General features: G+C 41.5%; 1 protein-coding gene across 1 annotated transcript; it reads left to right on the forward strand.

Moving 5' to 3' along the window:
- Positions 1-16,819: 16,819 nt before the first annotated feature.
- LOC122548671 (hormonally up-regulated neu tumor-associated kinase homolog A) lies at positions 16,820-60,700 on the forward strand. Its single transcript, XM_043687501.2, has 9 exons — positions 16,820-17,110; positions 24,671-24,963; positions 28,183-28,238; positions 29,915-30,047; positions 44,367-44,494; positions 48,693-48,828; positions 50,103-50,280; positions 56,245-56,479; positions 57,422-60,700. Exons 1-9 carry the CDS (start codon positions 16,883-16,885, stop codon positions 58,153-58,155), a joined length of 2,121 nt encoding a protein of 706 aa, XP_043543436.2. The 5' UTR covers positions 16,820-16,882; the 3' UTR covers positions 58,156-60,700.
- The last annotated feature ends 248 nt before the right edge of the window (positions 60,701-60,948 follow it).

The raw sequence follows: 60,948 nt of genomic DNA on the forward strand, positions 1-60,948 counted from the left end.
ATGCCCTCTTGAATACCTCAATTAAAGCTGCCTCCACTACAGTTGCAGACAGTGTATTCCATAGCCTAACTTCTCACTATGTGAAAAAGCTGTGTCTTACATCACAGCTGCAAACATTCACACCACTTGCTATGAGGAAAAAGCCACAAGATTCCACAGTTTGGAAAAAACAAAAGTAAACTTTAGCTAAACAATAACAGAACAGAAATAGAAACTACCTTACATGTAAAACATATATTCTAACTTCCAGAATTAGCATATGATTAAACACAGCTGAGAGTGTGGTGCTGGAAAAGCACAGCAGGACAGGCAGCATTCAAAGAGCAGGAGAATCAATGTTTCGGGCAAGATAAAATTTCCTTCTCCTCAGATGTTGCCCGACCTGCTGTGCTTTTCCAGCACCATACTCTCAACTCTGATCTCCAGCATCTGCAGTCCTCACTTTCTGCTATATGATTAAACACACCATAGTGCAGATCAATTAGCAAATGTGATCACAACAAGTTCCACAGACAGCCCAACAACATGCCCCAGACTTCAATGGCACAGTGAGTCGTGAAAAATCGTTCAATTTAAAAGAGATTACAATTCTTCATTGTTGCTGATTTGGCCTTGAAACTCCCTCTCAAGATCCATTCTATCATACTCTGTCAGGACAACCAGAATAGATTTGTAAAGACAAGTCATGATTAATAAATTGTATAGGGCTCTTTGAGGACACAACAAACAAAAGAACTAGGAGCAGGTGTAGGTAATTCAGCCCCTTGACCTTTCTCCAACATTTTATATGATCATGACTGACCTCATCTTAGTTTCATTTCCAATTTCCTGCCCACTCTCCATAACCCTTCAACCTGTTACTAAGTAACAATCTGTCTATCCCCTCCTTAAATTTACTCAATGTCCCAGCATCCATTGCATTCTGGGGAAGTGAATTCCAGATTCACGACCCTGTGAGAGAATTCATTTCTGTTTTTTAAATCTGCTACTCCTTATCCTAAAACTATGACCTCTCCTTCTAGATTGCCCGACATGAGGAAATATCCTTTCTACATCTCCGTTGTCAACTCCCTTCAGCGTCATTTGTACCTCAAGTAGATCCCTTGTCACTCTTCTAAACTCCAGAGAGTATAGGTGTAAAGAATTGTTTTGCTAAAAGATATCATTACTTTGCATTTGTGCATTTTCAAAACAGTTTTAGTAATGTTGCATTTGTGACAGTTATCAGTAAAATAGATATTAAAGGGAAATATTTTAACTTATTGAAAACCTATCCACTTAAACAGTTAAAATTGGTGTCAAGAAAAATATGGCCATGCATGTTGCAACTGTAGCATGTGACACCATTAAGGTTGGTGGTGACTACATCTGCATTAGGTTTCTGCATCTTGGGAATTTTTGGATCTGAGTTGATTGGCTGGAGTCCAGGCTCCTGTGGTATATTAGGGTTGGTGCGAACTATTTGATCATTTTGTTCCAGGAGACAGTCACATCCCTTAGGCCAAGTCATTCTGACTTTTTTTAGATTAGATTAGATTACTTACAGTGTGGAAACAGGCCCTTCGGCCCAACAAGTCCACACCGCCCCGCCGAAGCGCAACCCACACCATACCCCTACATTTACCCCTTACCTAACACTACGGACAATTTAGCATGGCCAATTCACCTGACCGCACATCTTTGGACTGTGGGAGGAAACCGGAGCACACGGAGGAAACCCACGCAGACACGGGGAGAACGTGCAAACTCCACACAGTCAGTCGCCTGAGGCGGGAACTGAACCGGGTCTCTGGCGCTGTGAGGCAGCAGTGCTAACCACTGTGTCACCATGCCGCCCACTTGTCCCCTGCCCCTTGCAATTGTCCAACAGTTTTTATGTTCTTGTAGTTTGTGTGGACAAGTGCAGGGACTACAGGGTTGATAGACAAAATTCAACTGCGCAGAGCAGGGAGCTATTCAGGTCGAGTAGTAAAAAAAAAGCAGTAATAGAAGAAACTATCATTTGGATGGTAGATACTGTTCCCTGCCACCAAGAGTAGTGAAGGCTGTGTTGTCTGCCCCTCCATTACCTTCAGATTCTGCTGTGTAATTTGTATATTTCGTTTTTAAGAGAAACATAAAGTATTTGTTCAATATCCCTGCCACTTCCTTAAACACAATGAGGAAACCATATGGAGTGTTGGTCTGAATTGCAAATGGTCCTGGATACAAGAATACAGCAGTCTTACAACAATTACACAGGGCTTTGGTGAGACCACATCTGGAATACCGTGTGTAATTTTGGTCTCCATCGCTAGGGATGATGTATTTGTACTGGGGCCTGTGGATCAAAGGATGGATGCTAGGAAGATATGGTTGCCCCATGAGAAAATACAGTAAGTAGTGTACTAATTATATGGAGTTTAAATGAATGTGGGAGTGATCCCACTGAAACATTCAAGAAGAGTGTTTCAGGTTAGGTGTGGAGAGGTTTCTCACTTCTGATTGGGGAATCAAGAATAAGGAGGCACAGTGTCAGGTTAAGGGTCAATCATTTGGGACTGAGATAAGAAGAGATTTCTTCACGTTAATAACCTTTGGAATCGTCAACTCCAGAGGATTGTGAAGATGTTACCATTGAATCTCTTTGAGGCTGAGATAGACAGTTTTGTTTTTGGTCTCCAAGTTTATCAAGAGATATGTGGAGTGGAAGCCTAAGGTCAGCATGATCATATTGAAGAGCAGAACTAGCTCGATGCGTTGTTTGGTGTTCCCTGCACAATTCCTTATGGATGGATGGAAGAAGATCAAGGAAAAGATAGCAGACTGAAATAACTGCACAGAGGCTGGTGTCCCATCACCAAGTGATCCTTTATTTACTAGTGCGCAGTACACTGGCTGTGGTCAGTCAGCTCGGACTCAGTTCTCAACTGAGGAGATTCGAATCCCCTGGTTATCTTGGTCAGCTGGGGCTTTCCTGAGTGGCCCAGGTTAACAATCCCAATCAACAACCTCCTCGTCAAGGAGGTCCACCTGGTCCCAATCACTACCTCCCAGCCAACTCTGCATACAAGTCCTCTAGTATAATGCTTGTTTTCTTAATATTGATTTTCATACCTATACCTAGTTGCTCATTTCATTAAATAGGTGCACTATTCCCCTTCCTGGAATTGGCAAGGAAAGTAATGCAAGGGACCCAGAAGAGAAACTCACTCTCCTCTCATTACCTCAGCAATTAAAAGTTGGGAAAGAAGGAGTAGTGAGGACCTTCTCAAGGCACCTGAATGTCTGCAAAAAAATGCTGACATTGCAAGGGATAATGTGTTGTATGGATAGAAGATTGGCTGGCAAACAGGAAGCAGATGGTAGGCAGCAACAGTTCTTTTTTCAGATTGCCAACATGTAACAAGTGGTCTAACACATGGGTCAATGCTGGGACTTCAACTGATTACTGTTTATTTATCTGACTTCTATGAAGGGATGGAAGGTATGGTTTACAAATTTTCTGATGACACAAAAATAAGCAGGAACATAATTTTAAGGTGGGGGCTATTGTCTAGTGGCGTTTTTGATAGGCAACGAATCAAGGAAATTAGTTAATATTCTGGGGTCCCAGGTTCTAATCCCACCATGGCAGATGGTGGAATTTAATTTCAATAAAGAGCCTAGAACTGAGAATCTAATGATGATCAAGGAAACTATTGTCAGTTGTCAGAAAAACCCATCTGGATCATTAATGGTCTGTAGGGAAAGAAATCTCTCATCATTCCAATGTCTGGACTCCATGTTATTCCAGACCCATGGCAATGTGGTTGCCTCTTAACTGCTTTCTGGGCAATTAGGGATGGACAATAAATGCTGATGTAGCCAGAGACACCCACATCCTATGAGTGAATAAATTAAAGGTGTGAAGAGTTAGGTTCAATGAGAGGCAACGATCTAACAAGTGGAGTATTATGTGAAAAAATGGGAAATTGTCCATTTTGGTAGGAAGAATAAAAAAGAAACATGGTGCTAAGTGGAAAGAGACAGCAGATCTCTGAAATGTAGAGAGATCTGGATGTGCATGAATTGCAGACTACTAGCATGCAGGCACAACAAGTACTCATGAAAGCTATTAAACAGTTATCGATTATTACAAAGGGAATTGAATACAAAGATATGGAGGCTATACTTCAATTACACCGGGTGCTGATCAGACCACATCTGGAGTACAGTGTTCAAAATCAGTTTTCCTATTTAAGGAATGGTGCAAACACACTGGAAGCAGTTCAGAGAAAATATAATATCTGGAATGGGCAGGAAGGTTGGTCAAAGCTGAAACTTTATTGCTGGAACAGCACAGCAGGTCAGGCAGCATCTAGGGAACAGAAGATTCGACGTTTCGGGCACATGCCCTTCTTCAGGAAGGGCATGTGCCCGAAACGTCGAATCTTCTGTTCCCTAGATGCTGCCTGACCTGCTGTGCTGTTCCAGCAATAAAGTTTCAGCTTTGATCTCCAGCGTCTGCAGACCTCACTTTCTCCAGGAAGGTTGGTCATGCTAGGTTTGTATCCAATGGAGTTTAGAAGAGATAGGGGCAATTTCATTGAAACATATAGGAGTCTGGGGTATCTTGATAGGTTCGATGTGGACAGGAGTATTTCGAATTAGGCATCATTGTTTAAAAATAAGGTTGATGATTTAAAACAGATATGAGGCAAAAAGAAAATTCCCATGAAGGGTCATTAGTCATTGGAACATTCTTCCTAAGCTGGTAGTGGAAGCAGAGTCTTTGATTGTTTTTGAGGCAGAGGTAGATAGATTCTTGATAAACAGTGAGGTGAAAGATTATCAGACATAGACAAGCATGTGGACTTGAGGTAGTAATTAGGTTCCTTGTGATTTTATTAAATGTTAGAGGAACAGGTTTGAAAGGCCAAAATATCCTGCTCCTTGTGCATTTGTTCATCTTTTGAGATAGTGCAGAAAATTAGCATCGAGGTAAATGGCATCAGACATGATCTTGTTGAAGGGCCAAATGGCCTACTCTGACTCCTATTTCTTATATTCCATTTCTGGAACATTAACTGGAAATGACAAGATCATTACAAATTGTGAAATTACAGCTACACGACAAATTTGAGAATCTTTAAAGAATTAACAAATATCATTTCCCCTTTGAATTATAATTTTCTGTTGCAAGTCAGTAATCCGAAGCACTATTTGAACATTTGGGCTAAACACATGGATATTGGCAATAAGTGCTGGGAGTTTTAATTCTTTAATTCATAGATGTGATAGTGAGTAAAATTGCTGATTTCTGTCCATCAGTAAATGAAACCCCAAGTCTCCATGGAATTAGAAGTGATTGGAGTACACAAAACAGCCTGACATCCAACAGAAGCAATATTTCCAAAACCCTTCAGCAATTTAAACAGTCAGAGGGGCATAACTGGGACGAATATTTACGCTGTTTGCTTATACATACTGGCAGCTTGTTAGGCATATTGTTATAGGCACTTTCCTCCACAATCTTTACTTTCCCATGTCATATGAAATGGAGCAGTGCAATAATTTATCTGCAAATTTGAGAAATTTGGTATTGTATTTTATCTTTATGTCAGTAGTGTCTTTATGTCTACTTTTTGTCTTTATGTCTACTTTTAAGAAATGGGCTCATAGTATCATCACTGTTTTGTAGTATGTGAGCTGAGGATATCTTATTCTGGGATCACTTGAGGCATAACATGACATAATGCTGTGAAATCTTAAAGTAATAATGGTTAGCGGTAATGAATCTGTTGGATTCTTCAATGCTACACTATCTACATTCAGGTTCTTATGGGAAGATAACATAAACATTTGGCAAAGTTATCATGTTGGAAGATAAACCATATCATGATTAGCAGTGGATATTCAGATACTTTGAAAATTAATTGAAGACCTGTCAGACATCAGAGTACTCAAATAATCAGTAGTGTCAGGCAGTCATACAGACCTATCAATAGGACAGTGAACAGTAAAACCAGAGCTAATTTACTTTTGACTAGAATATAAGTTCTTGCAAGATATAGGGGATTTCTACTCTGAGGGAGCTGGATCAGTGTCAAGGATTCTCTAGGTATGAATAGAAGGTGACTTAGAGATAGGATACAGGCCTCTGTGCTGTTATTTCAATTTGCTTTTGATTTATCTTTCCAAAAGTAAAAAAGGCAGCAATTACAACAACATTAAAAATAGGAATTTCTAGATGTGCTTTACTGAAAGACAACAAATACAATCAAAGCTGTAAGGCTATAGGCCTGTACTGAAGTGCAGTGAGCTCTCTGGTTCCCTCATTTTTTAAGAAATAGCTGAAAGACTGCTGACCTGATTTTAAAAAGAGCCCTGCAAGCTCAGTTTCAAAGCTTCCTTCCAAGTGTGGTCTAACCAGGGTTCTATAGAACTGCAACATAACCTCATGGCTCTTAAACTCAATCCCCTGCTAATGAAAGCCAACGCACCATACGTCTTCTTAACAACCCTATCAACTTGGGTGGAAACTTTGAGGGATTTATGGACAGGGATCCCAAGATCCATTTGTTCATCCACACTGCAAAGAATCCTGCCTTTAACCTTGCATTTTTATTCAAATTCGAACTTCCAAAATAAATCACTTCACACTTTTCCATGTTGAACTCCATTTGCCACTTCTCAGTCCTGCTCTGAATCCTGTCAATGATCCATTGCAACCTGCAACAGCCCTCCGCTAACCTTTCTGTCATCGGCAAACTTACTAATCCACCCTTGCACTTTCATTCCAAGTCATTTATAAAAATCAAAAAGAGCAGAGGTCCTAGAATTGATCCCTGTGGAAAATCACGAGTCACTGAGCTTCAGGCTGAATACTTTCTATCTACTACCACCCTCTGTCTTCTATGGGCCAGTCAATTCTGTATCTAGATAGCCAGATTTCCCTCTATCCGATAGCTTCTTACTTTCTAAATGAGCCTATCATGGGGAACCTTATCAAATGTCTTTCTAAAATCCATGTATAGAGCAACCTCAATTATCCAAATGACACAGGTGGGAGTATTTTGTTCAGATAATCAAATGTTTGGATAATACAATTTACCCAAGCATTGGGACCTTGAGATCTTGGTCAGGTAATCTGAAATTTGGATAATCTGAAATTTGGATAATCCAGATTGCCCTGTACGCCACATCCACTGTTCTACCTTCATCAATGTGTTTTGTCACATGCTCAAAGAATTTAATAAGGGTTGTAAGGCATGACCTGCCCCTCACAAAGCCATGCTGACTATCTCTAATCAAACTATGGTTTTCCAAGTCATCATAAATCCTGTCTCTCAGAGTCCTCTCCCACTATAAATGTAAGACTGACTGGTCTGTAATTCCCAGGATTATCCCTATCCCCTTTCTTGAACAAGGGAATAACATTTGCCACCCTCCAATCATCTAGTACTACTCCAGTGGACTGTGAGGATGCAAAGATCATCACCAAAGATGCAGCAATCTCTTCCCTCACTTCATGTAGTAACCTTGGGTATATCCCAGCTGGCCCAGGGGACTTATCTGTCCTTATGTTTTTCAAAATTTTCAGCACATCCTCCTTCTTAACATCAACCTGTTCAAGCATATCGGTGTGTTTCATGCTGTTCTCACAAATGTCAAGGTCCCTATCAGTAGTGAACACTGAGCAAATTATTCATTAAGGATGTCCCCTACTTCCTCCTACTCCAGGCACAAGTTTTCTCCACTATCCCTACTCTTACTCTGGCGATCCCTTTGTTACTCATGTAAGTGTAGAATGCCTTGGGGCTTTCCTTAATCCTACCCACCAAGGCTTTTTCATGGCCCCTTCTCGCTCTCCTAAGTCCATTCTTCAGTTCCTTCCTGGCTATCTTGTAACTGTCTAGAGCCCTACCTCACCCTTGCTTTCTCAACCTTAAGTAAGCTTCCCTCATTCTCTTGACCAGGTATTCCATATCTCTTGTCATCCAAGGTTCCTTCAACCTATCATCCTTTCCTTGCCTCAGTGGGCCAAATCTGTCCAGCACTATCAGCAAGTGCTCCCTAAACAACCTTCACATTTCTTTCGTGCATGTCCCTGAGAGCATCTGTTCCCAATTTATGCTCCACAGTTCCTGCCTAATAGCATTGTTATCGCCCCTCCCCCAATTAAATACTTTCCTATACCATTTTCTCCTATCCCTCTCCATGTTTATAATAATGGTCAGGGAGTAGTGCTCACCAAAATGCTCTCCCGCCGAGAGATCAGACACCTGACCTGGTTTGTTGCCAAACACCAAATCCAATATGGCCTCCCCTCTCGTCAGCCTATCTAAATACTGAGTCAGGAATCCTTCCTGGACACCCTTGACAAGGTCTGCTCCATCCAAACTATTTGCACTAAGGAGGTTCCAATCATTATTAGGGAAGTTGAAGTCACCCATGACAACAATCCTGTTACTTGTGCACCTTTCCAAAATCTGCCTCCCAATCTGCTCCTCTATCTCTTTTGCTATTGGGGGTCTATAGAAAACTCCCAAGGAAGTGACTGTTCCTTTCCTGTTTCAGATTCCACCCATAATGACTCAGCAGACAAACCCCCCTCGATGATCTCCCTTTCTGCAGCTGTGATACTATCCCTGATTAGCAATGCCACTCCTCCACCACTTTTACCTTCCTCGCTATTCCTTTTAAAGCATCTAAACCCCAGAACATCCAAAAACCTTTCCTGCACGTGATACCCAAGTCTCCATAATGGCCACAACATCATAGATCCAAGTACAGATCCATGCTCTAAGGTCATCACTCTTATTTCTGACACTTCTTGCCTTAAAATAGACACACTTCAACCCATCACACTGACTACAAATTTGCCTTATCAACTATCTAACCTTCCTCACAGACTCTCTGCATGCTGTATTTGCCTGTTCACCAGCTACCCCAACCTCAGATCCATGGCTCCACTACCCTCACTCTGGCCATCCTCTTGTTCCTAAGTGTAGAATGCCTTGGGGCTTTCCTTCATCCTACCCACCCGGGCTTTTTCATGCCACCTTCTAGCTCTTCAAAGTCCATTTTTCAGTTCCTTTTTGGCCACCTTGTAACTTTCAAGAGCCCTATCTGATCCTTGCTTCCTCAACAACAATTATGGCCTAGTTGTGACCGTGACACCAGACCCTGTCAGTGAGGTCTGAGTTTGCCATCCAGCTCAGTGCAGTCTCAGTCTGAAGGAATGCACAGTAACACAGGAAGAAGTTGAATCACCTACTCCATTCTACCAGCATAAGTGCCACCATCTTTTCTCTAAGTTTTTTTTCATTTTCTTTTTTTCCTTCTCTTTTCTTTTTCTCTTTTCTTTTTTTCTTTTTCTTTATTCCGCCCCCCCACCCCCCACCTCCCCCACACTACCACTTAACAGTGGTAGTGCTTATTCTAAGTTTTTAAAAAATTCATTCATGGCACATGGACGTAACTGGTGAGACCAGTATTTATTGCCCATCTCCAATTTTTCCCAGAGGATAGTTAAGAGTCAACCACATTGCTATGAGGAGCACAATGCACAAATAAAGTGAAGAAGAACACTCCAACTGTAATGACTGTGCGATGATGTATGAATAAATGAAAGAATGAATAATTTTACTGTCACCTGTATTTTCCAGTGAAAAATAAAGTAAAATGCAGAGAAAATGTCCGACTGCCACCATGATTCTGTCGCTGTTTTGAATAGTTTAAGAATAATTTAAAAATTTTAAAAAAGCTCAAAGACATTCCACAGCCCTACCACTACAACTTTGTAGTCACCAGCGCCGGACTAAACTAATATCGAAGTTGCCAATTCTCAGGCGCCATCTTTCACTGCTGGGCCTACTTTGCCAATGCCACCTATGCCAATGTCGCAGTTGATACCAGGTCCCGTGCTTACCCTCTGCCAGCCGCCTCTTTGACGCTGCTGCCAAATTCCCGCTCCCAGCTCACCAGCCGGCTCCCACCCTCTGCCAGAGTCCCGCTCCAGGCTCACTAACCGGCTCCCACCATCTGCCAGAGTCCCGCTCCAGGCTCACCAGCCGGTTCCCACCGTCTGCCAGAGTCCCGCTCCAGGCTCACCAGCCGGCTCCCACCATCTGCCAGAGTCCCGCTCCAGGCTCACCAGCCGGCTCCCACCATCTGCCAGAGTCCCGCTCCAGGCTCACCAGCCGGCTCCCACCCTCTGCCAGAGTCCCACTCCAGGTTCACCAGCTGGCTCAATACCATCTGCCAGAGTCCCGCTCCAGGCTCACCAGCCGGCTCCCACCCTCTGCCAGAGTCCCACTCCAGGTTCACCAGCTGGCTCAATACCATCTGCCAGAGTCCCACTCCAGGCTCACCAGCTGGCTCCCACCCTCTGCCAGAGTCCTGCTCGAGCATCGCCAGCCGGCTCCCATCCTCTGCCAGAGTCCTGTTCCAGACTGACCAGCCGGCTCAGTACTGTCTGCCAGAGTCCCTAAATGTTTCATTTATTCCAGACTCACCAGTCGGCCCAATACCATCGCCGAAGTCTTGTCCTGGGCTCACCAGCTGCCTAAGTGTAGACTCTGGACCTCAATGAAGCTGCCTTCCTACGACGTGACACCTTTCTCAGGCAATGCATCATCACTAATGCTGCCACGACCAAGCTCTCTTAGAATGTAAGGAGAAGCAAAAACTAAAGAAGACATAAAATAAAAAGCCGATGGAAAAAGCACAGGTGCCCGGACACTGCCTATTCCATGGCTGCCATTTTGAAAACGCTACGTGACGAAACAAAACACCAAGGCAGCCAAGTTGTCAACCAAGTGCAGCAGAGAACAACGTGTACCTCTGCAGATGGACATATAATCACAAGATCAGGAAAAGTTTTCAAATGTCCAAAACATTAGCATTAACTTTGAAATGGTATTGTAAATTCTCTTTTCCCAGTTTGTATAATTATCAAATTAACAATGTGTACTTATAGATAACCATTTATTTGCTTGGAATAATATTTTGTCTTTGGGAAATAGAGAACATTATGTTAGTACATCAGTATGCCAATATCACTGTATGCGACTATAAAGGTTCCGCATTCAATCTTACACTGGGTTCACTCGAAGCATGATACTGCTCTGTTGTAATCTAATGTTTGTATGTAATATTTAACTGTAATTTTTGTCTATTGGATTCTTCAGTACCACAATATCTGCACCTAATCTTTTATGTTACAAGAGGCATTCTAAGCATTGCTGCATCTACTAAAATACACTGCTGGAGGAAGTCACAATAACCAGTTGATAGTGCAGGAATACATTAACTGGCATTCATAGAAAATCAAAACAGGGAATATCACAACTACTATTCATAATTTAAAAGAATTAATATAACATGTATATTTTCCAAAGTCTTACAGTTATTTCTAAAATTCACACATCACCATGTGGCAGGTACTCATGCGACTCAGCCAACATTGTCTACCTCATACGCTGCAGGCAAGGATGCCCTGAGGCATGGTACCTTGGTGAGACCAAGCAGAGGCTACAAAAACAGATGAATAGATACCAGATAACAATCAACAGACAAGAGTGTTCCATCCCAGTCGGAGAACACTTCAGCTCGGACCTTCGGGTGACCATCCTCCAAGGCAAACTTTGGGACAGGCAACAACGAAAAGTGGCCGAGCAGAGGCTGATTGCCAGGTTCGGTACCCATAGGGTTGGCCTCAACCGGGACCTTGGGTTCATGTCACACTATAGGTGACCCCACTGCACTACACACACACACACTCACACACACACACGGAGACCCTTTCTCATACACTCACACATACACTCCCACACACACACACACACACACAGACTTATACCTCTTTACATTCACACTCACACACATACACACACTCTCTCAGACACTCATAACCCCCGCCCCCCCAAACGCACACACAGACACACACGTACACACGCACACACACACACACTCATGCAGACCCTCTCTCATACACTCACACATGCACTGCTACACACACACTCACGCAAATTTATACTCCTTCACACTCACACTCACACATACACACAGTCTCTCACAGACACTCATAACCCCCAGCCCCACACACACAGACATACACATATACACACAACCAACATGGTCATTCTAAAAGATCTCCAAATCATTCTAAAAGATGAGAGACTTAACAAACAATCCAGGTCTTTTTCAATATATAATTTAGTTACATTGCACTGTAAACTTTTGCTATAAATTCTGTGTCTTACAATCTTATTCTCTACAACCACCTGATGAAGGAGCAGCGCTCTGAAATCTAGTGCTTTCAAATAAACCTGTTGGACTATAACCTGGTGTTGTGTGATTTTTAACTTTGTACACCCCAGCCCAACACCAGCAACTCCATACTATGTTATTGCAATAGGTACTAAACAATACCTCAGAATAAAACTGTCTAATTTATTTATAAACTGTCCAAATAATTTTCTCTTGATGAAATGCTGACTATCATTCAACAAATGTGTATGTTCAAGCCATAATAATTAATCACTTGGCTGAGAAGCCATTATGAATTATTATGAACGAGAGAGGGCACTGATCACTGGTGTCTATGATAATTAGTGTAATGACAAGCAGGCTAGTAGGCTTCTCCAGGTCATAATGTGCCATTGTAAATGTTTGAATTAAGTAGTTAAAAAGTAGGAAGGTCCGTTATTTATTAAATTAAGTTCCTAAATCAGTTCCACAAACGTAGGGCCCATGAATCCTGGGGCCCGAGAGAATTTTGCAATTTTTTTCTGGCATGCTGTCGACTCTAATCTTTCAACAGGAATCAGTTAGCTTGGGTGGCTGTTTGGTTATCAACAGTGAGGTCATCATGTAGGTCCTCCCTTCTTGACCTTGCCTGTGGTGTGGTGACCCTCAGGTTAAACTCACTACCACTTGTCTCTCTCCAATGAGAGAGCAGCCCTATGGTCAACTGGGACTTTGGTGACTACTACAATCTTCCAAAATCCTTCAGAAAATATATCTCTTAGATTTTGTTTTACATCTCCTTCATTATGCTTTGTCTATCACTGCTCAGTTCTTATTAATAATTTTGAAAACAACTTTTCAGATTTATGAAGGACATGGGGACATTTTAATTACTTCAAATTTGCTGCTGGTATTCTTTTTGTGAACAATGGAAATATAACATGAAGAGATAGTATTTTTGAAGAGCAATATTAGTTAATACTGACTTAGCGAGCAGCAATTATATTAAGAGTGAACGTTTGTTAGTTCAAAATTCTCCACTGGTTTAAGAGTGTTGCTAATATTTTAGTGAGTGGTATTTACTCGATTACAAAAGCAACTCCATCCCCAAATGCCTCTTCAACAACACTGAACCCAATTTATGTCTCTCAAATTGTTTGATCTTTCCACAGTGCAAAAACAGGAAAGAAATTAAAGCAACAGCTGAGAATCAAAAGAGCACATCAACATATCTTGAAACATGCAAACTGAAATAATATTGGCAGTCCTTTTTACATATTATTTAAGACATCTAATGTAAAGACACAAATTTAATGGCAAAATCAATCCACAGTTCGTGAGCATGCTGCACCAACAGTCAGACTGACAGCTTTGCATCATAAAAGCTTTAACAGTCTCCTCTATTTTAATGCCCAGTTAATGTTCTTATAAATCCCTATCTTCAGAATTTTAACATTGCTGTTAATCTGTTTCTGTCTGATGGGTTCATGACAGACTCTGTTTAGACAATGTAGACACGAATTTACACAAACCTGTCAACAGTGCCTTAACATCAATCCAAAGTAATTCAATCTAATCCACTCGAGTGCTAGTTCCTGTTGAAGCTAACCTTTAATCATCTCTCAGATATTCAGTAATGCCGACATTAGATACTGTCAGTTTGTAATAATTTTGTGGAATGACACTTACTGTGTAAGTTCTGTCAATTGGTATAATCGTTCCCACTTGCTAAAATTTTAAAAATCACACAATATCAGGTTATAGTCCAACAGGTTTATTTGGAAACACTAGCTTTTTGAGTGCTGCTACTTCATCAGGAAGCTAGTGCTTCCTATTAAACCTGTTGGACTGTAACCTGGTGTTGTATAATTTTTAACTTTGTCCACCCCAGTCCAACACTGGTATCTCCAAATCATGGCTAAAATTTTAAGCAGAATAATTTTAGTTTATTCTGATGAAGGTTTGCCTCTGTATATTATTAGCCTACATTCATTTTTCAGAAATTGATCAACCTACCTGCACAGTCCAGGATGTTTTCTTCTTTATTTCAAATTTTCATTCATATTTTATTGACACAGAGAAAAATGGAAACAACATTAAACTTACCATAAAGCAAAAGTATGTGTTCTGGTGAAAAATTTTATATGAATCTTAAGTCTTAATCTTAGAGTCAATGACTTTTGCATTAACTAGAAATCATGTGGTGAAACAAGATAACAATCCAAATTGCGTTATTTTACCATCACCGTTCATCAGCACAATGAATGAGACAATAAAATTTAAAAAAAAATATATGTTGTGTAGGGTGTTCTGTAAAGTTCATATTCATATTAGCTCCATGCATTTTGTTGATGTCACACACAGCCTGTGGGTGGAGACAATTCCAGCTTTTGAAGGGAGTAGATGTATCTCAGCTCACTAATATGCTTTACCAGTGTAGTTGTACTTATCGCTACTTCAACACAGTGTCTCTTGTATAGATACTGTATGGTGGTGCATCCTCTACTATGAATCTCTCAATAGACCCAAGACAAAACAGAGTCAAAAGAAGACTGGTGACAGCGAGCTACCTCATACAATCCTTACCCAGTATCACATATTGCTAAAGATAGAAAATACCACAAGATACAAGGAGTAGTTGCCTGAGTAAATCACAATGTAAATGTAGAAACATACAAATCAGGAGCAAGAATTGGTGACTTGGTCTCTCGAGCCTATTCTGTCCTTCAGTAAGATCATTGCTGACCTTATTGTACACATTCACATTGCTCTTTTCCCCCATCTTAAGTGCATATAAGCCCACGCCAGAGGCCTATAGACAATGTTTTAGGAATCTAAAGAGGGAACATGGTTAAATGTACATAGAGTTTGAAATGACCAAACAAAATAATTTTAATAGGTGGATAAGGACATTGAAATAGATCACATAAATGATACTCTTAGAGAGACAATTATTTTGGAAGAGTTCAAAAAGTCACTCCTGAAGTAGTGAGAACTCATATGGAAGAGCAGTGAGGTAAGACTGCAAGTTTTGCAGCTGAAATGGCAGATGAGTTGGGACATAAGTCAAAGTTTGGCTTCTGACATCAATTTCCATCTATGAAGGAAAGAAACTGGGGAAAACAGAAATCTTCAGGTGGTAAAGGAAAAGTAGATCTCATTGAAGATAGTTAAGGTAGTTTACCTCAGGTTAAAAAGGAAACCCATGAGGAGGAAAGCAATGTAAAAAATAACTCAGGTGCTTTCACTGCAATAAAGTAGGCCACATGAAGTTGCAGCTTGAGTCATAGAGTCAAAGAACTGCACAGCATGGGAACAGACTCTTTGGTCCAACTTGTCCATCTTGACAAGATATCCTAAATTAATCAAGGCCCATTTGCCAGCACTTGCCCCATATCTGTCAAAACCCCTCTCTTCATATACCCATCCGAATGTTTTTTAAATGTTGTAATTATTCCAGCTTCCACCACTTCCTGTGGCAGCTCATTCCACAAATACACCATCCTCTGTACGATAAACTAGTCCCTTAGCTCCTTTTTAAATCTTTCCACTGTCACCTTAAACCTATGCCCTCTAGTTTTGGACTCCCTTTATCGATCAGTTCATTGAGTATAGGCATTAGGAGGTCATGTTGTGGCTGTACATGACATTGGTTAGGCCACTTTGGATTACTGCAGTCAATTCTGGTCTCCCTGCTATGGGAGAGGTGGAGAAGTTGACCTTTTGGGTATAACCCTTCTTTGATTACACCCGACTTCTCCACCCCCTGATGCTGCCTGGCTTGTTGTGTTCTTCCAGCCTCCTGTTTGTCTCCCTTGGATAGGGAGAATAGCCAAGGTCTGCTGGTGGTTTAGAAAAAGCACTGAGAAGACAGATGTGGGAAAACAGGATAAGCCAGTGCGTATTGTTGAAGTGGTAAAGGGGAAGTTAAAGAGCTGCAAAGGAATGTACAGCCTAAGCAGATCTCTTTAAAGAATTGACCTGTGTTGGGAAGGTTTACTCATGTGTACCAGGAGGAGTAATTTTAAAGAGATAAGGGAGCAGGTCAATCTTTGATTGTGAGAGGTGAGGAGATTAGGTACTGCCAGGGTAATATGTGGAACTCACAGTGAGGAGAGCGGTGTTCATTCGAGAAAGTAGCTAAACAAAAGGTCACCACGCCTGTACTGTCGATCCAAACAAAGTTGGTGGGTAAAGCAAGTCAGGTATTTGCATTCACTGTCAGCGATCTCTCTGGGGTATGAGGAAGTGGAAATCAATACTTTTGCAATCATCCCAATCTTTGGCAAAGTGGGCTCTCCCGGGTCTCTTTAAGTGAGTTACTTCAAAGCGAATGGTCACCATCAATAACCAGTTCAGTCACTGCACAACTGCCCCCACTCCACAGCCGATCATCCGAAATCTGTGCGTGTCACAAGGATGATCTCCACACAGGGATTGAATATCGGATGTGGATGGCCCGGGAGGATGTCAGCCTGGTTAATTATCGATGTCAGCGTTTTGCCTGAGGGGGTCCAGTCTGCCTGGAGGGAAATCATTAACGGATCTGTCAGAGAGGAAGCCGAGTGATGATGGGCTCGCAGCTCTGCTGCTCACCAAGCGGAGCTCACTGCAGTGAAGTGTCGGGTTAAGGGGGCGGCTCATCCTGCCCAGCCCAAGGCCAGGCATGCCTGCTCTCGCTCGGGAACACACCAGGACACAGGAGGGAGAAGGGCAGCCCGCCCAACTCGGCAAGGACTCGCAAGTGCCCGAGTGTTTCATGAGCTTGCCTCAGGACCTGATGAGAAGCTTCTCTCACACCAAACGGGTCGGCAATTACCTGGTGGGGAAGATGATTAACAAAGGCTCCTTTGCCAAGGTGATGGAGGGGCTGCATATTCCAACAGGAGAGAAGGTAAAAACAAAACACCCGCATCCTGCTCTCAATGGGATGAAACAGTACGTGCCCGACAGGATTTTAAATTCATCTCCCAGGGCAAATTGCTCCAATAGAAAGCAGATTAAAATATATTAAAAACAGACGAACCCAACACAGAAGAGTAAAACGAATGAGCCCAGATGAAAATTGCTTCAGATCTGAAGTCAAGCTGGCTGCCTCCGCTAGAGTTTATCAATGGTTACTGTTCTCAGTCCGATTCAACTCAAATTCATATGCCTTTCATTCTGCCCCTTATTCCAATTACACTGCAGTATTATCCCAGAACTAAGTGCAGGTGTGACACTCAATGATTGTGTGTCTGTACTAATCCCGGTCTGTCTCAGTGAGCCAGGGACTGTCTGAAATTGCATGCGGAACATCAGAGTGATCCCTGCTCGGGTTCCGAGCTATTCTGCGCGTTTCCCCTATCTGTTTGACAAGGGACACCATGCTCCCACAGGCTGAGAGTTTGTTTTCCCTTCTTAAGCTGAACGATGCGGAGGGGTCGGTGTTGGACTGGCCTCTACAAAGGCCGAAATTAGACGACACCAGATTATAGTAGAGATGTTTATACATTCGGTGTCTGTGCTTCTCTCTCACTTCACCCGAAGAAGGGGCTAGGTACCGAAAGCTTGTGATTTCGAATAAACCTGTTGGACTATAACCTGGTGTTGTGTGACTCCTGACCCAGTGTATGAATACCATGCTGTGTCAGTTTGACCCTGTTACTCCAGCTTTTGGTTTAGCCCCTTTCTGTACGGTTTCCCACATCAGGATCCAGGTCCTCTGAGTCTGGATCATTGAAAAGTAAAGGTATGGTCCTACAATACAGCCAGGGTCTCACAGAAGTCCCAACACAATGGCCTCTGTGGGAGTTTTCTGGGAAGTCTGAATTTCTGACAGGCAATTCCCCTGTTCCCCAGGGGCCTACAAGTCAGAGTCAGAGATTTAAGAATATTCTGACATACTAACCTGGATTGTTACCCGGAAAATGTCAGACAAACAAATCGTATGTCCACCCTCTGGATAACTACACAACTACCCAAAAGCAATCAGATTGATAATCCAGACCTGCTCTCCCCATCACCGAACCAGTGCTGACCCCACCTCACATTTTCCACACTGCACCTTATCAGTCACATCAGCCACCCACCCATCCACCCACACCACTCTGCCTCTTGACTCAATCCTGATGAAGAGTTTTTGCCCGAAACATCGATTTTCCTGCTCCTCGAATGCTGCCTGACCTGCTGTGTTTTTCCAGCACCACTCGAATCTCGAATCTATTGACTCATTCCTTGACTTACCCATTGACTAACCATCAATGTTTCACCCATTCATTAATATTCACCGTGGACATTTTAACTCATCTATGGGAGCTAGTGTAGTTAAAAAGGAAGTTTTTTTCATTCTCCGTCACCCCAGCCCCATGTTGCTTCCGCTACTTTCCTACAATGGAGCTCTTAGTCAGTTTGATCAACATTTCCGATGAAGCCAAGTATTGCTGAGCAACATCAAGGTGCAGAAAGGTAGGACAACAGCAGAATTCCAATGGTGTGGCTGCTTCATGGAAGTTCCAACCCATGTTTTTTTAAAATAGAAATAATATTTTGACTTGCGTTTTAGGTGTTAAAACAAGAACACTACTTTGGGGTGTATGACGTCCCGTACTCAAAATCATCTGGGAATAATATTGGCAGTCTTTTATGTCCCTTCAGTGATCAGTGGGTTGCTATTTAAAATGACCTTGGAGTCTATAGAAAAAATGCAAAGGTTGTCTGTGAGATCAACTTCACAGTAACCAAGAAGGAGCATGAGTACTCCTCCTGGACCCACATTAACACAGTGGATCATTGACTCCCATCAATGAAGATGGACGAGGGAGATCCATTAGATGTAGTGTACCTGGACTTTCAGAAAGCTTTTAATAAAGTCCCACATAGGAGATTAGTGAGCAAAATTAGGGCTCAATTTTGGAATCAATTTAGGTAAAGGGGCAGTACAAAGAGATCTGGGTGTTCTTGTGCACCAGTCAATGAAGGTAAGCATGCAGGTACAGCAGGTAGTGAAGAAGGCTAATAGCATGCTGGCCTTCATAACCAGGGATTGAGTATAGAAGCAAAGAGGTTCTTCTGCAGCTGTACAGGGCCCTGGTGAGACCACACCTGGAGTACTGTGTGCAGTTCTGGTCTCCAAATTTGAGGAAAGACATTCTGGCTATTGAGGGAGTGCAGTGTAGGTTCACGAGGTCAATTCCTGGAATGGCAGGACTACCTTACGATGAAAGACTGGAGCGACTGGGCTTGTATACCCTTGAGTTTAAAAGACTGTGAGGGGATCTGATTGAGACATATACAATTATTAAAGGATTGGACACTCTGGAGGCAGGAAACATGTTTCCGCTGATGGAAGAGTGCCGAACCAGAGGACACAGCTTAAAAATACGGGGTAGACCATTTAGGACAGAGATGAGGAGAAACTTCTTCACCCAGAGAGTGGTGGCTGTGTGGACTGCTCTGCCCCAAAGGGCAGTGGAGGCCCAGTCTCTGGATTCATTTAAGAAAGAGTTGGATAGAGCTCTCAAGGATAGTGGAATCAAGGGCTACGGAGATAAGGCAAGAACAGGATACTGATTAAGGATGATCAGCCATGACCATATTGAATGGTGGTGCAGGCTCAAAGGGCAAAATTGCCTACTCCTGCACCTATTGTCTATTGTCTATTGTCTAATTCACCATTCCTTGTCCCAATTATGCTCCCAGCTCCCTCAATCTGCCGTAGACCTTGATGAACAACTTTGTTCTTTCTTGTGACAGCTCTTATAGAGTCATGCAATACAGAAACAGATCCTTCAGTCAAACTCATCCGTGCTGATCAAACATCCCAATCTGACCCAGTCCCATTTACCAGCATTTGGCCCATTTTCCTCTAAACCATTCCTATTCATAAACCCATCCAGATAGCTGTTGAATGCTGTAATTGTACTCACTAGTCTTCTTCTCAGGGTGTGGATTGGTGCCAGCAGGAATTGATTGGTTCTGAAGCAAGAGAACTGTTGTTGCATGATCGACACACCCATCAGTTGAAGTGCATCAATTGCTAGATCCAGTCAGTTCGCACCTAAGAACATGCAGAAAACACATTCCAGGCTTTCTTACCTTCCACTTTTCAGTCTATCATACTGACAAGCTCCATTGCTAGAAATATTGCACTTTATTAAATAAAATGTAATGTCAGGTCCTGCTCGCTCCTTAGAAAGAGAAATGACTGTTGGTGAGTTTATCCTGTGTAGCAGCATGCTCCAAGTGAAGGAAGAGGTTGAGAAGGAAAATTCTTCATATCAGCTCAGCCAGTCCAGGAATTGAATCCATTGTGTTGGCACCACCCTGGTGGGTAACTAGTCCAGACCTCTCCACGCTTCAGTGTCCCAGACCTTATAAGACACCCGTGGAGTCAAAGTGGAAAATGCAATATTCTACTGGGGGTGTTAGTCTGAAATATTTATGGTTATATTTTACTGCATTTACCAATGTGAAATATAATAAATTATTTAAATTACCATTTATTCAGTACAAAGTTAAAAATCGCACAACACCAGGTTATTGTCCAACAGGTTTATTTGGAAGTACTGGCTTACGGAGCACTGCTCCTTCATCAGGTGGTTGTGGAGAATAAGATCGATAGACACAGAATTTATAGCAAAAGTTTACAGTGTGATGTAACTGAAATTATACATTGAAAAAGACCCGGATTGTTTGTTAAGTCTCTCGTCTTTTTGAATGAACATGTTTGTTTCAGTTCTTTCAAATGTAAATTGCAGAACTTTTTAAAAGTTACATTTTCAAGTGAACTTTAACAGTAGGTATCATGTTGGCCCAGATAATACATTCAAGGTGTGAGGTGCCTTGTGTGAGATTGTGCCATAATGTTCAGACTGATTCTAATCTAAAACACAGATTTACAGAATCTTACATGGATTCATGCAGTTTTTGAGCAAACTAAAATATAATTCTGCAAGTACAAATTCACCCCACAAACTTACATATATGTGTGTGTACATGTGGATGTGTGTGGGGGAGGGGGGGGGGCTTTTGAGTCTGAGAGAGTGTGTGTTATGTGTGTGAGTGTTAATGTAAAGGGGTATAAGCCTGTGAGAGGTGCGTGTGGGAGTGTATGTGCGAGTATGAGAGAGAGCTTGTGTATGAGAGAGGGTCTGCGTGAGTGTATGGGTCTATCGGAGTGTGTGTGTCTGTAGGAGTGTATGTTTGAGTGTAGGAGTGTCTGTGTGTGTATAGTGCAATGATAGTCACCTGTAGTGTGACATGAACCCAAGGTCCCAGTCGAGGCCATCCCCATGGGTACCAAACTTAGCTACTAGCCTCTACTCGGCCACTTTGCATTATTGCCTGACCCGAAGTCCACCTTGGAAGACGGTCACCCAAAGGTCCGAAGTTGAATGTCCCAGACCGCTGAAGTGTTCTCCAACTGAGAGGGAACACTCCTGTCTGTTGATTGTTGTACGGTGTCCATTCATTTGTTGCCATAGCCTCTGCTCAGTCTCACCAATGTACCATGCCTCAGGGCATCCTTGCCTGCAGCATATGAGGTAGACAACGTTGGCTGAGTTGCATGAGTACCTGCAACGTACATGGTGGGAGTTAATGGTGGTATCTGTGTAGTAGTAGTAATGGTTTTTTAATCTGATTCATAAACGATAAAATTTATTTGCTTAAACACAAAAACTTATAGATTCATGCTTTCAATAAATAACTGGGTAGCTGAAATTCTCTTTAAACATTAGTGATCTCCACAAAGATTATAGTAGCTTTTACCTGGCAAACACTAACCTTACCAAATTGCTGCCACTGACCTCCTGCTTGACATCAATGGACAGATTTTTTTCACTGGAAATTCCTAACTTTGTACTATAACTTGACCAAGATTCTGAGGGATGAATTATTTCAGTAGTTTCTGTGATCCTGTTTAACAACCAGCAATAATCCATCTCCTGTTTGCACTTATTTTCCATTTACCATTCACACTGAATTTAAATTCCTCACCTATGGCTCAGAAAAGCTAAAGTTTTACTCTTGAGCCACAGAGAAAAAAATACTCTGGACCTCTGCCAGCTCATCCAAGTGCAGCTCATCCAAAGTCCTCTCCTTCCACACATATTATTTAATGTATCACTCCTCCCAGGCTATGCCTGTCAGTTGCCTCAAAAAGGAAATTAGTTTCTTTCTCATTCTTCTCAGAGCTGGCAAACTGGATATAGTCAGTTGTTTGGCAACCAAAACTTGCTGGAGGAATTGAAATGAAATGTTGGCTTCTAAATTGTTCAAGCTGCATGTAGACAAATAGTTAATATATGATTCAGTCCTATGATTAGTAAAATACTCAATTTTCCACAATTTACCATGTGAACCTACCCTTCAGTTCCCATTATCTCATATCTTGCTTAACTGGTTTCCCACTACATATACTTACTCCATTTTTCTCACATGATCTCTTGTCCTTCCTTTCTGATACCCATCATTTGTTCCTGGATGGAGCCAATGCTTGCAATGTTGCTGCTTTGGACTATCCATCAATATTCCCTGTTCCTTGCCCAAACAAATACCCATGCTGGTTCTTAGAGGTGCTGACACTCATTATTGGACTTCAAGCACTTGGCCTTGAGTTATCTAATTACTTGTCCATTCTTTGCTTTTAAGTCTTCATCGCACTTCCCAGAGGATTACCACTTTTACTGGCACAGCATCGTCATTGCATTTCAGGCCACCATCTGATTCCACTTCAACAGACGTATCTCTTCGGTTTAGCCACCTTCTATTTTAAATTGCTTACCGTACTTCTACTTTGCAATTGACAACATATGCATGTGTTTTTTTTTAGAAAGGCTGTTTCCTAAAACAGTAAACATATAAACATATATAAAAGAGTGCAAGAAGCTGAAGTGATTATAGATGGCTTAGAGAATAAGGATGAAGAAATAATAATAGGAAACCAGGAAACAGCAGAGTTGAATAAGTACTTCGCATCAGTCATGACAGCAGGGGACAATAATAGCATCTCAAAATTGCAAAATATTTAAGGGGCAAAAGGAGGAGAGGAAGTCAGTATAATAACTATCATTGGAGAAGAAAGTAATGCTGGGGAAACTAATAGGGCTAAAGAGTGATGGGTCACCTGGAACTGATGGAATGTATCTATAATAACAAAGAAAGTAGCTACTGAGATAATGGTTGAATTGGTAGTAGATTTCCAAGAGTTCTTAGATTCTAACCAGTTCGTTTAATGTCTGCTATTGGGAAAATGTTGGAATCTATTCTAAAGGATGTAAGAGCAGAGCATTTAGAATTGCATAATATCATCAAGCAGAGTCAGCATGGCTTCATGAGAGGAAATTATGCCTGACAAATTTACGAGAATTCTTTGAGGAGGTAACAAGCAGGATCGATAAAGAGAAGCATGTAATATGGTTGAATTTTCGGAAGGTGCTTGATAGGTATCATAAAAGAAAGGGACACATCAAAGCTCCTCACAACCTGAAGATGTGAACACTCAGCAGGAAATTCAAAAATATCAAAGAGCTCTGACTTGTTAATACAGTTCTGAAAGCAAAGGAGAAGATAGCACATCAAGATAGTCTTCATAATAGAACTAATAGACTGGGCTCAATGTTGCTGAGGAAGTAATGACTCATGGCAGGTAGACAGCACAAGACATCATCAGTTTGTAAATTCAAGGTTGCAGGAAAAAAGTTCTTTCTAATGATGCACAGGTAAAACACTCCTTCAGATAGAGCCAGCCAAACAATGTTGCATCAAAACATCTCCACATCACTCAACAAATTACCTTTGCAGTGTAGTGACAATACTATATTGATTTGAATGAGTAATTAATCTGTTTTAGGCAATTTCTTCAAAAGAGGATGATTAATCCATGGAACGCATTGCTGCAGAGAGCTGGGAAGGCCAAGTCATTGAATGTATTTAAGATAGATAGGTTCTTAATTGCTAAGGTGATCAAAGGTTATGGAGAGAAAGCAGGAAAAGGGGGTTGAGAAACATATTGGCCATGATCGAATGGTGGAGCAGATTTAATGAGCCAAATAGTCTAATTCTGCACCTATACATTTTGGTCATTTGATCTAATCTAAATAAGCAAAAACATAAAAATGCTGATCAAATGAGCCCTTTGCTCTTCTATGCAATAGTGCCATTGCTTCAATTCAAATAACATCTTTGGTTCATTGTATTATACAAGGGATGATACCAACAAGAATGGGGCCCTAATTAAATATTATAATGAGATTTTAAAATACATTTAGCATGAGACTTGGACACTTATACTGAGAAGCTGGATCCAACATGATGGGAGGTTGACATTTGGTAAAGAATAAACATACATCACCACCATACTGAATGAACCTTAGACATCTTTTTAATAGCCTTGGAATAGCTTGGGATAGAATAATCATATTGCTCCCAACATCTGTACGTGTTCATTAATTGAATTTACTTAACTTATCAGGTAGCCATCAAAGTGATTGACAAGAAGAAAGCAAAGCAGGACACCTATGTGCATAAGAACATGAAGAGGGAGCCCCGCATCCACCAAATGATCAAGCACCCAAACATTGTTCAGCTATTTGAAACCCTGGAGACGGAGAACTCCTACTACATGGCAATGGAGTTATGCCAGGGAGGAGACCTGATGGACAGAATCTGTGAGAAGAAGAAGCTAGAAGAAAGAGAAGTGAGAAAATACACCAGACAGATCTTGTCAGCGGTGGAACATCTCCATCGTCACACAATAGTACACAGGTAGAACTGGAATTGTTGCCTGTCCATCAGCAGGGTCAGATACTGCACCTCATGTATCTATTCTGTCTCAGTTGTGGAGCTATTTAGACTTTACACACCCAGCTGTTTATTGATTCTGTCCCACCTTAGGGAAGTTTGGGAGGGTGCTGTGCACCAGTATTTTAAATGGTAGTGAGACGGCCCTCTTGAATTTCAGACACAGCTGCTAAGAGTGTAGATTTAGAAAATAATCCTCAAGTATTAATATAGGACACTCGTAGTAAACTGTCGATGGAATTTCTTTCTGACTAAATCAAGTAAACAGTGAGAATGAAACATATACTCAATTTAGGCACCACATGAATTTAAATGGCTCAAATCCAGCTGTTAGGTTAAGTTATTATCCACCAGTGGGATAATAACTTTGAGTAGTTTTTGTCAGTGCAGATTCTATGGGGCAAAGGGCCTCTTTTGTACCGTATGATTCTATGAATCAAGGCACCCTGCCACATCTTTGAACACCCGTGTTTTTGTCCCTTGATTTAATATCTGTGATTGGCAGTAACCTGAGCAGAACAAGTGTGGAGATAGATAATTACCCAATTAGCATTAATTTGCTTTATTGCAAGTGTTGTAGTTTGAATAATGTTGATATTATAAAGCTTTATTCCCTGTGTTGAGATGTACTGGCAGAGGTCAGTTTATTTGTTATCAATCGTGAAGATGACAGAGTCTGTTGATGTTGAGGACAGGTTCTAAAACAAGTCAATAAAGAAAGATGGTGGTTGGTTCTATTTGTCCAATGTTGATAATCACAAAGGACAGTGACTAAATCAATCATCATAATTTATCATACAGTGGAAATCAGTCATGAATGTTTTCTCATTCTGTAAGCACAAAAGATGTCAGGGAAAATCAGATTTACAACTCTTGGCAAATGTTGCTTCAATCCTGGAATTCACAAAACTGAACAACATAATGTTAACTGCAGGTAATCAGGCGATGGCAGCAAGCTGACTGAAGACGAGCTACTCATCAAAGGTCCTGTCAAAACTGATTGGTTGTGAATAGGACCTGTTCAAGTACCACATCACAGACTCATTCAGAAAGAGAAGCAGATGGCAGGCAGGTAGTATAGTGGCAATGTCAACGGACTATGAATCCAGAGGCTCAGGCTAATGGCCTGCAGGTACAGCTTCAAAATCCCAACTCAGTTAACATATTTGGAATTAGTATCAGTAATATTGGCCATGAAATATTGCCAACTGTCTTAAAATCCCATCCGGCTCATTCCTTAATGTCCTTTAGGGAAGGAATTTTTCTGTCGTTACCTGGTCTGGCTTCCAGACTCACTATCATGGACTGACTCTCAGCTGCTGTCTGAAATGGCCAGTTCAGGAGAGATCAGGAGAGATCAGGAGTGGGAAGAAAGGACTGGCCTTGCTAACAATGGCCACATCCTGTGAAAGAATAAAGAGAAAAAGTGGAAACAGATAGCATTTAAAGGGATGACGAACACTTGAGTATGTAATTGGCTGAAAGAGATGGGACACAGAGCTGAATGACAAACAAATGTTTTTATGACAGAGAGAAGTTTGTGGTTGGGGAGACAGTTATCCAGTGATCAGTATGAGAATAATTGCTTTTATCAATGACATAAATGTGGAAACATGGCGTACAATTTTAAATATTACGGGAGATCCAAGAACTGACAACGTGGGAATCGTAACCGGGATATGATCAAACTTCAGGGGACATGGATAGATTGATGAAATGGACAGATACATGGCAGAAATAACTCAATGCACTAAGTGTGAAGCAATGTACTATGAGAGAAGCAAAATTTAGAATTGTATGATCTGAATGGTGCCGTTTTAAGATGGTGCAAAAACTGGGGGAATGCATGCTACTAAATCCTTGGAGATGGCAAGGCAAATTGATAAGGCAGTTGAGAAAGCCAATTAGATACTTTATTTTGTAAACAGGGACACTGAATACATATATAAGGAAATTACAAACATACATCACCGTTGGTCAGCTGGAGTATCATCTACAATTCTGGGCACCTACACTTCAGGATAGTTTTCAAAGTCTCCGAAAGAGTTGAGTGTAGGTTCACTACGATTATATCATGGATAAAGAATTTCAGTAGTGTGCAGAGATTAAAGGAACTGTTTTCCTTAGACCAGAGGAGATTAATGGAAACCTTAAAGGGATATTTAAAACTATGAAGAAATCTAATCGAACAAGAGAGGAAAAAATGTTTCCTTTGACAAATGGGTCTGTAAACAAAATCATGAATTTCAAGTCATTGGCAATAGAGGGGAAACAAAGATAAATGTTTTCACACAGAGCATTTGCAATGGATTTATTATCAAGGGAATTGAGAAATATCTGCCTTACGGCTGTTAAAGAGCTGGAATAGGCCTCCTTCTGTATTGTAAGATTCTGTGAGTCTAGGCAAATCACCATCCAGTTCAAAGCCTTGAACACCCAACAATGGCATCAAGCAGGAACCTCTTTTGTTTTTATTTAGGGGACTTATACTGTTTCCCTTATTAAAATTGCACGCTTTAATATAACCTCAATACTCAAGTTTATCTTAACATTAGTTTGTATCCAACATTATTGATGCAATTATTGTGCTTTACAGAAACCCAGAAGTTTAGAAGTTTAAAGCTCACCATTGCATACTGTGAGGATTGATTTATTGAGTATATAGCTTAATTTACAGCCAGTACTCAAAAAATGGCTTAAAAATTTGTTGCTAGGATTGGAGGGTTTGAGCTATAGGGAGAGGCTGAACAGGCTAGAGCTATTTTCCCCGGAACGTCGGAGGCTGAGGGGTGACATTAGAGAGGTTTATATAAACATGAGTGACACCCTACATGAGTAGGGTGAATTGCTAAGGTCTTGTCCCCAGAGTAGGGAGTCCAAAACTAGAGGACACAGGTTTGAGGTGAGAGGGGAAAGATTTAAAAGGGACAACTTTTTCATACAGTGGGTGGAATGAATTGCTAGAGGAAGTAACATTAAAAGGTTCCAAATGATAACAGCTTGACACAATAGGATTGTAATTTCTCTCTGGGTTCCGGCTCCTTTTTGCAACTCAGAGGAATCCAGAGACAAAAACTCTAAACAGCATTGGGTAGTTGTTCAGACAAACTCAGTTTAAATGTGAAATAAATGTCAGCTGGAATAATTGCATTTAAATCAATTGTTTCCTGTTGTTTTCTCAAGGGATTTGAAAATCGAAAACTTTCTCCTTGATGAAAATAATAACATCAAAATTGTTGGTAAGTGTAACAAAAGTAATAATTAGAAACTAATTGTACCAAGTGTGCGCTTGAAAGATGTTGTTTAACTGGAAATCTCTTCTAGTTAAGGATTTAGAAGGATGTTGCCAGGGTTGAAGGGTTTGAGTTATAGGGTGAGGCTGAACAGGCTGGGGCTGTTTTCCCTGGAGCGTCAGAGGCTGAGGAGTGACCTTATAGAGGTTTATAAAATCATGAGAGGCATGGAGAAGGTGAGTAGTCAAGATCTTTTACCCCGGGTAGGGAGTCCAAAACTACGGGCATTGGTTTAGGATGAGACGGGAAAGATTTAAAAGAGCCGTAATGGGCACATTTTTCACACAGAAGGTTGTGTGTGTATGGAATGAGCTGCCAGAGGAAGTGGTGGAGGCTGGTACAATTACAACATTAAAAGTCACCTGGATGGGTAGATGAATAGGAAGAGTTCAGAGGGATATAAGACAAATGCTGGTAAATGAGACTAGATTAATTTAGGTTATCCAGTCAGCATGGACAAATTCGACCGAATGCTCTATTTCCATGCTGTACATTTCTATGACTCCATGACTCTGATTAGAAATCAAATATTCCTTCTGGTTGCAGTCACATTAATATAGTTGAATAAGGATTCAATCCAAAGACAATGTGGCATTAAGCAATGCATAAAATGTACACTATCATCTCAGCTGCCTATTGAATACTATATCCAATTGATTTTAATAGAAATAATAATCAGGAGAGATGTTCAACCATTGCCAGTTCACATCTGGTGGAGTACAAACCATACCCAATCAATCTGTGCTTGCAGAACATTGTGTTAAACCGTAGATGTGATTAGCCAACACTTATTGAACAATCCCAAGCTTTGCCCAAAAATCACACTAACATACAATTTGAGACTATTAGTTGGGTATGAAATGTGGCTCATTTATTCTTTGCTAGAAGCTACATGTACAGAGGATTAATGTACAGAGGATTCTGAGAAGGTTTGACAGGATAGATGCTCCAAAGATATTTCTCCTCATGGTGGCATTGAGAACTTGGGGACACTGTTTAGAAAAAAAATGTTTTTCCCAGTTATTAAACCAAAGAGAATCTTCTTCTCTCAGAGAATCAATAGTATTTGGAATTCCCAAGCCCAGAGACTGTGTCAATGAACATATTCAAGCTAAGTTTCATTTTTTATCTGTAAGGAAGTTAAAGGTTATAGGGGACAAACAGACAGACAGGAAACTGGACCTGAGGACATAAATACATTAGTCATGATCTCATTGAATGGCGGACTAAGCTTGTGGGCTACTTCTGCTTTGCTTCTTATGTTTCTTTTGTCTTTTAATCAAATGAATGGAAGTCATTATGCTGTTCATGTGTCATTCAGGGGTGTACTGCGGTTGGTAACAAAAACAGTTATAGATTACTCCGGCTCATTTACTGTTTTCAATCTCCCACCTAAACTAAGGTCTTGCATAATGTAAATTAGAGAGTGGAACAAATTGCTTGTAAAGATTGACACTGATAGATGCCTGGTACCTGTAGAACTGAACTTTAGCAAAACAACCTTCCAACATTTAAGATAGAAGGGGGATCAAAATGGTCATGAGGTACTGAATGAACACCTATTGAAGTCTGAGCTAACTTGTTTTGTATTCATTGCCTGTTTTGTTTATTTCTCAATGTAGATTTTGGGCTGAGTAACACCCTGAAGAATGACAGCCAGGAGTTGTTGAACACACAGTGTGGGAGTCCTGCCTACGCTGCTCCAGAGCTGCTTGCCCATCAGAAGTATGGTCCCAAAGTGGATGTCTGGTCAATGTAAGGATTGCATCATGTGCATCAGATAAAAATTAAATTTATATTGAATGGGAATGTCTATACATATCTATATATGTGCTTATTGCAATTAATACAATTTAATATATCTAGTTGTTCAAAAAACTTGTACAGATTTATGGAATTGCACTTTCAAAGGGATTGAAAATCAAAAGCTGGGCTGAGTATTAGGTCCCACCAGCCATTAGGCGGCTATTTAAAATCCTTAATGATCAGTCAGTAAAAGACCAAGGAGCCACCTCACTGTCCAGTCAGAGCCATTGGGCAAGCTCCTAATGCTGGGGCCAATGGAAGGTTCTCCACAATCTTCAATGATTGGTAACCCCATCGGAGGTAGAAGCTGCTGGCCTGAACAAGACATCTACAAGGATGAAAGTATTTGTCTCTCTGGATCTGCAAATGTTTTCCTTTAAATAATTATCCATTTCTTTTTGGAAAGCCACAATTGAATGTATCTCCACCACAGTCTCTGACTGTGAGTAAAAACATTTTTTCTCCATTTCCCACTGGATGTTTTGTCAATCACCTTAAAATAGTACAGGCAGAAGTAGGTACTGCAGATGCTGGAGATTAGAGTCAAGATTAGAGTGGTGCTGGAAAAGCACAGCAGGTCAGGTAACATCCGAGGAGCAGGAAAAATCGACATTTCAGGCAAAAGCCCTTCATCAGGAATAGAAAATAGTACACTCTGGTTCTCGACCGTTCCACCATTAAGCACAATGTGTCCTTATTTACTTTGTCCAGATTTCTCATAATTTTGAACTACATTGATCAAATCTCTTCTCTATTTGCTCAAACATTCCACACTTCACTAAGTCTCAGAAATATTTTCTGCACACTCTCCAATGTCTTCCTAAACAGTGGTTCTCAGAATTGGACACAATACTCCTGATGAAAACAAACCGGTGGATTATCAATGTTCATGATTATGCCCTTGCTTTTATACCCTATACCTTCTGAGATCTCTAATCCTGATTCGTTCCTGATCCATTCCTCCAGCCCTTCTGTGTGCTCTTGAAATTGCTGTTTTATCTCCTCATAGTTCACTATACTTCCACATTGTTTGTTATCTGAAAATGTTTAAATTGTATCCAGCGATTCCTCTAAATGCTGAAGCATGTACAAAGGCAGTAAGACCTACACAACGTCCAGGCTTGGGCTCATAAGAGGTAGGGAACTTTTATAATATACAAGCTCTTAGCTCGCCTGAGGTCTGGTGGCCCTCAGGCTGAATCACCACCAGTCACTTCTCTCTGATAAGAGAGCAGCCCCTATGGTCTGGTAAGACTATGGTGACACAGCAAGTACCATGAGAAGCATTTGGTCAAAAGTTGGAATTCTGAAGTCAGTAACTCATCTCCTGACTGCTGTGAGCCTGCCCACCATCAACAAGGCCTAAGTTAGCTATGTACTGGTATAAACGCAAAATGCTGCAGACGCTAGAAATCTGAAATAAAAACAGGAAGTGCTGCAAGAACTGAGCAGGTCTGACAGCATCTGTGAAGAGAGAAACAGAATTAGGACTTCTGATACAACAGTTCTTCCACATCTCCAACAACACCCAAGAAACTCAACACTGTCCTGGACAAAGTAGTCAGCATGTATCTAAGATTCACTCCATCCACCACTGAAGGACGGTGACAGCAATGGATGTACCATCTTCAAGATACATAGCAATAACTCACCAAGGATCCTCAGACAGCACCTTCCAAACTCGTGACCTCTATCTCCTGGATGGGCAAGGCAACATATACTTAAAAACACCATTACCTCAAGGTCTCCTCCAGGTTATGTACCATCTTGAATTGGAACTAATTGCCATTCCTTCATATGCGCTTCACATGTGATTCAGAATCCTAGAACTCCCTCCCTAACAACATTGTGTATGCGCTGACACCAAATAGACTACAATGGTACAAGAAGTCAGCTCACCACCACTGACTCAGAACAATTGGTGATAGGTAATAAATGCTCGCCTTGCCAGCAAAGCCCACATCCCACAAATGAATTTAAAAAACATCTAATTTTAAGGCATTAATACTGATTAAGAAAAGCCAAGTTTCTACCATCGATCATTGGAGAACCTCATTATAAAATTTCTTCAATTCAGGAACTAAACATTTGCCACTTCCCTCTGTTTTCCTTTCATTCCCTTCAGTCCGTGCTGCCACTGTCTCTTTTATTCATGTGCTAAAACTTTGCTTCAGGCTTGTTATGCAGCACTTGAGAATGGCTCTCAACCTCTTTGTTGTCTCTTCACAAACCTGTATCACATTAGATCACCACAATTTTCCTTTTTAACAAATCTGTGGAGTTTTCCGTAATTAATCCACATTTGTCCGAGTGAAAGATCATTTTGTCCAGGTTGTTTGACATTGCAGACCTGATCTTTTCCAGCTGTCTGCACGGGTAAACAAAAGGAGTAGGTATTTGAGCAGAGTCCAACCCAGCCAAGAAGGAAAGCACTGGTCTCAGGTTCACGTTTGTGACTCACTTTTTATACCAAAGAAGAAACAGCAATTCTTCAGTTTGGACAGAACATACCCATTGTGTTCAAAACTTTCCTCACATTTCCAGTTGAAATTTATGGCAATATGGTGAAATTCAAAGAATCTTAAAGAACATATTCTGAATGCTTTGAAGCAAGATGAGATTTTGAAGGTCATTTGCCGTTCCTGATCACTGAACTGACTTACCCCCTATGAAGAAACAAAAAAAAAATTGACTCATGGAGTTTATTTGTACGGTGACTGCAAATGTGTTGTGTCTTAAAGGAAAAGTATCCTATGCAATCTCTCTGAAGTTTAGGCATAATACAACAAAGCAGGTTATAGTTATGTACCAATTTCTCCTGTTCCCAAGCTAGTCAGAGAAGAGGTTGAGAAGGAGTAACCTCAAACTGGCAATGAGGAATTGAACCCATGCTGTTGGCATTAAACTCCTCTGCAAGCTAACAATTCAGCCAACTGAGCTAAACTGATTCCCTCATGATACTTAATAAGATTAAAAATAGAACTAGGAATTGATCAAACAGCCTCTTGAACCTTCCTTTCAATTCATTCATTCCATAGCAGAACAATTACATCTATTTTTCTTTCCTGCCCAATCCTTATATTTCTTAATTCTGTTACGGATAAAAATAAAGTGTTGAAATTATTCGTTGACTCAGCACCACATTTCTGCCCAAATTTACAACAGTCTGAGTGAAGGAGGTTATCCTCATCTCCATCCTCAGTGACTGCCTCCTTAATCAGAGATTGTCATTTCATGGCATAAGGCTCCAGGATCCACTCTAGGGATTGAACACAAAAATGAAGGCTGGCAATCCAGTGCAGTACTGAGGTAGTGTTGAAATTTCTTAATCAGTGGAACACTGCTGTTTATGAGAGTGTGCTGTATGCAAATAGGCTTCTGTGTAGCATATATTACAGCAGTGACATTGTAGCAGAGTGGGGAGGTAAGAGCCTAATGATATTAGTACTAGACTATTAATCCAGAGACCCAGGTAATGTCCGAGGAATCTGGATTTGAATTCTGCCATGGCAGATGGTGAAATTTGAATACAATAATCTGGAATTAGGACTCTAATGATGATCATGAGTACAGTGTCGATTGTCAGGAAAATCCAACTGGAGTTCAGCCCTTTAGGGAAGGAAACTGCCATCCTTATCTGCTATGGTCTGCGTGTGACTTCAGACCCATGGTAAAGTGGTTGACTCTTAATTGGCCTCTGTTGTCCCAGCCAGCAACACTCACATCCCATGAATGAACAAAATCAAATTAATTGGCTGTGAGGCATTTTAAAGCATCCAGTCATCATGATAGGTGTTCTAAAAATGTTATAATGGAAAGAGGAAGCATTGTGAGAATATCAATCAGTTAGAAATTCAAAGGCTAAGACTAATGTGCCAGAGCCACGGGTTCAAATCCCACTATAGCAGCTGGTGGAATTCAAATTCACATAGTAATAAAATGTGGAATTAAAAGCTAATCTGAATAATGGTGCCATAAAGCTATCAGTGATTGTTGAAAAACCCATTTTATTCAATATTAAGGAAGGAAATCTGCTGTCCTTACCTGGTATGGCCTCTATATAATGAGACCCACGGTAATAATATTGACTTTTAATTGTCCTTTAAAACAAACAATAAGATACTCAGTTCAAGAGCAGTTAAGTATGGACAACAAATCCTAGTAATGCCCAGATTTCATGAAAAAGAATGAAATAAAAGCTGTGGCCTTGGTAATTAATGATGCATTTAATATAAATACAGTTTGCTTCTTTTCACGTTTCCACTTCTGGATCTCCCCAACCTAAATTCATTGAGATAGTTATTTGTAAACCTTCTCTTATCCCTTTGTCAAAATTGCTCTCAAAGCTCTGCCACCTGGAGAAGTTTACATTCCTAATGGGGAGCCATATTCAACAGGAGAGCAGAACACCAAACCAATTGGGATACTGATGTGTTCATTGTGGAGCTCTCACATGTTAAAATACAATCAATAATCCAAATAAACATGAGGGACACAAATCAGATACATTGACATCCAAGCTCCACTCCATGACCTAGCCTCACACTGAGCAAGGTTCCCCAACAAGATGGCAGGTGACTAAATATTACTCTTTGCTGGTATAGTCTTAAAAATGATGACTCTGTAAGATTTGCAGACCTCTGTGTCTGCTGTCTCTACTTGAAAGATTGAGTACATTCAGAAAGTCTTGAAAGTGGCAAAACTAACCATTTTATTAAAGACAAATGTCAAAGCTATATTTTATAACTGGGAACACCACAACCGATAAGTTTTTCGCCAAGCCAAACATGATCATGACTTGGAACACTATCGCTATTCCTTCACTGCCAATCGGTCAAATTCCTGAAAATCACCCCCTAACAACACTGTGGGACATCACCACATCCAAGAATTGCAAGGGTTCGAGAGGCTCACAAGCACGTTCTCCAGGGTAATTAGGGATGGGTAATAAATGCAGACCCTACCAGCAACACTAACATCCCCAGGAATAAATAAATACTGGCCCTGCCAGGAACACCCACATCCCGAGGAATAAATAAATAATGACCCTGCCAGTAACACCCACGTTCCCAGGAATAATAAAAACTGACCCTGCCAGCAGCACACACATCCACAGGAATAAATAAATACTGAGCTGCCAGTAACACCCACATCCCCAGGAATAAATAAATGCTGGCCCATTCCAGTAACACCCACATCCCCAGGAATAAATAAATGCTGGCCCATTCCAGCAACACCCACATCCCCAGGAATAAATAAATACTGGCCCTGCCAGGAACACACACATCCCCAGGAATAAATAAATACAGACCCTATCAGTAAAACACACATCCTCAGGAACAAATAAGTACTGCCTCTGCCAGCAACACCCACATCTCCAGGAATAAGTAAATACTGACCCGGCCAGCAACACCCACATCCCCAGGATTAAATAAATAATGCCCCTGCCAGCAACATACACATCCCCAGGAATAAATAAATGCTGGCCCTGCCAGTAGCACCCACATCCCGAGGAATAAAAAAATAATGACCCTGCCAGTAACACCCACATCCCCAGGAATAAATAAATACTCGCCCTACCAGCAACACCCACATCCCAAGGAATAAATAAAAACTGGTCCTGCCAGTGACACCCACATCCCCAGGAATAAATAAAAACTGGTCCTGCCAGTGACACCCACATCCCCAGGAATAAATAAAAACTGGTCCTGCCAGTGACACCCACATCCCCAGGAATAAATAAATACTGGCCCTGCCAGTAACACAAACATCCCCAGGAATAAATAAATACTGGCCCTTCCATCCACACCCACATCCCCAGGAATAAATAAATACTGGCCCTTCCAGTGACACCCACATCCCCAGGAATAAATAAATACTGGCCCTGCCAGTAACACAAACATCCCCAGGAATAAATAAATACTGGCCCAGCCAGCAACACCCACATCCCCGGAATAAATAAATACTGAACCTGCCAGTAACACAAACATCCCTAGGAATAAATAAATACTGAACCTGCCAGTAACACAAACATCCCCAGGAATGAATAAATACTGGCCCTGCCAGTGACACCCACATCCCCAGGATTAAATAAATACTGGCCCTGCCAGTGACACCCACATTCCCAGGAATGAATAAATACTGGCCCTGCCAGTAACACCCACATCAAAGGAATGAAAAAATACTGGCCCTGCCAATAATACACACATCCCCAGGAATAAATAAATACTGGCCCAGCTAGCAACACCCACATCCCCGGAATAAATAAATACTGAACCTGCCAGTAATGCACACATCCCCAGGAATAAATAAATACTGACACCACCAGTGACACCCACATCCCTAGGAAAAAATAAATACTGGCCCTGCCAGCGACATTCACATCCCCAGGCATAAATAAATACTGGTGCTGCCAGACACATCCACATCCCCAGGAATAAATACATACAGGCCCTGCCAGTAACACACACATCCCAAGAAATAAATAAATGCTGGACTTGCCAGTAACACCCACATCCCAGGAATAAATAAATAAATACTGGCCCTGCCAGCAACACCCACATCCCCACAAATAAATAAATACTGGCCCTGCCAGTGACACCCACATCCCCAGGAATAAATAAATACTGGCCCTGACAGTAACACCCACATCCCCAGGAATAAATAAATACTGGCCCTGACAGTAACACCCACATCCCAGGAATAAATAAATACTGGCCCTGCCAGCAACACCCACATCCCCACAAATAAATAAATACTGGCCCTGACAGTAACACCCACATCCCCAGGAATAAATAAATACTGGCCCTGACAGTAACACCCACATCCCCAGGAATAAATAAATACTGGCCCTGACAGTAACACCCACATCCCAGGAATAAATAAATAAATACTGGCCCTGCCAGTGACACCCACATCCCCAGGAATAAATAAATACTGGCCCTGACAGTAACACCCACATCCCCAGGAATAAATAAATACTGGCCCTGACAGTAACACCCACATCCCCAGGAATAAATAAATACTGGCCCTGACAGTAACACCCACATCCCAGGAATAAATAAATAAATACTGGCCCTGCCAGCAACACCCACATCCCCACAAATAAATAAATACTGGCCCTGCCAGTGACACCCACATCCCCAGGAATAAATGAGTAGGGGCACTGCCAGCACCACCCACATCCCCAGGAATAAATAAATACTGGCCCTTCCAGCGACACCCACATCCCTAGGAATAAATAAATACTGACCCTGCCAGTAACACCCACATCCCCAGGAATAAATAAATACTGGCCTTGCCAGTGACACCCACATCCCTAGGAATAAATAAATACTGGCCCTTCCAGCGACACCCACATCCCTAGGAATAAATAAATACTGACCCTGCCAGTAACACCCACATCCCCAGGAATAAATAAATACTGGCCCTGCCAGTAACACACATATCCCAGGAATAAATAAATACTGGCCCTGCCAGTAACACCCACAACCCCAGGAATAAATAAATACTGGCCCTGACAGTAACACCCACATCCCCAGGAATAAATAAATACTGACCCTGCCAGTAACACCCGCATTCCCAGGAATAAATACATACTGGGCCAGCCAGCAACACCCACATCCCCAGGAAGAAATAAATACTGAACCTGCCAGTAATGCACACATCCCCAGGAATAAATAAATACTGGCCCTGCCAGGAACACACACATCCCCAGGAATAAATAAATACAGACCCTATCAGTAAAACACACATCCTCAGGAACAAATAAGTACTGCCTCTGCCAGCAACACCCACATCCCCAGGAATAAGTAAATACTGACCCTGCCAGCAACACCCACATCCCCAGGATTAAATAAATAATGCCCCTGCCAGCAACATACACATCCCCAGGAATAAATAAATACTGGACTTGCCAGCAACACCCACATCCCAAGGAATAAATAAAAACTGGTCCTGCCAGTGACACCCACATCCCCAGGAATAAATAAATACTGGCCCTGCCAGTAACACAAACATCCCCAGGAATAAATAAATACTGGCCCAGCCAGCAACACCCACATCCCCGGAATAAATAAATACTGGCCCTGCCAGTAACACAAACATCCCCAGGAATAAATAAATACTGGCCCTGCCAGTGACACCCACATCCCCAGGATTAAATAAATACTGGCCCTGCCAGTGACACCCACATTCCCAGGAATGAATAAATACTGGTCCTGCCAGTAACACCCACATCAAAGGAATGAAAAAATACTGGCCCTGCCAATAATACACACATCCCCAGGAATAAATAAATACTGGCCCAGCTAGCAACACCCACATCCCCGGAATAAATAAATACTGAACCTGCCAGTAATGCACACATCCCCAGGAATAAATAAATACTGACACCACCAGTGACACCCACATCCCTAGGAAAAAATAAATACTGACCCTGCCAGCGACATTCACATCCCCAGGCATAAATAAATACTGGTGCTGCCAGACACATCCACATCCCCAGGAATAAATACATACAGGCCCTGCCAGTAACACACACATCCCAAGAAATAAATAAATGCTGGACTTGCCAGTAACACCCACATCCCAGGAATAAATAAATAAATACTGGCCCTGCCAGCAACACCCACATCCCCACAAATAAATAAATGCAGGCCCTGCCAGTGACACCCACATTCCCAGGAATAAATAAATACTGACCCTGCCAGTGACACCCACATCCCCAGGAATAAATAAATACTGGCCCTGCCAGTAACACACACATCCCAGGAATAAATAAATACTGGCCCTGACAGTAACACCCACATCCCCAGGAATAAATAAATACTGGCCCTGCCAGTAACACCCGCATTCCCAGGAATAAATACATACTGGGCCAGCCAGCAACACCCACATCCCCAGGAAGAAATAAATACTGAACCTGCCAGTAATGCACACATCCCCAGGAATAAATAAATACTGATGCTACCAGTGACAACCACATCCCCAGGCATGAATAAATACTGGCCCTGCCAGAGACATCCACATCCCCAGGAATATTTAAATACTGGCCCTGCCAGTAACACACACATCTCCAGAAATAAATAAATACTGGCCCGGCCAGTAACACCCACATCCCCAGGCATAAATAAATACTGGCCCTGCCAGTAACACCCACAATCCCAGGAATAAATAAATACTTACCCTGCCAGTAACACACACATCCTCAGGAATAAATAAATACTGGCCCTGCCAGTAACACCCACAATCCCAGGAATAAATAAATACTTACCCTGCCAGTAACACCCACATCCCCATGAATAAATAAATACTGGCCCTGCCAGCATCACACACATCCCCAAGAATAAATAAATACTGATGCTACCAGTAACACTCATATCCCCAGGAATAAATCAATACTGACCCTGCCAGCAACACCCACATCCCAGGAATAAATATATACTGACCCTACCAGCAGCACCCACATCCCAGGAATAAATAAATACTGGCCCTGCCAGTAACACACACATCCCCATGAATAAATAAATACTGGGGCAGTCAGCACCACACACATCCCCAGGAATAAATAAATACTGCCCCTGCCAGCACCACACATCCCCAGGAATAAATAAATACTGGCCCTGCCAGTAACACACACATCCCAGGAATAAATAAATACTGGCCCTGCCAGCGACACCCACATCCACAGGAATAAATAAGTACTGGCACTGCCAGTAACACCCACATCCCAGGAATAAATACATACTGGCCCTGCCAGTAACATACACATCCCCAGGAATAAATAAATACTGACCCTGCCAGTGACACACACATCCGCAGGAATACATAAATACTTGCCCTGCCAGTAACACCCACATCCCAGGAATAAATAAATACTGGCCCGGCCAGTAACACCCACACCACCAGGAATAAATAAATACTGACCCTGCCAGCACCACACACATCCTAAGGAATAAATAAATAAATACTGGCCCTACTAGCACCACACACATCACCAGGAATAAATAAATACTGGCCCTGCCAGTGACACCCACATCCCCAGGGATAAATAAATACTGGCCCTGCCAGTGCCATTAACATCCCCAGGAATATATAAATACTGCCCCTGCCTGTAACACTCACGTCCGCAGAAACAAATAAATACTGGCCCTGCCAGTACCACTCACGTCCGCAGAAATAACTAAATACTGGTCCTGCCAGCAATACCCACATCCCCAGGAATAAATAAACACTGGCCCTGCCAGCAACTCCCACATGCCAAGGAATAAATAAATACTGGCACTGCCAGTAACGAACATATCCCCAGGAATAAATAAATACTGGCCCTGCCAGTAACACCCACACGACCAGGAATAAATAAATACTGACCCTTCCAGCAACACACACATCCCCAGGAATAAATAAATACTGACCCTGCCAGCAACACCCACACCCCAAGGATTAAATAAATACTCGCCCTGCCAGTAACACACACATCCCAGGAATAATAAATACTGACCCTGCCAGCAACACACACATCCCCAGGAATAAATAAATACGGGCCCTGCCAGTAACACCCACATTCCAGGAATAATAACAACTGACCCTGCCAGAGACATCCACATCCCCAGGAATAAATAAATATTGGCCCTGCCAGTAACACACACATCCCCATGAATAAATAAATATTGGCCCTGCCAGCACCACACACATCCTCAGGAATAAATAAATACTGGCCCTGACAGTAACACACACATCCCAGGAATAAATAAATACTGGCCCTTCCAGCGACGCCCACATCCCCAGGAATATATAAATACTGGCACTGCCAGCACCACACACATCCCCAGGAATAAATAAATACTGGCCCTGCCAGTAACACACACATCCCCAGGAATAAATAAATATTGGCCCTGCCAATAACACCCACATCCCCAGGAATAAATAAATATTGGCCCTGCCAGCACCACACACATCCCCAGGAATAAATAAATACTGGCCCTGACAGTAACACACACATCCCAGGAATAAATAAATACTGGCCCTTCCAGCGACGCCCACATCCCCAGGAATATATAAATACTGGCCCTGCCAGCACCACACACATACCCAGGAATAAATAAATACTGGCCCTGCCAGTAACACCCACATCCCCAGGAATAAATACATACTGGCCCTGCCATTAACACCCACATCCCCAGGAATAAATAAATATTGGCCCTGCCAATAACACCCACATCCCCAGGAATAAATAAATATTGGCCCTGCCATTAACACCCACATCCCCAGGAATAAATAAATACTGGCCCTGCCATTAACACCCACATCCCCAGGAATAAATAAATATTGGCCCTGCCAATAACACCCACATCCCCAGGAATAAATAAATATTGAACATGCCAGTAATACACACATCCCCAGGAATAAATAAATACTGACGCTACCAGTGACACCCACATCCCCAGAAATAAATAAATACTGACCATGCCAGTAACACACACATCCCCAGGAATAAATAAATACTGGCCCTGCCAGTGACACTCACATTCCCAGGAATAAATAAATACTGACCCTGCCAGTGACACCCACTTCCTCAGGAATAAATAAATACTGGCCTTGCCAGTAACACCCACATCCCCAGGAATAAATAAATACTGGCCCTGCCATTAACACCCACATCCCCAGGAATAAATAAATATTGAACATGCCAGTAATGCACACATCCCCAGGAATAAATAAATACTGGCCCCCCCAGTAACACCGACAAATCCCAATAAATAAATAAATATTGACCCTACCAGTGACACCCACATCCCCAAGAATAAATAAATGCTGACCCTGCCAGTAACGCACACATCACCAGGAAAAAATAAATACTGGCACTGCTAGTAACACCCAATTCCCAGGAATAAATAAATGCTGACCCTGCCAGTAACGCACACAGCCCCAAGAAAAAATAAATCCTGGCCCTGCCCGAGACACTAACATCCCCAGGAATAAATAAATACTGGCCCTGCCTGTAACACACCCATCCCCAGGAATATATAAATAGTGGCCCTGCCAGCAACACCCACATCCCCTGGAATAAATAAACACTGGCCCTGCCTGTAACACACACATCCCCTGGAATAAATAAACACTGGCCCTGCCAGTAACACACCCATCCCCAGGAATATATAAATAGTGGCCCTGCCAGCAACACCCACATCCCCTGGAATAAATAAACACTGGCCCTGCCAGTAACACACACATCCCCTGGAATAAATAAACACTGGCCCTGCCAGTAACACACCCATCCCCAGGAATATATAAATAGTGGCCCTGCCAGCAACACCCACATCCCCTGGAATAAATAAATACTGAGGAGAAAGTGAGGTCTGCAGATGCTGGAGATCAGAGCTGAAAATGTGTTGCTGGAAAAGCGCAGCAGGTCAGGCAGCATCCAGGGAACAGGTGAATCGATGTTTCGGGCATAAGCCCTTCCTGAAGAAGGGCTTATGCCCAAAACGTCGATTCTCCTGTTCCCTGGATGCTGCCTAACCTGCTGCGCTTTTCCAGCAACACATTTTCAGCTCTAAATAAATACTGGCCCTGCCAGTATCGCACACATCCCAGGAATGAATAAATACTGGCACTGCCAGTAACACTCACATCCCAGGAATAAATAAATACTGGCCTGGCCAGTGACAGAGCTGAAAATGTGTAAAAAGACTTAAATTTCCTATTGTTTTGCACTTTCTCTCTTTGTCTTTTCTGTCTTCTCTGCCGTTGCCCTTCTCCAGCTCCCTGACCTTCACTGCGTTTTGTGTGAATCGTAGCAGATACCCAGTGGAGTCTTTGACTGTGGAGTTACATTTTTGCCACTGAGGGTTAAAACTCTGCTCCATACAGAGCTGATTATCGGAAAGCAGAGCTCACATCCTGACTTCTGAGCTGATATCCAGCACAGTACTCATAAGCTATACATATGGGTGGCCCAATCTCTCTGGAATGGAGAATAGGTCATATGAGGATAGGTTGAGAGTGCTAGGCCTTTTCTCATTGGAACGGAGAAGGATGAGGGGTGACTTGATAGAGGTGTATAAGATGATCAGGGGAATAGATAGCGTAGACAATCAGAAACTTTTTCCCCGGGTACAACAGAGTGTTACAAGGGGACATAAATTTAAGGTGAAGGGTGGAAGGTATAGGGGGGATGTCAGGGGTAGGTTCTTTACCCAGAGAGTGGTGGGGACATGGAATGCGCTGCCTGTGGGAGTGGCAGAGTCAGAATCACTGGCGACCTTTAAGCGGCAGTTGGATAGGTACATGGATGGGTGCTTAAGCTAGGACAAATGTTCGGCACAACATCGTGGGCCGAAGGGCCTGTTCTGTGCTGTATTGTTCTATGTTCTATGTTCTCTGTTCTATTTCTATTCACATTATTCTCTAAGGATAGGGTGTGATTTTGCAGAAACAACAAATGGATATCTGATTTAAAGAAAGCTCCGCCCTGAGGTTACTCATGTAAGATGATGAGAAGGCAGATAACAAAGAAAATTTACAGCCCAAGAACAGGCCCTTCGGCCCTCCAAGCCTGTGCTGATCCAAATTCACTGTAACCTATCACCCAATTCCTAAGGATCTGTATCCCTCTGCTCCCCACCTACTCATGCATCTGTTCAGATGCATCTTAGATGAATCTACCATGCCTGCCTCTACTACCTCTGCGGGCAACACGATCCAAGCACCTACCACCCTCTGTGTAAAGTATCCCCCTTAACCTTTCTCCTGTCACCTTGAACGCATGACCTCTCGTTTTTGTGTGGCTGTTTCCAGTTTCTCCATATCCTATTCTTTTTGAAAAAAGCAGATCAAATCTTAAATGAAGGAGGGTAATAAAAGCTGGCCAAGACCCATCCAGGAATCAATGAGGACCCAAAACATTTACTAGGCTGTTTGCTCCACAGAAGCTACCAAAGTTAGTAAAATTTATCCCTGTGTTTCCAACTTCCAACATCAGTCTATATTTAATAAGAGAAAGAATTTCTTCTGCCTGATTTCTTCATGATCTTGATAGCATCGTAAATATTGTCAGTGATGTTTGCTGCTTTACTTCTCATCATTGTCTGAAAATATTGGTTATTTCTTTGGTAGTATTTAACAAGTAAGATTTTGTTATAGTTAACAAATAACATTTTGTTATTGGCCAATCCTTATGTGAGAAGCAACAAATAAGGTGCAGCTACGTTTGTGTGCTTTGATTGGACAGTACTTCTCACAGTACATGTGGTCTTGTCTTTACAGTGGGGTCAGTATGTTTGCGATGCTCACTGGCACATTACCATTCACCGTGGAGCCATTTAACATCAAGCAGCTGCACCAGAAGATGGTAAACGGAGAGATTAGTTCAATCCCACCAGAGATCTCCTCAGGTATCAAATGTGTCGAATGCCCGGAATGAAGCACTGTACAGTCATGTTTTCGCAGTGATTATCCATCACAACAAAATGGCTCTGGTGTATGTGTAGGTGAGACCCGTGATGCCCGCTGGCTGTGACAGGAAATACCACAGATGTTACTGTGTCAGGATGTGACTGTGTCACTGGTATCTCCAGGCTGGGTCCGAGAGGTTTCAAGGAACCTGAGGGTGATGAGGTGGCTGGGAGAAGGGAAGGGAAGGACGCTGGAGATGACTGCCCTTCCTGGTGCTACCTTGTCACCAACACTTCCTATGCACTGTGCCACATTGAGCAGGGAGGCCATGCTCGGAAGCTGAGTTGCTGGGTCTGTTGTCTCCACCACCTCCTGCCACCTCGTCCCCTCCCATCGCCACCTCCTCACTATCCATCGACAATAGGTGGAATGGAGCCACTGCTTAGGTGTCACTCCTGCAGCCTCCCTCCAAGCTTCGCAATCCAACTCCCATCCCTCCCGCTCAATGCAGGATAGGATTCAGGTTCCATTGCACCATTCCATCCCCCCAGGCCCACTCCCCGAATGCAGGATTCATCTTCTTTTGTACAACACACTTCCAGCTGCACCATCACCAAGACAGGTTCTTGTTTTCTGTCACTTCTGAATGATGCCATGTTCCCCTTTATGCGGGCAAGCCCTTTGTGGCACCAAAGGGTGCCGTTGGCACTACTCACAGCCTAATGTTACGCCAAAGGTGCATAAAGGCTCACTTACAAAGGACTGGATTTTCACAGCCCTGTGGTGGCTCAAAGGCGAGGGTAACTACATCACACTGGCTTCCTGGTGCATTCCTGCCACAAAAAACTTTCCCAGGAGGTGGATAGCCTGCCGAAACCACAGAGGCAGGCAGCAAGGTGAGATCATTAACGATACAATTAAGAGTGCTTTATAGTACTTGCCCCCATCATGCATGGAGATAACCATTACTAAAGCAGAGCCAGAAAAGTCCATCAGAACTGAAGGTTCCACACCTCAAAAGGGGAGCCATGGCCAGGAAAGGTAATCACTGCTGGGCAAATGTTGCACCAGGATAGGTTCTCTCTGCTCAGGAGCTGCAAATCCATCTGAACAGGTCAAGAGCATTGAGAAGCCTCCTGCCAGTGTGTACATGATATCAATTAGGAGTCTGACGTGGGAAGAGCACATCACCGGCCTCTCTGCTGACAAGTGTGGTGTCTGGATCTCTACTTAATCCTGATAACATGCGGCTCGTGCAAAATCCAACCCACACTTTCCAATGCTTATGCAAGTTCTTTGTTTAAGTGCCACCTCTCTCCTGTATATTGCTGGTACTTACTTCTCACCATATCTGAAGGCCTTGGATGAAGTGGTCAATGAGAAGCCTCAATAGTGAAATACTCAGCTGTGATCATTTTTTTTGCTGTCTTAGTTTACTGATTGATCACTGCTAATGGATGTGATCTGTTTGCTCTTACTGTTTAAGCTGGGGAACCTGAATAGGCACGATCTTTGACAAAGATCAGAGTGGTGCTGAAAAAGCACAGCAGGTCAGGCAGCATCCAAGCAGCAGGAAAAATCAATGTTTTGGGCAAACATCCAGCATCTGCAGTACCCACTTCTACCTACAATTTCTGACCACCCTGCCAAATTCGCCTAAACAAAAACAGAAAGCATTGTTGTCGGTAGTATCAAATATTTTCTCACTGTGAGCTGTGGTGTAATCACACTTCCTGTTCACTCTCTAAACTCTTTAATTTGAAAAAGAAAATTTAACATTTTATTTGAAAGACAATGCATTCATAGAGTCAAAGAGTCATAGAAATGTACAGAATGGAAACAGACCCTTCGGTCCAACCTGTCCATGCCGACCAGATATCCCAACCCAATCTAGTCCCACCTGCCAGCACCCGGCCCATTTCCCTCCAAAACCTTCCTATTCATATACCCATCTAATTGCCTTTTAAATGTTGCAATTGTACCAGCCTCCACGACTTCCTCTGGCAGCTCATTCCAAACACATACCACCCTCTGTATGAAAAAGTTGCCCCGTAGGTCTCTTTTATATCTTTCCTCTCTCACCTAAACCTTTGTCCTCTAGTTCTGGACTCCCCGACCCCAGGGAAGAGGCTTTGTCTATTTATCCTATCCATGACCCTCATGATTTTGTAAACCTCTGTAAGGTCACCCCTCAATCTCCGACACACCACGGAATGCAGCCCCAGCCTGTTCAGCCTCTCCCTATAGCTCAAGTCCTCCAACCCTGGCAACATCCTTGTAAATCTTTTCTGAACCCTTTCAAGTTTCACAACATCTTTCCGATAAGAAGGAGACCAGAATTCCATTCAGCAAGAGCACTGCAGTGTTCGCTAAGATAATGATCTCAATTCAGAATGAAGTTTGCGTCAGGAGCCAGGGTGCTATTTAAATAATGGAATTGAGATGTTATGTGGCTTGGGGTGGAACTTGGAGGTGGCATTCCTATCTACTGCCCTTGTCCTTCTAGATGGGAGAGGTTGTGGATTTGCAAGATTCAGTTGAAGGAGCCTTCATGACTTGTTGCAGTGCATCTTAGCTGCCACTATATATTGGTGATGAAGGGATTAAACATTAAAGATGGTGGATTGAGTTACAGTCAAGTGAGCTACGTTGTCCTGGCTGGTATCGAGCTTCTTGAGTGTGGTTGGAGTTGCTCTCATTCAGGCAAGTGAGGATTATTCCAGCACACTCTTGACTTGTGCTTCGTAGTTGGGAGACAGACTTTAGGCAGTCAGATGATTTGTAAGTTCATAAGATGTAGGAACAGAATTAGGCCATTCGGCCCATCGATCTGCTTTGCCATTTGATCATGGCTGATATGCTCCTCACCCCCATTTTCCTTCTCTCCATATCCCTTCAACTCATTACCAATTAAAAATCTGTCTAACTCCTCCTTCAATGTACTCACTGTCCCAGCATCCACCACACATTGGGGAAGTGGATTCTAGATTTGCAACCCTTTCTGAGAAGTAGATTCTCCTCAACTCTGGTTTAGATTTGTTACCCTTTATTCTAAGACTATGACCCGTCATCCTGGAAGCATCTGCACCATGTCTATTTTATCCACACCCTTTATCATCTTGAATACCTCAATTTGATCTCCCCTCATTCTTCTAAATTCTGGAGAATATAGGTCTAAACTGATCAATCTCTCTTCATACGACAAACCCCTCATCTCTGGGATCAATCTAGTGAACCTCCTATGAACTGCCTTCAATGTCACTATATCTTTCCTCAAATAAGGGGACCAAACTGTGCACAATACTCCAGGTATGGTCTCACCAATACATTGTATAGCTGCAACAACACGTCCTGACCCTTGTACTCTATTTCTTTAATTATAAGAGCCAACATTCTATTCACTCACTTCAGGATTCCGAGCCTCTGACTTGTGCTTGTTGCCATAGCATTTGTATTGCTAATTCAGCTCAGTTTCCAGTCAATGGTAATGTCCAGCTGATGACTTTAGTACACATTTACCCATAATTTTAAATATTTTTGGAGAGGGGTAAGCGTAAACTGTTTTCTGTCATGCTCAAAGGAAGATTAGGTATGACATATTTGTGGGCGGCACGGTGGCACAGTGGTTAGCACTGCTGTCTCACAGCGCCAGAGACCCGGCTTCAATTCCTGCCTCAGGCGACTGACTGTGTGGAGTTTGTACATTCTCCCCGTGTCTGCGTGGGTTTCCTCCGGGTGCTCCGGTTTCCTCCCACAGTCCAAAGATGTGCAGGTCAGGTGAATTGGCCATGCTAAATTGCCCATAGTGTTAGGTAAAGGGAAAATGTAGGGGTATGGGTGGGTTGCGCTTCGGCGGGTCGGTGTGGACTTGTTGGGCCGAAGGGCCTGTTTCCACACTGTAATCTAATCTAATCTAATGTCTCAGGCCTTCTTATTAAGCAAAAGCTATAAACAGGATGATTTTATCTACAAAACTACAAGCAAACAGGTCTTCTTTCCACCATGGTCTTGGAGTATAAATGAAGGCGGATACAAACAGGTGGAATTCTGATCATTATTTGTTGAAGACTTAGTGTTTTGGCTGAGACCTAGTGGAAGCCCTCAAGCTTTACCATAAACATGATGCATAGCCTCCATCTATTTGTCATATAGGTCACCCCGGGAATGTAGCTCATACCTCTGTGCTTTTCTCAACAGGGGCTATACACTTTATGCTTTCCTTGCTTGAGCCTGACCCAACCAAACGACCCACAGTCAGAGAAGCAATGGAAGAAAAGTGGTTAAATGAAGGCTTCATTCGAAGACCACTCCAATCGGTTGTTTACAAAAACAGGTACTTACAAAAAGTGAACTGTGGAACCTCTGAAACTTTGTAAAATAAATGTGTTACAAATAAGATTTTGAAAAATAAAACAGTCATGTCGCTTCAGGAAGGATTTTGTTCTCAAATCCAATCTGTTCATACGCTAAGCATCAAAGATGCATTTGGGATATATTGAGGCGTCAAAAAATATTTCAGCAAACAAACTCTTCCCAACTTCTTCAAAGTTAAAAATCACACAATACCAGGTCATAGTCCAACAAGGTTATTTGGAAATACAAGCTTTCGGACCACTGCTGCTTTGTCAGGTAGCTGGTGGGGCAGGAGCATCGGACAAAATTTATAGCAAAAGGTCAGTTTCATAAAACTGATGCGATGTATTGAACAAACCTAGATTGCTATTAAGTCTTGTATTTCTTCATTGTACTGTACTACTTCCAAATAACCTTTTGGACGGTTGTGTGATTTTTAACTTTGTCCACCCCAATGCAACACTAGCACCTCACAGCTTCAAGCTTTTCCATACTAAGTAAGTTCTAAGTGTCATTTCATTTTATGACAGATTTTCTATTGAAGATATGCAACATTGTAAGGTCAACTGTATCGCATTTAACTTACACCACTGGATGTTTCTAGAGCTGCATGTGAGGGGAGATGGAGGCACTGGGATAAAAGGGGAAAATGTTTGATTTTCATCCACAATTAGTGAGGAGGGGCAGCATATGTTGAAGCTGATGATGTTAAACATCCACCATCTTGAGATGGATTCCTTATTTCCATAGAAAAGTGTATTGGTTGCTATACTCCCATTCCCTCCCTGAAAGTCCACTTACATTCTTTACTTCATTTTTAAAGGGAAGATGCTTTTGGTGCTAAGGTCCAGTCTACAAAGATTAACTTTTTTAAAAAACAAGGAAACTTTAATGAAGCCCTTCAAGAGTACTTTAAACCCCTTAGTGTCCAGAAAATTGACTCCAATAATTTTGCACTAAAGCCATTGTTCTTAACCACTGAACTTATGTTGAACCTACATAACATCTCTTACAAGTATCTTATTGTGGTAATTTATTTTTCTTCGGAATCATATTATCACTTACTTTATTTCAACTAGTAAGAGCAGTAACTTACTGATAGAAAAATAGGACAAAATTATTTCAAAATTAGGAAAGAACTACCAGCATTTGATTTTATTTAACCTACAGATATTCAAGTATGTTTGGTATAATGCATGATTTACTGACATCCTGGCAATAACCTCATTGTGTGATAATGTCTTTATTTTCTAGACTGCGTTTGGATGAATTGAACTCAATGGTTTTAAACTTTATGGCTGAGAAAACAGGCTTTGGGCTTAAAGAGATTACTAACACATTGATCAATAACAGGCCATCCCCCAACATGGCAACTTATTATTTGTTACTGAAAAAACTGGCTCGATACCAAAAAGGAATAAAAAACAAAAAGGTACAAAATGTCGCTTACTTTTTTATTTTGCAGCTCTTTCTAGAATGTTAGATTAATCCTCTTTATTGAAAAATAGTGTCTGTTTCTTCTAATCTGTTTGTGATTTATTATCCAGAATTTTTGTTCTTTTCTTCACTGCATAGAAAATTGTGTCAAGAGTATGGAATTTATCAAATAAAACTCTATGCGTTGATCAGGCAGAAAACATTTCCCCCAGTAAAAGGCCAACACAGCAGGAACATTGATATTCCTTATCTCTTAGAAACATAGGAGAAATAGGCCACTTGGCCTATTGACCCAGCTCCACCGTTCAAGATGATCAAGGCTCATGCGCTACCTCAATGTCATATCCTGCTCTCTTCCAAATATCTTTTAACGCCTTTAGCTTCTAAAATTCTATTTCTTCCTTAAATATATTCAGCAACTTACCACCATAGTGGAGGTGGAGGTGTCCACAGGTTCGCCATCTTCTAAGTGAAGAAATTTCTCCTTTACTTCTCCTTTACTATGGTTTCCTATTGCTGACTTGAGACCATAGCCCATTGTTCTGGAAGCCCTAGCCAGGAGAAACAATATTCCTGCATCCTGCCTACCTCTTCGTTTTAGAAGGTCTTTACTGCTTATTTGAGGTCGAGACACGCCAGGTCTGGGAATGAATACTGCGAGACTATAGCCAACAGGTGTCAGTACTAAACAGATATAGCCTGCTTGGGCCTTCACAATGTAGGTGTGTGAGAGAATGGTTCCTCCTATATGAGAGTATAGAGTAGGGGTCACCCAGTTAAAGCAAAGATGAGGCAAATGTTTTCTCAAGGAGGGTCATGAGTTTTTGGAACTCTCTTCCCAATAAGTTGGTGGAAGCAGACTTTGAATATTTTTCAGTGGAGGTGGAATATTCTTGGCAAGGTTATCAGGAGTGGGCAGGAATGCAGATTTAAAGTTAAAGTCAGACCAGTCATGATCTTTATTAAACGGAGGAGCAGACTCAAGGAGTTGAATGGCCTACTCCTGTTTCTGTTTGTAACAGGCCTACCCCTGTTCCCATATGTAACTCTGAATATTTTGAGAGATTAACAATGTGAACTAGAGGTAAGTCCCATAGTACATTATTGCCAGGACCTCCTTTACCCTACACTAGCCACTCAGGCTGTGTGTCAGAGAGTGACAGAAAGCTGCATGATTCAGAGGCTGCCTGTCAAAACTTGATAGTGGGCAGGACAGGTTGCTGGAATTGTCCCATGAAGTGTGACCTGTGGTGTTGGTATCAACATTTGTGGTGTTTAATGAAGAACTGTGATGTTCTGTGAAGAAGACCGTTTTGGTCTGCCTCCAATTGTCTTTCACTGTGAAGAGGCTGGGCTTGTGGACACAGGAAACAGATGTTTCTGTGGGACATGAGAAGACTATAGAAATAATAAATGGTTTTGGAATGCATTTTGGCCCTTCTCAATCATACAACTGAATTAAAATTGCCACATCTTAATATCATCTTTGGGACCCAAATTGCCAATGTAAAATTCTAGTGGTCCAGATTTAGGCAGGTGCCTGTTCCCACTGCTTGACTGAGCAGGTTAAAGTCAAGAAAAGTCCACTCCACGATGGGTATGTAGCCTTTGTAATTTTAATCGCCTCCTGAGGATTACAGTTGTGCTCATAAGGAAACAACTCTGAAGCTTCCTTAAAATTAAAACATGTATATCATCACCATGATACAGCACTGATCTTCAAATTCCCCAGACAGGTCTCACTGTGTTCTTATGGAAAAACCAGCTAACTTATTTTGCATTGTGGGTGATCTCATGCTGTGGGTGAGTGCCTACTGCGAACCAGGGTTACAATGCTTGAACGCATTCCATTTTGGATCCTTTACAGTCATAACCTGATACAGGATCCTCTGATGAGATCAGTGATATGTCATCTGCTGTGCAATTTGGCACTTGGGCAATTGTTGACTCATTTGTGCTTTGATATCTCGAGCTAAACCTGAGTAAATGTCAAAAGGGTAAATGAAGATCTCTAAATAATAGAATAATGATAACTCTGACAGGCCTACAATCCTGAATGTATTCATGTCCTTTCAGTTTCTTCCCTGAGACTCCTTAGACTAAAGCTTTAGCTGATTTAGCTGGTATTTTTTTCTGGGCCTTCCACTAAAGTTTAAAAAGATGAGTAGCAGACCCATTAATAGTACCTCTCCCTATATCTCCCCATTTCCAAAGTGCAACTTCAATATACATGAAAACAAGTTGTTAGTGAGATTAAATTATCAGAGGTAGATGATAGTTCTGTTAAGTGTGCTAAAACAGACTAAGCTGATATGTAAAACGTTGACAATCATTAAGATTTAGTTAATGAACATTCTAGAGACATCTATCGATTGATAGACATCAGGTTAATTCGGTCCTCATATTTAAATTAAGTCACAAGCAGAATTATGCAACTTGAGACCCACCATTTAAAGTAATAGAATTAGTAGTTTTGTAGTAAATTTGAGAATTACCTGTACAACAAAGTTAACAACAGTTAGCATGGATTCAGAACGATAAGACCCTGTCTGAGCAATCTTAACCCAGTTATTCTGTGAAAGCTTTCTAATCTGGAGTATCTAAACCATAAAACATTCTTGCTAAAATTCCACAGGAAAGGCTTTTACTCAAAGCTGCAGTAATTCAGGATAAATTTACAAACGAATGAGAAAATGGCTGAAAGGAGTTCCGACAGAAGGAGTAATGTATTGAGTGGCCCAGTTAGATCTCAGTATTGGGACAATGAATGCTTCCAATTATGTGAAATTCAGAGACTCAGTGCAAAGTGGTCAAAGGTGCAGGTGATCCCAAACTAGATGCAGTGATGAAATTGCAGGCAGAACAAAAAAAAAGGCTTGAGTCAGGTGAAGTGGACAGAGCAATGGCAGATGCAAATGGGGAAAGAAAGCTAAACTTGCATAACAAAACTACAGGACCCATATTCCACCTTAATAAAATGCCAAATTAGGCCCGAGGGGCTGAATGGTGTATTTCAGTTATAGACTCATAGAGAGATGTACAGCAGGGAAACAGACCCTCAGGTCCAACTCATCCATGCTGACCAGAGATCCTAACCTAATCTAGTCCCATTTGCCAGGACCTAGCCCATATCCCTCTAAACCCTTTCTATTCATATACCCAACTATATGCCTTTTAAATGCTATAATTATACCAGGCTTCACCACTTCCTTTGGCAATTCATTCTATATACGCACCATCCTCTGCGTGGAAAAGTTGCCCCTTACATCCCTTTTATATCTTTCTCCTCTCACCTTGAACCTATGCCCTCTAGTTCTGGACTCCCCCACCCCAGGGAAAAGTCCTTGTCTGTTTATCCTATCCATGCCCCTCATAAGCCTCTATAAGGTCACCCCTCAGTCTCCAATGCTCTACTGAAAATAGCCCCAGCCTATTCAGCCTCTCCCTATAGCTGAAATCCTCCAACCCTAGCAACGTCCTTATGAATTTTTTCTGAATCTTTTCAAGTTTCACAACATCCTTCTGATAGGAAGGAGACCAGAACTGCATGCAATATTCCAAAAGTGGCCTAACCAACGTCTTGTACAGCTGCAACATGACCTCCTAACTCCTATACTCAATGCTCTGACCAATAAAGGAAAGTATACCAAATGCCTTCTTCACTATCCTATCTAGCTGCATCTCTACTTCCAAGGAACTATGAACCTGCACTCCAATGTCTCTTTGTTCCCCAACACTCCCCAGGATGTTACTATTAACTGTATAAATCCTGTCCTGATTTGCTTGTCCAAAATGGAGCACCTCACATTTATCTGAACTTCATCTGCCATTCCTCAGCCTTTTGGCCCATCTGATCAAGATCTCATTGTAATGTGAGGTAACCTTCTTTGCTGTACACTACACCTTCAATTTTGGTGTCATCTGCAAACTTACTAATTATACCTACTATGTTAACATCCAAATCATTTATATAAATGACAAATCCTAGTGGATCCAGCACTGATCTTTGTGGCACACCATTGGTCACAGGCTTCCAATGTGAAAAGCAGCCCTCCACCATTACCCTCTGTCTTCCACCTTTGAGCCCATTCTGTATCCAATTACTGTGTTTCGCTGAATGGTTATTATAATTAAGGATGAAGCAGAAAAAAAACTGAGTAAGATTATTGATTAAACACTCATTAAATCAAACTGAAAAAAAATCCTCAAAGCTGTAGGATGTTGAACAATTTCTATGCAGCATTAGAACACGTCAGATGCCAACAGAGGTAATCATTAAACTTCATTCATAGATTCCCTACAGTGTGAAAACAGGCACTTCAGCCCAACAAGTTCACACTGACCCTAAAAGAGTAACCCACTCAGATCCATTCCCCTACCCTACATTTACCTCCTGACTAATGCACCTAACCTACACATCACTGAACTATGGACAACTTAGTATGGCCAATTCATCTAACCTGCACAACTTTGGATTCTGGGAGGAAATGAGAGCACCCAGAGGAAACCTGCGCAGACATGGGAAGAATGTGCAAACTCCACACAGACAGTCACCCAAGGCTGGAATCAAACTCAGGTCCCTGGCACTGTGAGGTAGCAGTGTTAACCACTGAGTCACCATGCTACTCCCTATTTAAAGGCAAGCAACACAGCATTCAAACAGCTGTGACAGTGCAGCAAAAATACACAAGTCTGGTCCCAGTTAATGAGAATCAGTGCTATATGAGAAGGCTTAGAAATTTTGGACACTATTTTCACTTTTCCTTTGGTGGTAAGAGAGGTGACAAGTGAGGAAAGAGTTTGTTGAGAACTGGAACAAAACTCAGCCCCACTCTCCACTTCCTGAATTAATTAACCATGAGCAACCTTCTCAATCCTGCAGCAATTGGCTTTGGAAGAAGGCTCATGGGACTTGAATTGTTAACTCTGTTTCTTTCTCCACAGATGCTACTGGACCTGCTGAGTTTCTCCAGTCAATTCTGTTCCTGCGTATTTTAGATCTCCAGCATCCTCAGTTCTTTGCTTCTTTAAGAAAGGTGATGAATCTTCCGACTGGGAAACCATGTTGACCTGCTTATATGGGGATAATTGGAGGCAGGGATGGAAAGCAAGGACATGGCATCTGTCCTTGCCTCTGATGCCACACACCCCCGTCCCCTGACTTTCTCTCTCCCTATGAACCACAAGAAGATACAAAAGATTCACCTTCTTATTGCTGGATACCCCAAGGAGTAGGTTTGAAGTGGTAGACTTTAGAAGTTGTCATTCTCTGATTGGACAGTAACGTTTGGTGATCTAGACCATGACTTGTGATTCACTGATAAACTCACCCAGACTCAGCTCTTAATGAGCTGAATGGCAGATGAGTGGGCAAGTATTCTTAGTGGTGGGGTAGCAACGTTAGTTAGAACACACTCGCTCCAACACTTTACCAAACAAAATGGGAAAACTACACCCTTTGACTTTTTATTCTGGGAAGGAGATGGCTAAGGTATGCCCAGAAGAAAATAAACAGTAAAACTAGTGAATAAGATGTATTGGTACAATTCATCTTGTGTATTTCAAAGTAGAGTTGCGGTACAGCTTGTACCTTTAAAAACAAGTAGTGTTTTTTTAAAACTACTTTTTCCCTCTGAGACAAAGTCAATTTTCAAAAGGGCAGACTGGGTCACCTCCCCAGTGCTCTGAGATATTGGTCTAATTTTGATGATTGGGTATCATTTACAGACTGTCTATGTGGTTCCAATGGAGAGTGAATGGGATTTCTCATGAGTCTCTCTCTGCCTATTAGGGAAAAAATATTTTTTTAAGGCAAGGAGCTGAATGCCCTAGAGCACCATAGTCTCCTCCCCACTTTGGATAAAATATCTGGGAGGCGCTTAGCCCCTCTTGCAGCAATCTAATACTAGAAGCAAGGCAAAGCAAGTTGTTTTGTACACAATTTTTTTTCCATTCATAGAGAGAAAATGCAATGATGAAGCAAAGCAAACAGTCAGCTGTGAGAAGTCCAGATCAAAATCTTCCATCAGCGTCACATGGCAATAAGCAAACTGCTGAGCAGGCACATGAGGAGAATGATAGAGAATCTGAGACAAAGGAGCAGCAGAACACACATATCCCTGCAATGGAAGAGGTTATTAAAGAAGAAGAGATTGCAATTTCTCTTGAAAAACAGGACCACTGCTTCCCAGAAGGTATAACTGGAACCTTATGATGAGCATATATTTGTTGTGAACGAAAATGGAATTTTTAATGACACTTGAATTTGAGGTGTTTATACCACTTCATTAAATTGAATTGGTTGAATATTGCAGAAGTGTAATCTGACTTGATTATTTATGAATTATCCTAGTGCCAACTTACGCCAACCCATGTGTCACACCCATCTTATTTTGTCAATCCCTGTAGTACTCACCATGGGCAAACCTCAGGATCTGTGCTGCCATAAATAATGTGGATGTCAGTATTTAAAATAATTGCATTTGAAAAAAGGAAGTCAATACATAGAATTTTGTTCAACCAATCTCTTATAGAAACATTTGTGTTCTGAATTGTTTGATAGCTTTGACTGTTCTGTGACATTATTAGTAGCTTTGACAATTTTGACAATCATTTGCACACTTTTACAGTTCCTTATCAACTTTGACAGTTCCAATGGTTTTATGTACTTTTGGGCATATATTAGATTACTATCTGTAATCTGCATGAATAGCTGGCCCCGTCTAAAAGCCACTCAACCCTCCCCTCCACCACCACCACTCCCACTACCACCAATGACATCTGATGCAAAAACTTGATTCAAATGGGGACATGCAGCCATTGGAATGACTATTTGTCTCCAGGAAACACACATGCACAATGCCTGGGATGACCACAAACATAACCCTGCATATATTGGTAATGATGTATGCAAAAGCATGACTTCCGGTGCTCAGAACTCTTCCACATTCTTGTTGAGATAGTTTGGCTATCCATCTAGATCTAAGTCTCAGTCACATTGGAATACCTTTCTCAATGAAATGAGCTTTAGTTCACTTTCTGAGGTCTTGACAGAAGAGTTATCAAGATGAAAATTAATTTCCATTAAGATCTAGTTAACAACTCAAAAAGTGTAAAACATTTTCTATCACTTGCAGTTTCTAATTTTGCCAGTCGGGAAATGGTGTACCTTGGGCCTCCCAAGTCTTCATCTAGAGTGATATCTGATCAAGCAAGTTCTGAGTTTCAAGGAAAATCAGAAGAAACCTGTGGAGCAGTTAAAAAACAAGACTTCCAAAAACAAAAGCAGGGTGGTTATTTGCAACCAATAAATCAACAGGAGTTTGAATGGAATCTCAAACAAACAATGGACAGTCCTGGCAAAAAAACACCCAGATCTTTGCTAGAGAGCAAAAGACACAACAGAAGCCCTGCAGCCCATCATGAAACCAGATTTAAAGATCTTCTCCAAGCAACGGAAGACCAATCTACAACAGCCAATTGGAGGTATCCAGAGAAAGATGTACGCAATTTTGCAATAATTGACCCATTGCCAAAACTCAAGCAAGGTATTTTCAAAGATAAACTCAGTCAAAAAATCAATTGGTTTGGAACACCACATCATGGGACAAATGTGTCATCACCCTTTTTGGTCAATAGTGGGAGACATGCTTTTTTACCACCTTCTCGTCAACAGACGTTGATATTCAAGAGTCTGGGTCAGTCCAAGGAGAGGACACAAGCTTCTCTCACCAGCAACATATTCAAAAGAGACTGCATTCAGCTCAGGGCACCGCAGAAACCAACAGATATAAATCTACCAGTGTTAACACCAACGTTACAGTCAAAGTCAGACAAGAAAGGTGAAATATTAAGACTAGATTTTGTTTAAGCAATATGACAAGATAAGGATAAACGGGCAAGAAAATTCTGATTGTTGACTATTTGTAGTGAGATTTTAAATGTGTTCTCTTTCAAAGTTTAATATTCCCAAAATAAGTGTTTCTTAGAGCAGATCGTCAAAAGATTATAAAAGTGATGAGATTACCTGTGTAATGAATGGACACAGTTTTTGATCTACTGAGAGAAGTTACAAATCAGCCAGTTCTATTGGTATCTTTCATTGTATTTGAGCAGATTATCCAAATTGCCCTTGCTTCTGTATCCCTTTACAGTCTTTTCCTTCATACATCTATCCAATATATTTTGGATGCTTTTCTTACATTTCTTTGGATGTCAACACTGTTGATAAGGCTGGAATTTATTGGTCATGCTCTTTGCTCTTGACAGCATATTGTTGGGACTTCTTCAGCAGCTATAATTTATGTGGTTTGTTGTTAGGGAGGGACTTCCAAAATGTTATCCAGTAACAATGTAGGAATAGTGATATATGTCCAAGCTAGGATAGTGCATTAGGAAACTTGGAAGTGATGGTATTCCCATGAAACTCCTGTCTGGGTCAACATAGTTTGCATTTTCTTCTGCTACAAACCCCAACACTGGAAGTGAATTTCACACTCTCCAAGTTAGCTATGTAAAGAATTTTCCCATGCTTACTGTTAAAAATCTCTAACATTCAATTTTGCATTCTTTATTCCAGACTGCCCAACTACTGTAGCACACTCTGCTGCTATCCTTTCTGTTCCAATCTTTCATGATTCTAAATACTTCTACCATGTTGCCACTTTATATATGTCCTCATAAAGAAAATAAATTGTTTCACATTACCTTCATACTTACATTTCTTCATAACCAGCAGCATCCTGTTGTATCCTCCCTAAAATAACTTCCCTATTGGGCAGAGATCCTCTTAATATTTTCAGTATAATATCATTACCACTTGGATTTTTGTATCTCTTGAAAACACGTAGAGTTCTATTTGACTTTTTTAAAGTAGACTTGATGTGTTGCCTTTAATGTTATTTCGACCTGCTTGATCAAGTCCTCCACTATTCAAAAACACCAAGTCTACTTGCATTTCAAGTAGATTGTAGCCACTATTACAATCTTTTTAGTAAAATATATCATTTTATATTCACTGACATCAAATTCAATCTGTTACCGTGATATTTCAGCCTAGATCCCCTCTTGTCAATGCCCATTTGCAGCTTCATTTGGTCTTGTAAAGAAATGATTGGATAACAGTTACAATTTTCAACACTGTGCCTTGTTCAATAATACCAAAATCATTAACATATGCGTTAGGCAGACTTTCCCAAAGTTACTGAGCAAGTGTAAAACATTCCCTTTACTGAATGTTGGTAAAACTCATTGAGGAGTTGATGTGGCAGTCCTCCACTGCTTTAATTATGACACTTATCAATTAGTTTTAAGTACGCAACTAAGGACTGTTAACCAAATATGTTAGATGTCTGTTCACTATTCTCACCAGCAGTAACTTCCAGCCTTGACTGCCCTTGAGTTGCTTCACGTAGGGTTCAGTCAGATTCCTGTAGAAACCTTAATCAGTACTTAGCATGCTGAAGAAAAATGTTTTGAAGTATTTGTTAAAAAGACCAAGGCAGTGCAAACTTTAGTCTACTGCATATAGAATAATGCACAGTAAAGAACACCTTTTATCTCATCTTCCCCAGTCATGTTCAAAACATTCATTAGTGACAGTCTTGCAGGCACCAGTATCTCACTAAATGTGCAGTTCTGTACGCACAGACCCCAAACCAGTTATATGCTCGTAAAGGCTACCTCAGCTAAGCACAAGGCAGACCCCGGGGCATTCTGGGACTATGTGACTTTCACCCATGTAATGATCCATGGTGATAATGTTGAATATACCGATAGTTTATAAAACATTATTCACAAATGTCAGTGGTTCCATTATTAGAAAAGGAGTTTACATTAGGTGACTGAAGTTAGCAAAGGTTACAAAATTATAGTATATGAAAGGCTCACAGTAACCACACAAAGTGAAACACGATGATGGCAGGGTCAGTCTGTTAATTCCAATGTGATCGTTACAATGTTTAAGCACTTTTTATCTCCAGAAATATTTATTGTAGTCTACATTTATTTAATCACTCAACAAGAGTGCCAAAGCAATTTGTGGCTATTGTAGGCTTTGTACATGTATAATCAATATAATTTTTTAATAGGTCAAATTGTATACATTTTATCTGAAATAACAATTTATAATCTATAAAGCATGTTGAAGTACGCCACACCTGTGAGTGGAATGTTTCAATAAAGTTCCTTTCCTGTTTGCTCAGGATTCCATGTTTGGTACAATATTTTATTTAACTGAATAAACAAGCGGAACAATTGAATATTTGGCATAAATTTATGCATTTCCTGTGCCTATGACATGATTCAGATTTTTGTAATTTAAAATTGCTGATTGTTCACAAGTAAAAGCTATTCATACTGACTGTAGTATGTATTTACTGCTATTCTACTATTTACATGTCTTGACTGTATATCTTTATTAATTTTATAATAAATAGAGAAAGAAAATTACTGAGCCCTAATATTCCTTTTCTGATCCTGTCAGTAATTTTTAAGCTTTTTTTTTGTAGCTCAGGAACCACGTTCTCAATTTGACATTCTGATGGTATTCCTTGTTCTGATTCATAAATTGAAAGAACAATTAAGGTGGGTCGATACAATTTAGGACTTTTCAGTCATCTTTGTTTCACATGTCAATCACAGCACTCAAAACTAATGAGTAACA

The sequence above is a fragment of the Chiloscyllium plagiosum genome, unplaced genomic scaffold, assembly GCF_037043375.1.
Source record: "Chiloscyllium plagiosum isolate Xiang-an unplaced genomic scaffold, Cpla_swu_hap1 HiC_scaffold_3, whole genome shotgun sequence".
In the NCBI taxonomy this organism is placed as follows: domain Eukaryota; kingdom Metazoa; phylum Chordata; class Chondrichthyes; order Orectolobiformes; family Hemiscylliidae; genus Chiloscyllium; species Chiloscyllium plagiosum.

What these genes read in the sequence shown, in the direction of transcription:
- LOC122548671 (XM_043687501.2), top strand. Translation starts at nt 16,883, where the DNA reads ATGCCTGCTCTCGCTCGGGAACACACCAGGACACAGGAGGGAGAAGGG. An exon ending in TAATAACATCAAAATTGTTG is followed by an intron (nt 28,239 to 29,914) that starts GTAAGTGTAACA and finishes TTCTCAATGTAG; the next exon opens with ATTTTGGGCTGAGTAACACC. An exon ending in TCGGTTGTTTACAAAAACAG is followed by an intron (nt 48,829 to 50,102) that starts GTACTTACAAAA and finishes TTTATTTTCTAG; the next exon opens with ACTGCGTTTGGATGAATTGA.